The 72089-nt window shown below is 42.3% G+C and overlaps 1 long non-coding RNA gene across 1 annotated transcript; it reads left to right on the top strand.

The window, feature by feature from the left end:
- The first annotated feature begins 16515 nt into the window (after window positions 1–16515).
- On the top strand, window positions 16516–56208 carry LOC140618454 (uncharacterized). Its single transcript, XR_012018583.1, has 7 exons — window positions 16516–16586; window positions 30876–30957; window positions 33266–33328; window positions 37203–37344; window positions 51153–51259; window positions 51689–51865; window positions 54977–56208. It is a non-coding gene; the product is annotated as an uncharacterized lncRNA (long non-coding RNA).
- Window positions 56209–72089: the final 15881 nt, after the last annotated feature.

The following is a 72089-nucleotide window of genomic DNA, read 5'->3' as shown; positions in this document are numbered from 1 at the left end:
AAGCTGTCTTGCCCCTTTACCAACAACCCTGTGAATCTGAGCCATCCTGAAATAGGAAAATCATCTAAAAAAGCATTTTTGTAAAGTACCAATTTGCACAAGTGTAGGTGTTTTCTCTGTAAAGCCTACCATTTATTGGGAGAAAGAAGGCCGTGGGCCCTCCTGTTTGGGCTTTGGTATCTATTATTAGTTTTTCTGTTGGAGAGAGGTGAGGATATAGTTTTAACATTAAAACAAAAAAACCTAATCAGTATTTCAGCTGTGTGGGTATTGTGAACCAAAGACATCTGTATTTTTAATTAATTCTTTCATAAATGTGATTATGGGATGTCATGTGATCACTGTTGAAACCAACATCTGGATCTTTGAAAGGACAGCCATTCAGGGTCCCCAGGTTTGGACAGTCACACAGGGAAGTCCTGGCAATTGCATTAACGGTGTTATCAAGAGGCCTCCAGATCCAAATGATTTTCCTGTCTGTAAATTAAATAATAATATGAAAACAAAATCCACTAGGTCCAGCAGGAAAGCACAAATATAACAGTGAGAATTTCCTGTCACGAGGACATTTCAAATCCCTGTTATCAAAAAGCCTACTAAATGGAGCCTGATAAAGTCCTCAGCCTCCAAGAATAAGTCAAAGGGCATCCCAGAGTTTCTCCTGGTTTTGCCAGGATAAAAAGTGCAAGATCCCATGGAAAGCAAAACTAAGTCTGAGGAGAGGGTGGAAAGGTACAACCTTGGTTCTATGGAAGGCCTTTTGAAACCTCTGGCTTCTATATTCTCATGGATAAAGCATCATACCCCATGGTTAACATAGTTAAATTTAAGTAGTTCTTGGTTTTTACCCTAGGGACTCATCATGAGAAAATACACATTATGGTTTTGAGTATACGAAGAGCACTGATTATAAAAATTTGAGCCATCTCAGGGGCTGGTCTGCACTGCCTCTCAGGCCTCTTCTTGTTGGTCACAGGGAATCCAAGACCACCCATCAACAGCTCATAAGCTAATGATTGTGCCTTCAGCTCCTTGCAAGCCATCTATCTTGATGGGGAGAGAGAAGCATGTTCTAGATACTGACTTCATGGATCTCATATCCCACAGCCTCCCTGTGACTTTGGTGGCAAAGTCTATATTTTTTTTTAAATGAGGGATTTTCTTCTTTACCTTCTAATCATTATCCCTTATTGTTTCTAATTAATGATGATTAAAAGGGAAAAGTCTATGCAAACTGACATTAGGTGAAGTTTCCTCTTCTGGTCACCTTCCCATGCCAGAGTATGTAACTCATTATCAATGCCATTAAATCCCCCTTAACAGCATTAGAAATGCTGCTGAAGACTATCAAATCTAATTAAGGATTAGGAGTAACTTATCCACTTCCCCGCATGAATTATGGGATGCGTTTAAAATTCAAGTATTAGGGCAGCCTGCTGGGTGGCTCAGCGGTTTAGCACCACCTTCAGCCCAGGCCATGATCCTGGAGTCCTGGGATCAAGTCCCACATTGGGCTCCCTACAGGGAGCCTGCTTCTCCCTCTGCCTGTCTCTGCCTCTCTCTGTGTGTGTGTCTCTCATGAATAAATAAATAAAATCTTTTAAAAAAATAAAATTCAAGTATTAAAAGCACAACAGGAGATTTGTTTTTGAGAACTGATATACTTATTCTCAACAAACATTAAAAAAAAAAACATTTTTGGCTATATGGCGGTGTAAAGTGCACATTTGTAAAAACCTGCACAAAGATAACCCCAAAATTTACACCACAAATCCTAGTTATTATCTGCCAAATACAGCACATTTTGGCAAAATTGAAAGAGCTTTGGTGGCTTTCAAACAATCCCTTATTCAAAAAGCTGGCAGTGCATTTCAGGAACAAAGCCCAAGAAATTCTGAGACTCCCATAAGTGTTCCCAAATTTATTTTATTTTATTTTTTTCATGGTTTTTAAATTTATTTATTTATTTATTTATTTATTTATTTATTTATTTATTTGAGAGAAAGAGCACGAGCCAGGGGGAGGGGCAGAGAGACAAGCAGACTCCCTGCTGAGCAGGGGGCCTGATGCAGGGCTTGATCCCAGGACCCTGAGATTGTAACATGAGCCAAAGGCAGACACTTAACTGACTGAGTCGCCCAGGTGCCCTGTATTCACATTTTAAAGGAGAAAAATCATTTCTCAGCCAAAACAAAATAACAATTATCTCAAGTGAATATATCCATCTTCCTCGGCTGCTGCAGCCAACTTTTAAAATAAATTTTCAGAACTATAGGGCTATATGTATACCTCTACATATAAAGTGTAGGATAGCTGTGCCAATACAAAGGGAAGACACTTGTATAATGACGATAGTCATCTCTGGCCACCTTGATTACAGGTAATTTTTTTTTTTTTTTTTTGCCAGAGCCAAGGTTTCTTTCTTTCTTTCTTTCTTTTTGTATATTTTTTTTATTGGAGTTCAATTTGCCAACATAGCATAACACCCAGTGCTCATCCCATCAAGTGCCCCCCTCAGTGCCCATCACCCAGTCACCCCATCCCCCGCCCACCTCCCCTTCCATTACCCCTTGTTCATTTCCCAGAGTTAGGAGTCTCTCATGTATTGTCACCCTCTCTGATATTTCCCACTCATTTTCTCTCCTTTCCCCTTTATTCCCTTTCACTATTTTATATTCCCAAATGAATGAGACCATATAATGTTTTGTTCCCAAATTTAAAAGGAAGTCTCTGGAGACAGGAGAATGGGCTAGAAATTCAGAGGGCACGCATCCCTTAGCAGTCTTTGCCCCAGTCTATGAAGTCTTCATGGCTTCATTACTGGGGTGGAAGGGCAGTCATTCTCACCAGATAGGGCAGGACAGCAGAACTGTACCTGAGGAGTAACACCCCCTTGCTGGGGCCAGACCGTGTCTCAAGCAAAGGCTTCTGTTGTATCAATACCCAGGAAAGCATGCAATCACCACCTTTTTCCTGCAGACACCCAAAATGCAAGTTCCTCTGGTAAAATCTGGGTTTTATAGGATGAGGACTGTAATGAAGGTCAAAATAAGGCTTTCTTCATCTTCACCCCAAATCTAACAGTTGCCTTAGCCAATCATCCCCAAAGGGCAATTCCTGCCCTATTGTTATGTAGAATCCCTGAGGGCAGGGAGGCCCTGCCAAGCTGAACTTACTACATTGGAGCAAATCAAAGGTGTTTTGAGAGCGCTAGACTAGAACTCTTAGTCCCTTTTCACACTGATAAATCGTGGTCCTGTGAATCCAGTTCTCTGCTCTTCAATACTTAGGAGTAGAGCTAATACTTAGAGCAGGAGGGCAAGGCCAGAGGTGTAGCCACAGGAAAAGAAATACTTCCTCTGTTTTATCCTTCCAGGTCACAAGTGAAGTGGCAGTTGGAACTGTGAAAACAACCCTGCCTTAGCACACATCTTGGATTCCTTATATTTATTGTACTGTTTGTCCCTCACAGTCAGGGGGTTTGTATGTTCATTTATTCAATCATTCATTCATTCATCTTTCCATAGGAACCAACATTCCTCCTTCAGAGGCCCCACCCTCCTTGCAAGACAATGGATCTTTTATGTGATGGATTCAGTGTGGGATAACCTGATCCCAAATAGCTATAACTGTAAGAGCAAAATGTGTGTCATAGGGGGGGAAGAGTGCATATATTTTATAAAATGAATGAATTCTATACAATCTTTACTCAAAACTCAGCCACTGATAACCAACATTCCCCTTTTTAGGTAACTGATGAAATGTAATGTGAAACAAAAATATTCCTTAAGATTGAAACCTTGTGGTGGTGGGTGGGGGTGGGTGCTTGGGTGGCTCAGTCGGTTAAGCATCTGCCTTTGGTTCAGGTCATGATTCTGGAGTCCGAGGATCAAGCCAGGCATCCGGTTCCCCGGAGCTCTTTGGGGATTCTGCTTCTCCTTCTCCTGCTCCTCCCCTGGCTCATGGTCTCTTTCTCACTCTCTCTCAAATAAATAAATAAAATCTTCGGAGCCGAGGGTTACAACTTTCACATTAGAAGTAACAGGCCAATTTCATTTAAAATGCATGTTTTTTCAAGATGGCATCATAAAAGAATGACTTATTCATGTATATTTACCTAATTTTTTTCATAAAAACAAATAGAAGTAAATGCATGCTAGAACGAACATTTCTCGAAGACAGTCCTTCAGCATCCACTTCCAGAATAATACGGCAGTAGAATTAATGCTTGTCATCACTTATAAACTTTTTTTCACTTTGCATTTGTGTGGCTACGCATGTATAAGGTCTTTCCTTGTGAAGCAATAAATAGTAGACATTATCCATACAATGCCTACAGAAAATCAGCTCCCCAAGTGATAAGGACATGGCTACTGCCACAATTATGAATTTTTATTAAGAATCACTTTTTTAAATGACAGGGAGAACCAGAATGTGAGAGCTGTTCAAACCAAGGAGGAAGAAGGAAGACCAAATTAGAATAGATCTAGAGGGGCACCTGGGTGGCTCAGTCGGTTAAGCATCAGACTCTTGGTTTCAGCTCAGATGGTGATCTCAGGGTCCTGAGATCGAGAGTTCAGTGTCAGCTCCATGGTCAGCATGGAGTCTCTCTCCCTCTCTATCCCTCCCCCTCATGCCCTATTTCTTTCTGTCCCTCTCTCAGTCTCTCTAAAATAAATAAATATATTTTTAAAAAAATAGATGTAGAACAAGAGTTGTTTTGAACAAGATGCTCTAGCAATACAGTCTTTTAATGAAAATATTTTGTATTACATTAATAGGCTTGTTATTGCATTTTTCTCTTGCCTTCATTCTTTGAAATGACTTGAGAGAATTATGTAAAGGATATGCTTAATATACGGAAGGGTCCTGGCTGTAAACTACAAGAATGTGGCCACTATTTTATTCAGGATCCTGGGATGCCTGTGCTGGAAAAGAAACTGGAAGAGCCTATAACTCAAGCGTTTTAGGTTTTAACTCTGGTCAGTACAAAGTCCTCATTTATTATAAGAGTGCTGAAACTGTATTTTGGCTTGATCAGAAGAGAAATGCTATCGGCTAGCAATGTCTGCTTTGGGCATGGAAATTGTGAGTGATGGTGTTCATGTTAGATATTTGCCACCTCTGAGTTAGTCCAAACCCATCCTTGTACAGATGTAAAAACCAAGGCTGGAAGATTGCTAAATAAACTGTCCCAACTCTTATAGGAGCAAAATCCTGACAAGGGCCCCATCTCCTAGTCATAAAGTGACAGATTTAAAAATGGATCCCAGACGTCTTGACTCCCAGTACTGCACCTTTTCCATTTCATATTCCTACTAAATATGCTGTTATTTTTTTCTAGTGAAAACACATTGCCAATTTTAAGTGAATGAACAGGAAAAAAAAAAAATACAGCCAAACTTTGCTGTAAAGCAAAGAACATCTGTAGGAGCTAATCTTAAAATGAAAAAGCTGAAAATTATATCCCACTCTCTACATCACCCACTTTGAAAATGGGGAGTGGGGGCAGATAAAGGACAAAAGTCATCTCTATAGCCTGCAATAGAAGGTATTGATTTGGCAGGGCCAAGAGCATGTCAATGTTATATATGGCAGCAGACCGGATTGGTGCACAGCAGATAGTATTGTTCAATAGTAATAAATAATAATTATGTACAGGGATTGTCTCACTGATGCTCCATTTCCCTGCCTTCACAATAATCAGAATCTGGTTCTTCCAGAGACCACCCTTCACTCTTATTCTAACAAGGCCATAATTCATTCTCGGCCCATGGAAAGTACATACATCTCTTCTAAATGTGCCTTCCGCATTGGCACATAAGGTGATCATAAGTTTAATTAAAGGTCACGACAGCATCCTGGCCTCTCTGGTCGTCCTCATTCCTATTGTTCCTAGCCCGCCGCCTTGGAGCTGGGCTCTTGGCGCATCCAAGGATAAGAGCCCGGGAGTTGCCATGTCTGTGTTCTGGTTCCCTATCTCACTGGGGGAAAAAAGACTTTTGACAGGCTTTCTTCATGGACATTGGGTCAAGGCTTAAATCACCACTCAGGTTTCACGTTTTCTTTGAAGAACAGCAATCCCATCTTCTATCAAAACATTTAACAGAATTGTTAAAAAGTCAAAGTAGAACTCAATGAGGACAGTTCAGTGAAAATGCCTCAGGGTGGGCCAGCACACAATGATTAACACCCCCTCACCCCCTCACTCCCCACCAAAAGACGAAGAGTGCTCGAGTTTCAAAAGTATTATCAAATATAGCACACCTGCAATAGAGCAGGGCTTCAGCAGACACATGCCTGAAATCTCAGGTGTCCTCATAAATGGAGCTTTTCATATGGAAAAAAAAAGGTTTTGTGTCAGATGGCCTAGCTTCTGGCCTCGTCTATGTTTCTATGGATTTATGAATTACAAGGCATTTCTTTTTTCTCACCTAAAGAGGGGGATAAAAATAGTTATCTCACAAGACTGGTGAGAATAAAATAAGAATACTACCTTTAAGCAACTTGTAAGTACATCTTATACAAAAATGCGGAATGATTTTTCATTGTGTTGATTGCGTGTAAATTGCATTAACATTAATAGGACTGGTAACTGTTTAAAATGAGATGTTCTCATGATGTTGCAAAAGGTGCAAGAGTTTGCCAAAAGGCAAGCTTGGCAACCAGACTTTCCTATTCCCATATTCCTAGTCAATATGAAAACTTGAAGCAACAAAAACTAAAATCCAGGAGAGGGTATGATGGGGAAAGGGAGACAGGCCCTTGGCCGGTCTGAAAATGCTTTCCCCAGGGGAATAGCAGCTTTCTCACGAGACAGGTGTGGTTGTACAATCTAACTCCAAAATTACTGCTCACCCCTGAAGAGCAAGCCTTGAATGCATGAGGCTAGCTAGGGAGTGTTCAGGAGCCCAAATATGGGGTGCTGAGGGGGGAGCAAGCAGGAGTGGGGGAGCAGCAGGAGATGGAGAGTCAGCAGATCAATAGAAACACTTTAGGATAATGGCCACAGCTGCAGAGGAGGAGCGGGGCAGGACTGCAGGCAGCTCCATCACTGCCAGCAAAGGCCCATTTGCAGGAACAAAGGGCTTCATCTGTCCTGTCAGGCCCAAGACCTCACTCAGCAGCTGCAACTGCACGACGCCCCTCATTGTGCCAGACTAGCTGCTGGCTACCTGCTGGCTTTGCCCTGTGCCAGTCTCAGAGTTCTTTTCTAGAAGAATATGGAAAGGGGAATGTGCTGAGTTGGCAAAGCATGTGGATACCAGGGACGGATCAGGGAGGGAGGGGCCCACATACTGGGTCTGCCCGGCCAGGAAACTGGCATGGAGGGTAGGATTCAGGGGTGTCTGCTTGCAGGAAAAGAGAGCCCCCACTTTAGCCGATGGCTACAAACTCCTCTCCAGGCAACCTTTTGATGGAGCTACTTTTAAAAAGTGGAAAAACTGACCGGTTTGTTCTTCAGTCTTTGTTCCTTTCCCAAGTCCATCTGTAGAGAGTGTGCCAGAAAGGAAAACCAGTTCCATCCGGCATTGGAAAAAGAGAGAGGGCAAAGCCAGAGGCCTGGTGGCTCCATGTGCTGCAGGACATGCCAAGTGGGCAGCAAAGTGCCAACCTTTTAGGATAATCTTGACTAAGTAAGTAGCTAATAGTTCTGAATCATGAGCCATGAACCTGGCATGGGGGCCCTGTGTTAGCATGTTTGGCATCGTCCTATGAAAGGAAGAAACAGTTTGCCAGTTTGGGGTGATGTGATTTGTCTGAGGGCACATTCATTTGTAAGTGGCAAGAGCTGAGCCTCAAAACTAATCAAGTCTGGCCAACGATGTAGCTTGTGCTTCAGACTATCACCCTATACCAGTCATAGTGGGTTTGGGCACTTGGCACATACCACAGGGTAATACTCGGTGAGTCTGCTCCCTCCTAAGATGTGACCAATGAATGTGTCTTCTTTTATTAGTCAGGCTGCTCTAGAAAAACAGAACCAATAGGATATACAGAGATATGTAAAAAGAGATTTATTCTGAGGGATTGGCTCACATAATTATAGTGGCTCTGAAGTCTGATGGTTTGCTATCTGCAAGCTGGAGGCCCAGGAGAGCCGATGGTGTAACTTCCAGTCAAATCCAAAAGCCTGTGAACCACAGTTATCCGGTGGTGAAAGTTCTGGTCTGAGTCCTAAGGTCCAAGGAGCAGCTGCACCAACATCCAAGGTCAAGAGGGGATGGATGTCCCAGGTCAAGCAGAGGATGAGTTTGCTCTTCCTCTGCCTTTTTGTTCTATTCAGGCCCTTAAAAGAACTGATGAGACCCACCCACATGGAAGGCAGTCTTCTATACTCTACCAACTCAAAGGCTAATCTCTTCCAGAAACACCCTCCCAGACACACCCAGAAAGAATGTTTCACCTGCTCTTTAGGCATCCCGTTACCCCAGTCACAGTGACAGGTAAAATTGAGCCATCACAACTCTCAGAGTGCTACTGGAGTGAACTTCTTGGTTGTGGCTTTTGAAGATTGTCATAGAGATTGCTGGAAAAGATGTCATTGATCAAAAGTAAATGACTGTATTAGAGGAATTCATAGCCTGGGCCCAGGCATGTAGGGAAGATGTTGTGGAATAATTAGACAAGATCGCTCATATTACGAGGTGTTGGTGAAGCATCTATCCTGTGCTGAGTACCTTACATCAAGTGGGACATGTAATCTTCACAACAATCCCTCCGAAGTAGATAGTCATACAGACGAGGAAACAGTTTTGTGCCATTTAGTTATAGAAAATCTTCCAGCTGATGAGTATTGTGGCCAAAATTCAAATGTTAAGGCAGCCTAAGAGCCCATGCTTTTAGCCACTATGTCTTACCACTCATTATGGCTCAATGCATTTCTCCTCTTGGTTATGGGTGTACCTGGCAGGTATATATTGTTAAAAAAAAAAAAAAAAGAGAGAGAGAGAAGAGAAGGGAAAAAAACTGGGTTATCTAAAAAACAAAAGGCTAGAAAGTCTCTCTTCCATGTGAAATTCTTTAGTGTTACTTTGGACCATTGGAATGGAGGACCAACCTTTCAACACTTTTCCTCAAGAAATCTTTTGTTGAACTAGATGTGTTCTAAGGACTTATGGCATAATGATGATTATGCTAAGGACTGAGGTAAGATAACCCAAAAAGTCCTAGGGTGTGTCTTCAGAGGGCTCACAGTCTAGCAGGAGTATTAAGAAATACTTTCAAGGGGCACCCAGGTGGCTCAGTCAGTTAAGCATCTGCCTTTGGCTCAGGTCATGATCCTGGAGTCCTGGGCTTGAGTCCCTTATCAGGCTCCCCACTCAGCAGGGAGCCTGCTTCTCCCTCTCCCTCTGCCATTCCCCCTGCTTGTGCTCTTTCTCTCACTGTGTCAAATAAATAAATAAAATCTTTTTAAAAAAATAAATACTTGTAACACAAGTTGAATAATAGAGACGTACACAGTGTTCTATGAGAATACACGGATTTTCATCCACTGACTATATCCATGGGAGTAAGGGAAGCCTTCACGGAGGAAGTGACAAAATCCATGAGTTTTAATATGTGAGTTGGAGTTTCCCAATACACAGATCAGGAGAAGGGCGTTCTACAAAAAATGACATGTGTACAGGATTTTGAAATGCAAAGAGATTTCTAGCTTCTGCTTAGAATGTAAAAAACCAAAAAGAAGATTGCTTCCACTTGACAAACTTGAAAAAGCTGAATATTCTACAGATCCATAATTTTCCTCGAATCCACCAAAGATCTGAGGTCACAGAGAAAACAACAAGTCAGAAAGCTCAGTAAAGGCAGGTGCCTCCATGGAAAGACGCTCACCAGTTAGGCTGGAGCAGCGCACGGGAGGTATATGGGGCTGCCATACAAAGAGGTAAGAAGCTAAACTCTTGATAAAGTGCTCAAGACTGAGAGAGAACTAGCCTAAGAATGTGCATGCCCAGTACCCATGCAGTGTGCCCAAGGGGAGTTTGCACTCCCTCACAGGATGTCTTCCATGGGCCTCCCTGGATGTTAACAAGAAGGAAGAGGGCCCAGCAGGAATCTAGAGAAAACCTCCATCTTACATGCCTGGGGAAGGAAGGAGATACTGCTGTCAGAAAGAAAAGAAACCCTATCAGAGATTGCATTCCTAGGCTGCCATAACAAAGGACTACTGATGAGGTGGCTTCATAACACAATTTTTTTTCTCATAGTTCTGCAGGCTGGAAGTGCAAGATCAAGGTATCATCTGGGTTGGAGAGAAAGGGATCTATTCAGACCTTTCTCCTTGGCTTGCAGGTGGTCACTTCCTCCCTCTGCCTTCACATCATCTTCTGTGTGTGTGTGTGTCTATGTCTAAATTTCCTCCTTTTATAAGGACATATTGGATTAAAACCAACCCTAATGACCCCATTTTAACAGGATTACTTCTGTAAGTATCCTATCTCAAAACAAGGTCAACATTCTGAGGTACTGGGTATTAGGACTTCAACATATGAATTTTGGGGAGGATATAATTCAACCCCAGCCACATCCCCATGAACCAGTCTTACAGCATCAGGGGCAAAAGACTTTGTTCAGATGATGAAACAAGCCACATCTTAGAAGAAAATACTTGCTAAACACTTATCTAATAAAGAACTTATAACTAGAATAAATAAAGAGCTCTCAAAATTCAAGAAGATAACTTTTTAAAAGGGCAAAAAGATTTGAGCAGGTATTTTACAAAAGATATGCCAATGGCAAATAAGGACACACAATGATGATCAATATCATTAGTTATTAGGGAAAAGCAAATTAAGATACCACGCCTACTAGCTTGGGATCAGGGGAGGGGAGACAATACCAAACTCTAATAACACTATTACTAGAACTTAAATTTTGCTGAGAGGAATTTAGAATGGCACACCCACTCTGGAAATAAACATTTTCTTGTAAAATTCAACGAATGATATGCTTACCTTATAGCTCAGCAATCTCCATCCTGACTACACAAGTGAAACGAAAGCATAATTTTACACAGAACAAAAGGAAAACGTGTCTAGTGGCTTTATTCATAATCACTCTCCCCCAAATCCAAATACCCTTCAATGGGTGAATGGACAGACAAGCTATAGAACTTACATAAAATGGAACACTACTCATCAATAAAATGAATCAGCTACTGATATGTGCAGCAACTCGAACAAAACTCAAATGCATCATACTACACAAGAGAAGCCAGATTCAAAAACTACAAAAACGTCTGGAAATTTCAAAACTATAGGGACAGAAAACAGAGCTGTGGTCATCATGCGCATAAGGCAGGGGAAGGCATTGACTGCCAGGAGCACGAGGACATTGCTTGGAGTGATGAAATTGCTCTGTATCTTGGTTGTGGTGGTGGTTGCATAGGGGTTTGCACTATAAAAGATGGATTTTACTGCATGTGGAATGTATCCCAATTAAAAAATACTTAAAAAAAAACAAATCCAAAGATACGTGCGTGTGGATTATCGTGTTGAAGCATTAGACATTTGGAGGGGTGCAGATCTGCAGTGTAGGAGTAAGGGAGGAGATAAAGGTGGGGAGGGTGTTGACAGGGAATGACCCTCCTACACTTGTCCTTATCGTCACTAAGGACGGCTCTCAGCTGTAAAACGTTTAAATGAATAGGAGTAATCAATCTTCATTTGAGGAGAATGGTTTTGCAATGGATTTGACTATGAAAAGTAAATATCTGAAATTCTGTAAGTTTCCAACTTACCAGAGCAACAACTATAAAACAACTATAAAAGCTATAGTAGATGGTATGCACAACAGAAGTAGGCATATATTTTTATGTGTACAGTTCTATGTTATACCAAACCAAAATCAACCCACTTGATAACTATATTAGTTGTTCAAAACTTAGTGTTCTTATTTATAGATACCAGATTTGGTTTTCAGTCTTCCCTACCAGTCTTCTCTGCTTCAAAATCCTTCAAACAGGCCTTTCATAATGGAGCTTAGAGAGTGATGATCTATGTTCTCATTATGAACATGGTTATTATATTTGAAGATCTGATCACGTCTCTCTATTGCCATCGTATTGATCATTCACTTCCCCATATCATCTATAAGAGATTCTATTATATGCCTATTGACACACTGTGCTCAATGTCAAATTTTCTAAGATTCTCTTCACTTCTCTGTTAGTATTAATCTCCGTGTTCTTGATTTATTTCTTGGGCCTAGCTTCTGCTTAGCTAATTCAATTTTCCACGCTGTCAATTCTACTTGTTAATGCTTCCAGTGATTATTTTAATTGTTTCATACAATTTTCGTTCTCTTCCACTGTTTTCCCTCGATCTCTTCTTGCTTAATAGAAGTGATATCTCAATTTCTATCCTAGAGAATGAGTCATAGCACACTTCTATAATCCAGAAATTCATGTGTTGAATTTAAATTTTATTTCAAGCTCACGTTTCTTCAGAGCTCCTAATAATTTGGAGCCCAAGGGACCTATGTTCCAACGTTAGTTCCGCCTTTTACTAGCTGTGAAGATTTCGAGAAGGTAAACTCTTTGCATTTTAATTCTGTTTTAGTAGATGCTGTTGATGCTCAATCCCCATATTCCCTTAGGCCACCAGAGTTCCCAGCTTTACACCAAAAGTGCCTAATTTTTTTCATCTTCTCTGTCTGAGGTCTTTCTGCAGGTCACCAGAGCTTGCTCGGCCACACTCAGCCTCAATGCAGCAGTGCGTGGTGAAGTGAGAGAATTAACACCCCAGGGCAAGCTCCAACTGATGGCAGATGGGAGGCACTCATCTGGAGTGGGATAATTCTGAGATACATTCTACAGTTTCTCAGAGGCTCTTAAACAGATTATGGGCTTTTTTACTTTCTTTGTCTTCCTTTCTCCATGTCCATGCCTATAAATTCTAGAATCATCTTCCAAGTATACTATCTGCACCCAAGCTTTTGCCTCAGGATCATGAAGGAACCGAAATTAAGATACACATCTGCTTCCTAACCTGTTCTCTGAGGCTCCTCTAGTTGGCTGCAGAGAAATTATTTTTCTTCCTTGGTCTGTCCATCTTTCCCGTAGAACTCCAGATGCCACTGTCTGTGGTATTCAAGCCGTCCATTTCAAAATATTTGGTAATTGTCTGAGACTAGATAGTAAGGTCCTGAAATTTCTAGACTAAGAATCATGCTCTGCCCAGCTCACCCAATGGCAGGAAGAGATAGGTGATGAGCTCATAATCTGATAATACAACATCCTCTTTTCACTTAAGGAGCTCCTTCTTCTCTCTTATCCCTCAATTAAATATGCTTATATAAATCTCTTTAGAATTTCAAGTGGATGACACTCGTCTCCCTTTGTAAAGTGAGAATCAGAATATCCACAAATTGTACCATGCCAAAGAGACCCCTTTAGTTATTTTATTTGTTTTCTCCTTGATGAGAATCACCCTTGACAATCTGTGTGGATATACATGTTGTGCATGGAATGACAGAGACAAGAATAAAGAACCTGAGGTGAAAGTCCCCTACTTTCTTTCTCTGCTCCCAGAATGGGGGGACTGGGTTAAGAAGGTACAAGTTAATGTTTCCAGGACACATTAATTAAGGGGTTTGTGAAATATCCCATAAATTCTACTTGATCTGAGAGGTCAGATTTCCTCTGGACAGAGTAGTACTGGGATTCGGATTCTATCTTGATATATTTTCTCCCAAAAGGAACTTGTCTTCTTTTTCTATGGCTGGGGAATTCCTGAGACTCATAGTAGGTGGCTGATGAGATTTATGGATTCAACAACCTCCAGCCCCTGCTTTTTTACTACTATAGTGGAGTGAGGGAGAGTGATGGGGCCCTCATCCCAGCTTGATCTCATTTTTTGATCATTTAAAGATGTATATGTACCGACTATTCTAGACTAGATTCAAACTCGACTCTGTTCATGACAAAGGATTCCAGAAAAGTAATAATAATATTGTCCAAAGATTTCTATTGGTTACCAGAATTGCCCTTGAGTTTATATTGTTTTGCATATGTGCTCACTGCAGGAAGCGCTTTGTGTCTTTTTCTCTCTGAAGAGAGCTCACCTTTGACACTTATCATATGCCCACTGTGGGTCAGGCATTGTGTTGTGTGCTTTAGGAAAATTATCTGATTTAATCTTCACAGCAACTCTGAGGAGTAAATGTCTTTTCTCCCATTTTAACAGATGCTAAACAGACTTTAAAGTTGAAGTAGCAGAGTTAGAATCTATATTTAATTCCTCTTGCTGCAAAATTCATGCCTTATATACCACACCATGTTCTTTTGTAGGAAGACTTCGGGTCTGCTTTAAGGAGTTCACTGGCAGGACCCTGACTAAATCCCATATTCCCAAATTTTCATTTGGTCAGTCTTAAACTCAGCTTCTCTTGACCCGTAGTATGGAGATACTTAATGAACCATTACAGCCAAAACCTTGCGAGCTCATAGCTGCTCTGGAATTCCTTCTATGACTGCCAGGTTCTGTGGTATCCTCTCCATTCACTGGCTCAACACTGGGATAGGGAGACATCAAATGGGATACAGGAAATAAAATACTTTCATGCTCTTTTCCATTTGATTTCCTTCTTCACTTTGTAGATTGTTCTGTTGATTGGTCTACAAAGAAAATGTGCCAAAATTTTCTTGGAAAATGATCTCCCTTGTACCAGATCTGGAGAAGCCAAGGAGGTAACTGCCATGTCACAGATGTCAACAGCAACTCCCTGTTTCACTTTCTAAAAGATGAATTCTCAAAGGCTTTGAAAAATGTCTGTTTATTACTAGAGAGTCTCCCAAATGATGCTGGCAAGTACTCATCACATTATCTGACCCCTTCCTCTAAGGAGCTGGAGTATCATTGGTTTTGATCCTAGGGATTGTAACTTCAGGGATTGTGCTAAACTTTAGAAATAATTACCTTTTTCTTTTCATGTGTTTGGGTATATATTTTCTGGATAAAAGGCCCAAATTTGTCTTAACTTTCTTAAGGAGGCTATGGCAGAGGCTGCTAAAGATTTTGCAAATCTATTTCCCTTTCTTTTTAGACACACAGGTAGATTATATCTCTAGTCTTCCATGTAGCTGCAGCCATGAGATTGAGTTCCATTCAATGGAATTTGGGCAAGTGATGCACACCTCTTTCAGCCTCACTTATAACACTTGTATGAATTTTTCCATTCTCTTTATTTCCTCATCTTGTGAGTGAATGTCGATACTGAAGGGTACTCTTGATATTCACATCTTAAAGATAAAAAAAATCCATGGCAAGTTGGGATGCTGAGTAACTGGCTTTAGTTCCTTCATCAGTTGAACTTGATGTGGATAGTAAATGCACATGTCTTGATAGACTACTGAGTGTTTATCAGTTATAGTGGCCAGCATTATTGTAATGCTGACCCAAAAGAGGTAAGAATGAATGCTAGGTTTCTTTATGTCTTTAGATTTCATAATGCTCTACAACTATGACTGGGTTCCCTAAAAGTTCAATCCTTCCATCTAGGCTTTTTTTTTTTTTTTAAATAATTATTTTTATTTATTTATTTATGATAGTCACAGAGAGAGAGAGAGAGGCAGAGACACAGGCAGAGGGAGAAGCAGGCCCCATGCACCGAGAGCCTGATGTGGGATTCAATCCCGGGTCTCCAGGATCGCGCCCTGGGCCAAAGGCAGGCGCCAAACCACTGCGCCACCCAGGGATCCCCATCTAGGCTTTTGACCCATAGATAAAAGCTGGCCAAGATCACCTAATTGATTTGGGAGGAGCTTGGGTTCCTAGTTAAGTCTTCTAATTCCTACATTCTTGTCATTTTACTTCCTACTTCCCTATTGTTTCAAAGAAAAACCAGAAGAAAAACTACTGACCATCAGAAGAGATAGGTATTTCAGCTTAACAAAAATTCTTAAGGAATTTCCAGGAATTCGTAAGGATGGCTTTCCTCATGGTCAAGATTAATAAGGTAGGAGTTAAATCTGTTTTGTTTGCTTATAGTCACATCCATAAGGATTTGGCTGTGTGCATAATAGTATAGGTACTCAATAAGCGCATGTTGGGTAAAATTTTTGTTTGCGTATGGGGATATCTGGATATGTTAGAGGAGAATTGGCTCCAATTGGTTGGGTCTGAGTCTCATATGGCTGGAAAGACATTGACACGCACTTCTAAAACACAAAGGAATATCACCATCCCCTCTATTCCCACGCTGGAGTGCTCACAATGTATCTGCAAGCCCTGCCACAGAACAACTGGTGCAGGAAGGACAGGGCATCATTCAATGCCCATCATTTTTCCTGAACATCACTCATGTGGTCAAGAGCAGTAGGGAGGAGGGACATGAAAGGCGCTGAGGGCAGAAAGTTGGAAAAATAAATTAGAGAAGTAGACAGGCAAGGAAAAGAAAAAATAAAAACAAAGACTTCATTAAGTCTATACATCCCCACAGGCTCCTTCAGTATGGTCTAGGGCAAGATGCAGAGGTTGCCACAGGAACCGTTGTGACAACAGCCTAAAATGCCTCTTCTCTTGTCAAACACAGCTGCCTGAGCACTCACCTGACACCTGGTGTGATAGTGCTCAGGCAAGTAGGTAAGTGAATATGTAGTCTGGCTGGAACTACAGGAATCTGCAAAAACATGGCAGGAGGTAATGTTGGGGTAAAAGATCAGGGCCAGAGGTCAGAGGGCCTTGAGTGGGAAGGCAAATAACTTCAAATTAGCAGTTCATGGAGGATAAAGTTGTCCTACTTCTAGCCTCATAGTGTCTCAGAGTTCATGTTCTCCAGATCTCTTATGGCCAGAAAGTTCTCTGTTCTCCTTCATGGATCTCAGGGACCACAATGGGACCTTCATAGCAAGTCTGGCCTGATGGTCAGCCCCAAACTAAAAGAGAAACAGCAAAATGTGTTCTTGAGTGTTTGGATAATTTTGTAGCCTGACATCATCTTTTTCACTTTAAATGTCCACCATTCTGATGATCTCCCAAAAAATCATAATCCCAGGACTTGACTTTTGTTCTCTCAGAAACACCAGAACACACAGCCACTGCACACTGAAGTGCTATGCCTTATTATAGTCATTTGACTGGGGGACATGAGTTACAGGAGCAGACATTCTAGTGGGACAATCATGGGAACTGTAGCAAGGACTGAGAGAAACCTACCTGTCTAATACGAGAGACTGCACAACATAGTGGACAAAGATGGGGAAACCATCTACAGAGGGCTTGAAATGAGGCTCTTTGGTTGTATCTTTATAGCAAGTTATATATGTCCTTTGCACCAGTTATTTTGTTTTTCCAAGCCTCCATTCTATATTAACAATGAAAACAATGTAGAAAAATAATAATAAGAATGATAACAAAATTTAGTGGAAACTATCTATATACCTAGCCCTGTTCTAAGAGCACTGCATGCATAATATAATTTGATCTTCCCAGTGATAATATGTTAGGCATTACTATTATGCCCTTAGTAGTTAGGTCCAATTTTATTTCTCTAATAGTATCTTATACCACAAATCTATTGTGAGATTTAGATAAACTTATCTAAAGATAAAATATAATTTTAATAACAATAAATCATACTTTGGATATTACTACTCGATTACATCTATCACCTATCAATATCTGCCTTGACTTTCCACTGCACCAGGGCATCTACTATGTTACCCAAGCATATTTTAAACAATGATATTAAAACACCTAAGAGCATTATTGTTAATCATTGCATATATGCCTTTCCCATGGTTGTGAATTCCACCAGTTTATTGAACAGCAATATTTTATATACCTTTACACTTCTACTAACTAGAATACCTTATGTGTTCTATAAAAGTCTGAGAAGATCTGAATATAGTTAATCATATATTAGATATTTACTATATATCAGGCACTATACCAAGAACTTTAAATACATTTTCTAATATAATCCTTACTATAATACTATGCATTCTCACAATTGAGCATGCATTGGAATCACATGGAGGACTTGTTAAAATACAGAACTCTGAGCCCCCGTGTCCAGAATTTATGATTTAGTAAATCTGGAGTGGGGACCTAAGAATTTACACTTCTAATAATCTACCAGGTGATACTGATGTTGCTGGTCCAGGGACCACAATGAGTATCATTGCTAAAGTTACCATTTGCATTTTAGAGATAAAAAAAAGTAAATCTCAAATTGTTGACTAACTAGCTATATTGGTTTCCAAAGATGGCTGTAACAAAGTGCCATAGACTGAGTGGCTTGCATAACAGAGATCAATTGTGTCATAATTCTGGTGACTAGAAGTCCAAGATCAAGGTATTGGCAGGGTTGTTCCCTTCTGAGGGCTGTGAGGAAAGGGTCTGTTTCAGGCACCTCCCCTAGATCCTGGTGGATTATGGACAGTCTTTGGTATTCCTTGGCTTGGAGAACCATCATCCTAATCTCTTCTTTGATGTCCACCTGGTCTCCTCCCTCTCTGCATGTCTATGCCCACATTTCCCCTTTCTATAAAGAACACCAGTCATATTGAATTAATGCCTAGCCTAATGACTTCAGAATTACTTGATTACTTATGCAAAGATTCTATCTCCAAATAAAGCTATATTCTTAGGTACTGAGGGTTAGGACTTTGACAGATGAATTTTGAGGGAACACAGTTCAACCATGATACCAGCTTAATCCCAAGGTTGCATGGCCAGTAAATATTAGAGGTAAGATTGAAACCCAAGACTGTATGATTCCAGAGCCACATTTGTAATCGTTTGTAATCATTTCACTGATTTGACTCCTTGGTGAATGAAATAAGTGACTAAATATACAAGTGGAAAGAAGTTCCTCAAGAACAAAGTTGTTGTTGAGGAAAAGTAATTAAAGCCCTGCTTTTATGTCAAGTGACAACCAAAGACTCTCCTGATGCCCTGCAAAGCACAGGAGACACTCTTGAACTCCGACATTCTGATTGATCTAATGAATGATAAAGGAGTGCAGACAGACCTGACTGTCTCTAGGGTACACTGCCATTCAAAGTGTCCCAGTCAAGAAATTTGACTTTTCTGTCTTGTTTTTTGAATAACACAGGATGTTCAGGGCCTCAAATTAAAGTTTCCATTTGTCACTGACTTTCTTAGATCTTCCTTCATCTAATTATAAGGGACATCTGGCCATTTCACATAGGCCTGGTACAATGTAAAGGTAGTGTCTTTTTTTTTTTTTTTTCTCCTGGGACAGCTATGCAAGCTTCTCAGGGCTGGGAGTGGAATGGCAATGGGAGGGGGAGGGGAGTAGGGTGGGGAAAGAGCCAGCTAGGTCAAACAGCATGGTTGCATTTTCTCCCTGACTCTTGAAGGCTGAGATTTGTGGATAACATAAAAGGTTACAGCCCCTCTTTGGAAGCCACAAATAACCCTGCTTGGGCCATGACAGCTCAGCAGCCCTTGGCGTGCCATTACACATTTCTGCCTGGGATTCCAGCAGTGCATTCGAGCAGCTGGGCCCAAAGTGCGGTCTCCACAGAGCGTGTCCTAGGAGCTGTGGGTCGCTGGGGAGCCGTTCCCTCCTATGACTCAATGCCCAGAGACAGAGCTCAATCTAATGAAATTACATACTTTCTCGAGTGATTAATAAACATGGTCTATTTCTCCATATGGGATGAATATTCTTAAGAGAAAGGAATGTGCATTTGTGGGAGTGCACTCATGTATGGCTCTTCCTCCACCTCCACATAGCAATGGCTAAAACTCCAAGACCTTGGCATAGAGACCCTAAGCAAGACTCTTTAAAAATAGAGGTAACCCCTTGCCCCCAACACGCATGCGCAAAAGAGCACGTTAAACCTGGTGAAATCTGAATAGTTCTGAACTCAAGTTAATGGTATTACATTATGGCAGTTTCTTGATTTGGATGCCACTGTGCTTGTGTGCATTATTATTATTAGGGGAAGCTGGGTGAAGGGTATACGGGAATGCAGCAGTATTTTTGCAGCTTCTCATGAGTCTTAAACTACTTTAAAAATGATTTGCACAGTGAGAAAGGGCAATGACAACAGAAGCAACAACAATCACATAGAGTTTCAAATACTCTACTGACTAAACATCATCATATTCATAGACTGCATGGTACAAAGCATTCATTAAGGCATTATGATAATTTCCAAGTCATATGTTGATTTTGAGAAATTTCTTGCATAGTTTTTCGTTGGGTGTGGATCTCTAGCTAATGGTGTCTCTCTCTGAGCCATGATTTGACATAGGAAAATGGTATAAAAAGTGTCCACTGACTTTCCCATGCAGGTTATTGATGTCCAGCACTTCAGTGCATCCAGAGAGCGTGTCCTAGGAGCTGTGGGTCGCTGAGTGGGGCCCAGTGTGGTATGTCAGCACTTGCATATGCTCCAAACCTACAGTGCCTGGACTTTGCACGCAATGCCATTGCCAATCTGGGTTTATCTGTAGCAACAGACAAAGATCATACGCCCTTAGGCTGCTGTCATCTTGCTGTCATTAGGAACCCAGTGGGTTTGTCCAATATCCATGCTCACTTGCCTTCAGGACCTGGTTTCATGGCCACTGCTGTCACGACATCATTGGATACTTTCAGAATCATTAAATAGAAAATTCTCTTTATCAAATGATATTATACATGGTGCAGAAGCCTCTTCTTGCGTCTGCTGAATTAATAATTACACTCAAAGTTTTCTACTATCCTAGATATTCTTTTATTCAACATCTTGATAATCATTTAAATGATTCTGTGTCAGAAAACCTATTTAACTATTATCATTGGGACATATCATAATTGAACTTATGAGTGCATATTAGAAATAATATAAATTAATCATATAGTTTCTCACAGTTACTATAAAGTACTTATTAACTAAAATGAAAGTATTTCATGATTTTGCCAAATGGTGCATTTAAATAAGTCCATATCAGCTGAATATCAGCTCTACTTGAATCTAGTACATGGTTCTTTAAGGCTGGTGGGCTCTCAGTCACAAGAAATGTTCATGAAGAAAATATCCAGACACTTTCAAGGGAGATAATTGAAAAAACAGATCTGTTTGCATAAATGTCTGTTAAATCCATGAGTCAATAAATCAATGGATAAATGTATGTTTAAGAATACCTTAAGTTTCTTCTGACCATGCAGTACATGGATTCTAGCTCCTCTATTCATAGAGGCAGGAATTTAGCCATAAACTTTACAGATAAGACTCCTGTGGAGTTTTCATTTCAGTAAGCTAAGGAGAGGGAAAAGAGGAGGGAATAATATAATTTCAGATACTCATAAAAGCTATGAAGGAAAATAGAACTAACATAATAAAAGCGTGGCAGATTGTTCTAAATAAAATTTTTTCAGGTAATTTGTGTTTGTTTGTTTTAAACAACATTTCAGAGTACATAATTCCAAAGATATGTGGTCTTAGATTTTAGCCACTCTGACAGGTGTAAGGTGATATCTCATTGTGGTTTTGATTTGCATTTCCCTGATGATGATGAATGATGATGAGCATCTTTTCATGTGTCTGTTAGCCATCTGAGTGCCTTCTTTGGAAAAATGTCTATTCAGATCCTCTGTCCATTTTTAATCATATTATTTATTTTTTGGTGTTGAGTTTTAGAAGTTCTTTATATATTTTGGACATAAAATGAAAAACACAAAAAATAACAAGTGTTGGTGGGGACATAGAAAAAAAGGATACCTTATGCCCTGTTGGTGGGAATGCAAATAGGTGTAGCCACTGAAGGAAACAGTATAGAGTTTCCTCAGAAAATTAAAAATAGAATTTCCATATGATCCAGCAATTCTATAATGGACACTTACCCAAAGAAAATGGAAACATTTTTTCAAAAAGATATGTTATTGCAGCATTATTTACAATAGCCAAAATATAGAAGTAACCCAAGTGTCCAGTGATAAATAAATGGATAAAGAAAATATGGTGTGTGTGTGTGTGTGTGTGTGTGTGCATCTCTCTATATATAATGGAATATTACTCAGCCATAAAAAGAATGAGATCTTGGCATCTGAAACGTGAGTGGACTTAGAAGCTATTATAATAGCTCAGTGAAATAAGTCAATCAGAGAAAGTTAGTAATTATATGATTTCACCCATATGTGGAATTTAAGAAATAGAATAGACAAAGAAAAAAAAGAGACAAACGAAGAAATCAGACTTAAATACAGAGAACAAACCAGTGGTGGGTGGGGTGAGTGGTGAAAGAGGTAAAGGGGATGAAGAGCACACATCTTGATGATCATTGAGTAATGTATAGAATTATTGAATCATTATATTGCACACTTGAAACTAATATAACACTGTGTGTTAATTATACTTTCACTTAAAAAAATTGTCTTATTCCCAACACAATGGGATGGCCAAACCTTGCTTTTGCTACTTTTTCTATGGTGAAACTACCCTATGGACTTTTCTTTCAGCATATTGGGAATATGCTTCTTACTGTCCTAAATGTCAGGGAGATTGTGCTCCTTGAGTTTGGATGAGTCTTATGAAAAAGACAATTGAGTCCTGTGTGGTGTTAGACCATGTACCCTAGAAAACAGCCTGACACAGAGCTTATGTGCTAGTGCTTTGCTAGGAGAAGTAGTGCCAGGAGAGTAGGGTAGTACTTTAATACACTGTTCAAAGCATTATGAGAAAACACATCTGGTTGCTGGTTACTACAGATCCTTAGATAGGCCATAAACATCTGCCATTCCTTGGAATAGTCCATTGGAGAAAGAAAGGGGCTGGCATTTATGGGCCACTCCCTCTTGTCTCCTACTTCTCTTAAGTTTTCCCCACAGGATACTCACAGCTTATGCCTCAGAGTTGTATGATCTGGCCCCACTGGGCATAGAGAAAATGAACTCCTGTGTTCAGTGATGGGGAACTGCATCTCAGGTAGGAAGATAGAGGAGCCATAGCCTTTCCAGTGCGAGCCCTATTGGCCCGGGGCTCTCACTGTGGAAGGTTTAGTGGAGGTCATCTCAAAAATCCAGCCACCCTTGTCAGGGAGGCCTAGGCCAATGACAGTGCCAGGAATGAGAATGGCAGGTGGAGTTTCCCATCAAGCAAATGAAATAGAGCTCAGCAAGCAGGGCAGGCCAAATGAATTTGGGAGGGGACATATATCAGATCCCATAAACTGATCATAATTTGTGATGATTGAACTAGTTTTGGAGTTAGTTTCCAGAAAGGAGCCTTAGGATGTGTTGAACAATGAAAGTCTAATATATTATTTTCTCAAGGTGATTGTTTTGAGGATAATGTTCTCGTATATAAGTTCTATATGTTTATTACAAACAACTCTATCATTATTTTATATTCTTTTCATCTATTTCGAATGCTTCTCCATACAAACCAACTTCTATTGAAATATGTTTAATATTATAGAAGATAGGGTGAACTGGACCTCTACATGTGCTATTAACCTTACACTGTTTAAGAGGGTGTGGTGAAATGTTTAGTCTAATCTACTTCGGTGTTCAGAGGCCAATCTGGTATCGTTGGTGTATGTTTCCATTGAATTCAGTTAGCACAGATGTTTTATTTCCACCCAAACCTTGAAAAAAAAACTGAGACTCAGAATGCAAAGACAAACATCTAGATACCATTATTGGTAATTGGGTGCTTCTGAACACTGGAGATTTTTAGCACCTGACATTGAGCATAAGTGAAGTAAGCAAGGAATAAAAGCTGTCTATTTTTAAATCTCCATCAGCTGTGAAGCTCTGTGATAGTTAATTTTCTGTGTCAACTTGACTGGGCTACAGAATGCCAGAGTAGCTGGTAAAACATTATTTATGGGTGTGTCTGTGAGGGTGTTTCAGGAAGAGATTAGCCTTTCAATTGGGAAACTGAGTAAAGCAGATGGCTCTCTCCAATGTGGTGGGCGTCATCTACTCCCTTGAGGGAGCAAATAAAACAAAAAGGCAGAAGAAGGATGAATTCGCTCTCTCTCTGCTTGAACTGAGACAGCCTCCATCTTCTCTGGCCCTAAAACATCGGCACACCTGGTTCTCAGGTTTTCAGACTCACATCCAGACTTAACACCATCAGTCCCCTGATTCTCAGGCCTTTGGACTTGGACTGAATTACTCACTATCAGCTTCTCTGGTTCTCCAGCTTATAGACAGCAGATCATGGGACTTCTTGGCTTTCATAACCACGTAAGCCAATTTGTTTAAGTCTTCAGAGATATATCTCTGCATATGCTGTATGGTGCATATGCTATATGGTTCTGTTTCTCTGGAGAATGCTGACTAATAGAAGCTCATATCCACTTGCACATAAATATCACACAGTGAAGCTAATCCCTGACTTGGATTGTCTAGCCAGATGCATGCCCAGCCAAAACTGTTAAGGAACCCTCCTAATGAGCCCACAATCCTCTCTCATCCTGGCTTATCTCTCAACCTCTTACCTGCCCCTCCACTATCAACCATGTGCTCCCTGGCTTAATCCCAGCCCTGACCCCACCAGCCTGTCCCATCCATCCCATTCCTTCATGTCCACAAACATGTTAGTTATACCACAGCTCAAACCTCCTATTAAAATGATAGTTTCCAACTATCACTGCTCATTTAACATTTAACCCACCAATGGATTTTTTTGAAATACTGATTTCCAAGCCCCACACAAAATGAAATCAAAATTTTCAAGAGTAGAACCAGGATACTTTATTTTTATTTTTCAAACGACCATAGATGATTCTGAAGAGCGGACATGGTGGTGAGCCACTGAGTTAGAGCATGAGATTTGTGCTCCTTCATGTAGCTCCCACAACTGCTTCAACCTCTTTCCTTTTTGCCCTGCCTCTTCTTGCCTTACTATCCACCTGCTGTTCTGGATACTAACCTTCCTCCTTAATAATTGCTCCCAAGCTCTCATTTCTATCTAGTTCACTTGATACTTTGACCTTAGAGTTGGTTATGTCATGACAGCTAGAATCTCAGAATTAGATAGCACCCAGGAGATTCCCTAATCTTACCATCCTCTCAACTGGAATGTTTTTATAGCCTCCCTACCAGAGCTTTTTCACCTGGGGTCTGTAAACTTCAGTGGAAAATATTACACCTTCGTTTTCCTCCTATTATGACTATAAGCAATGATTACAGTTGTATTGCTCATTATCTTGAACTTAATCACCAATATCTATTACAGATAGCTCATATCAATGTAATGATCACAGCTGTCTTAACATCTTATGTATTCTCCTTATGGCCTCAAAATGAAAATTATTTGATCCCATGATAGATATTGTTATTTAATGTTAATAAGGAAGCTCACACAGTACTGTATTTCCAATACTTTTAACATTTTCATCTTTTTTAAGATAAACGCTTTTCCTTATAAATCTATGTATTTTTACTTCATGTATTTAACAATGGTGTTCTCCCCAGTGAGATACCACTACACACGCACCAAAATGGCAAAAGAACTAAAAAATAAATAAAAGATTAAAAATGTCAAATGCTAACAAATATACAGAGTGATCAGAAATCTCCTATGTTGCTAGTGAGGATATGAAATGGTACAACCATTGGGCAATATCTACTGCTTTATTATATAATTAAATATCACCTACCCTATTTATTTCTGCATGATAAATGAAATATATGCCAGCAAGAAGACTTGCACAGTATATTCATTGCAGCTGTACTCAAAGTTGTTTAAAAAAAAACAACACAGGCTGGAGAAAGCCCAGGTGTCCATCAACAGAAAAGTAATGAATAATCCATGGCTTATTCACACAGTGGGGCACTACTCAGGAGTAATAGTAAAAATAAATGAACTACTGATGCATGTAGTATCAGCATGACTGAATCTCAAAACACACTGAGTGAAAGCTTTACCCCAAAGAGTACATATTGTATGTTCCATTTATATGAAGCTCTAGAACAGGCAAAGCTAATCTGTGGTAGAAAACTAAATCAGAATGGAGGTTGCCCCTCATGGTGTGGAGAAGGGAATGGCTGGGAAGGAGTGAGGGCATTGCTTCTTTCACTGATTAGAGCTTTGAAACTCACCTTTGTTGGTGCATGTGCCAATGCTTCTTTTTTTTGTTGTTGTTGTTGCTGAGTAGTATTCCTTGTATGAATATTCCACCAACTTTTTATCAAGTCTTCCACTGATGGACACCTCAGCTATTATGCTTTGGGCACCATGGGGGTGCTGTTATAAAAATTCATGGATACATTTGTTTTAGGACCTAGAGATCCTCACCTTTTGAAGATGACTTGATGCTTTCCTTCCTGATTAGGCTTCCTGCTTAAGCATCCTCAGGAGCCCTATCGACAGCACAGCCCTCTTTCAGAAGCTTAGCCTTGGTACCCCTGCATTGTGTCTTTAGGAGTGAAGGAGCATGTATTGTTGATGACGTTCTTAAATCAGTTAAGAGGACAGCTGGAAACAGCTCGTTGTCAGCCTCCACTACTGACTAGAGCTGACTTAATGAGTTGCTGGTACCTGCTGGGTCTTTCTCAAATCCTTTTCTACACACATTCCATTTAAACTTTAGCTGTCTTCAATTCTGATCTATTTAACATTTTCTTTTATATAGTTTCAGCTACCCAAAGACAAGTTCACTTTTAGGAAATGGGCATCATCCTTAACTGGAACCCAGAGTCCATTCTCTGGCCACCCTCCTATGGAGTCTATTGCTGCCCTTACCTGACCTCTAGTGTTGCAATGCTATATTACTCTTCCAGGATATCAGACCCTCCAGATCCAACTGACCTCTATATACCTCTAACTCTAATGATTGACATCTGATCACCTGTCGTTCATTGACACTCCGTTTAGTTTCCGGTGCCTAGCCCCCAACCCATTATGCAAGCCTGACTAATGACTTAAAAATGTACTGATTGAGACCCTTATAAAACCTCTCCATGTGGCCTTGGAGCACCACAAGTGACTTGACAGGGAAGGAGCAATATGGAGTCCTTCACATCTGCTCTAAACTTCTCAAAATTTCAGGGATGCCTGGGTGGCTCAGCAGTTGAGCATCTGCCTTTGGCTCAGGTTGTGATCCCAGTCCAAGGATTGAGTCCCGCATCAGGCTCCCTGTGAGTAGCCTGCTTCTCCCTCTGCCTGTGTCTCTGTCTCTCTCTCTCTCTGTCTGTCTCTCATGAATAAATAAATAAAATCTTTTTTAAAAATTTTAAAAATTAAACTTCTCAAAATTTCATTCTTCAATTCTTACTTGAAACAAATGTTTCACACACACAAAAAGATAATTGTCCTCTTGAGAGCTCCTTTCTGAACGTCATATCTCGTACTTTAAAATGATGTTTCCTTAATAACTGTCTCTAAGTTTTCTTATGTTCCAAATTAAGAGTTTTCCTATAAGAAGGAGTGGTAGATAGATGAAAGAGAAAATACGCTTACTGGATGCCTTCTGTGTGCGAGTTTCCATGTTCCATTTAACAGTAAGTAGGATATATGGGTTAAGAGTTTTGTTCACTGCTAGTGACAAAGACTTAGAATAAAGAATATATACAAGATTGAAGACCATGTCTCTCTCAGGTAAAGAAGTTCATAGGTAGGCAATCTAGGACGGGTATAACTACCCCACAGACTCATCGGAGACCCTACACAACTTCTATCTTAACCCCTACCATCTTAACATGCAGCTTCTACTCTCCAAAATGGCTGCTGGGGCTTCATCTATCACCATAGCATTCCAGACAACAGGAATGAAGCACAGGGAGGCACCTTCCAGCTGTGTCAGCTCTCTTTAAGAAGCCACTACATCATCTTTTGGTGTATTCTCTTTAGGCAGTAATTAGTCACATGACCAGACCAAAATATAAGGGAGTTGGAAAATGTCTACTTCTAGCTGGGCACTGTCAGCCTAAATGAAATTGGGATTTTTTTGTTGTTTTTTCTAAGGAAGAAGAAAAAATGGGTATTGAGTAGGACATAGAAGTTTATGCTAAGGGTTATATTTTAGATTCAAGATTTTAAGCCTGTTTTATACTAAGCTCATGCTGATTCTGTGTCATTAGAGCCTTCTCATATGTTTTATACTTACATCCTTGGAGAACTACTAAACAATTTTCAGGGTGTTAATCCATGTCTCCTTTTATACTATATATTTGCTTTGCATCTCCTAGTATTGCAAATATCTGAACGCATTTTTTTCTTCTCCACTTAAAGTCCGTCAAGGACTGAGCTCATGTTTACCCTTACAGCAAAGTACAGAGCCCAGTCCATTGTTTTGATAGACATTTCATAGTTTATAAATGATTATAGATCTAAAACGCGTTTGTCCCTCTTTGTCCAGCATATGCTCCCACCCCTCCATGACAATTTATAGAAAAGAAATTATTTCATCTTTGCTACTCCCAAATTCACCTGTTATACCATTATTTGGAGTAAACTTTTGTATTAATAAAATAATTCCAACAGAAATGCACGTCTGATGGCTTCTTGGCTACCAACTGGAATAGGAATTTTGCCAAGCTTTGTACACCCATTTTGCTCTCAGAGTGTCAGTGTAATGCTCTCTACCTCTCACAGCTCATTCTTAAGAGACATTATCTCAACCAGCTCTGAAAGGTATAACACTTTCCTGTTGTTACACTTAGGAGCAAAGGCAGAGAAGACAGAAAGGCCTGTGGTGGTCTAACTAATGCCATTACCGTGGATTATGAGGTGAAAGTGTTTATGTAGCTTTTTAGAACACAAAACTCAGTCATAGCACTATCTGAAGATTGCAAAAGGAAAACGTTAATGGCAGGAAATGCTAGATTTAGTAAAAATATTCTCTATGCTTTGGACCACATTATGGAAAGATATGTTTTATAAAGATAATTTTACACTGGGTGTTTGCTCTCATTTGCAGAGTGGTGTGAGTTTGTTTGGAAGTTAACTCTTACCAGGCCCCCAAAGGAGGATGATGGAAATGAATTAGTCTACACTGTAAGATAGATAGATGATAGATAGATAGATGATAGATAGATAGATAGATAGATAGATAGATAGATAGATAGATAGAGGCATGGAAAGATCAATGGTGAAATGTTACAAAAGGGCAGGGACTCAGTTCACAGTCTTGCTTTCTTATGGCCCCAGACTGCCAGGATGGTGAAAATACAGCACTCCCAGCTAAAGAACCTTCACAGAAAATTGTCCAGAATGGGAAGGCATTGCTGGAACAATGCAGATGATGAAGGAATCAAGAACTGGGATATTGATTCTGGAGAAGAGGAGGCATAAGAGGACATGATCACAAAGAAGAGGATCAAGGTTTGATTATAAGGAATGCAAGCAGTGGATCCAAAATGATGAAGGAAAGGAACCTGTAGAAGATAGACTCCAGCTCATTAAAAAAAATAACTAAAACTCTAAGCATCATCAGAGCAGTCCAGATAGTCTCAGTAGGAAGTGAGTTTTCTGTGGCTAGAAGAATTCAACTAGAAAGTGAATGTCTGGCAAGAATAATCAAACAAAAGGCTTGAGCAAAACCACCACTGCCCTGACCATTCTCCCACCGATGATTTCTTATCAGATTGTTGCAAGAGTCTCCCAGCAAATCTCCCTGCTTTGGTCTTGCCTTTCAGCAAAAAGAAAGAAAAAGAAATCTATAGGATCCTGAATGATGCTTCTAAGAATAAGTCAGATAATGTCACTATTCTGCTCAAAATCCTCTTATGAATTCTTGTCTCACCTTCTATGAAAAGCAGAGTCCATATAATGATCTAAAGAATCTGTAAAATATGTCCCCCTTCCTTGCTACCTCTCTGAAGTTACTTGTTCTATCTTGTTACTCTCTCCCTACCTCATTCCGTTCCAATCACATTGGCCATCTTGTTGTAACTCAAATACTTCAGGTATGCCTCCACCTCAGGGCCTTTGCACCTGCTCTTTCTTCTACCTGGAATGTCCTCCCTCCAGATATCTCCCTCTTGATCTGCCACCAATTATTGATCTCTTCCAGCTGTTACTTTTTCAGTGAGCTTCTCACAGACTGCCTTCACTCTTATATCCCCATCCACTATCTTTGCTTTCTTTTTCATGACACTCCATACCATCTGACATATCATGTTTTTTACTTGCTAATGTATTATCTCCCTCCATGACATGAATGCAAGTGCCATGAGGTCAAGGGTCCATCTCTGTTTTGTTTACAAGGAACATCCAAAGCACCTAGAGGAATGGCAATGCCTGGAATAGGATAGTATTCGGGGGATAAATGTTGAATGAATGAATGAATGAATGAATGAACCCTCAAAGACAGGGTTCCAGACTTTAAGAAATAAGGCAGTAGAGCCTGGAGAGGCTCTGGAGAGCCACTGCATAGTTTAAATAAGGTCATAATATCATTACTTTTGTATCTAAAATGATCTTTCCAGCAGAATCAGGAAGGGAGATCTGGAGTTCCAAGCCACGCACAGTAAGGGAAGCCACAGGAAGGACTAATTCATAGCCCAGGCAAGAACCACAGAGGGCAAGAGCTCTGTGCCTGGAAGAGATGTTTTTTGGACTTAAAACAAGGCAGAGAAATTCCATGTTGGATGCCTAGTTTATCTGCACAAAGCTATTGGGTTGCCTGAGAGTTCTTTCTCTTCTGGGCCCCAAACTTCATCACTACAAAGCTACATGGTCAATGCTTTCCTTTCCAGGATGGTGAGAGGGGGTGTCAGAATGTTTTCCTTGGCTGTCATAGTCCCAAATCAGGACCAATAGGATCAAATCCAACCAGAGCCCAGATCTAGCCCAACTCCAGAACAGACCGGACATTTGGTATGTGAACAGACAGCCCAGATACCAACCCCCAGTTTCCATTACTAAAATAATAAAAGTTCGAGGGAAATGAGATTGGAAAACCAAAGTAAGTAGAAGACTCAAGACATCCTCCTATTTGTTTTTCTTCTGTTTCTAGGCCCTGAGCCAGGAGGGCCCTCTTCCCAGTGGTTGCCTGGTTACAGCCTGAGAGGTTCGCCAGGGTAACATCTGGAATAAAGGTGGGTGGGCAAGGAGCCAGGGCCTGCTCAACTTGAGAGGGATCTGAGAAAGAAAGGAAAATACAATTTTTTTTGTCTAATTACTACTGCCCAACCTTGAGGACAAAGGAAGGAAATATTTGAGATAAACAGAAAATATGTTAAAAGGTTTTCTTTTAAAGGGTTATTACAACTCATTAACATAGCAAAGGAATAGGAGGCATGAGGGAACTCTGGAAATTACAGCCATTTTAATTAATTGTTTTTTCTAGTGGGCATTTCTCTCTCGTGACACTGGGCAACTCTGGATTTTGTGTCAATTAGTATTATTTTTGAGTGCAGCCTGGTTTAGAATAGAAGAAACTACATGAAAATCTCTAATAATTATAATGGTAATAAAAATATTCATCAGTTGCTTACCATGTTCCATTCTATATGCATTATCTCATTTAATCCTTGTCACCTTTTAAATAAGACCAAGCCTCAGAAATGGTAGGAAGTTTCCTAATGAACAGCTCTTCACAATAATCGTAATTGTTCCTATTATTATAATTTAAAACCAGTCTCATTTTAACTATAATAGGACACCCGAAAGTAGATGTAGGATATGCCTCAAAAAACAAAAGCAAAAACCAAACCAAACCAAATATTTTTATCAGTTCAGAAATGATCACATGATTAAAATCTGGAAGCAAATGGTAAAATAAAGACTAGAGAGCCACCTTAAAATATAAACTCATAAGGGCAGGGCATGTACTTGTTCTGTTTATGGCTGTACTTCCAGTATACACCATAGGAAACTAGCACCTAGTACTAGCTTAATAAATTTTGGTTAATGTGCCAGAGAACTACTAGTCTCTGATAAGAAATAATCAATAAATAAATCCCTCTCCCCCCAAGATGATTCGTACTTATTGGTGATATTTGACCCAAGGAGAATTCTTGTTGGAAAATATTCTACACAGGATTCCTACTCAAGTAAACACCACCTTCCAAATTAAGATCCTGTTGGGTCATGGGCTCAGGAGCCTTATCTTCTATCAATCAGATGAGTGTAATGCATGGTTACATGGAGTAATGTTGAGTTCATACAATTCAAAGTACATGCTTGTTGTTTGACCCCTACAGAGTCCCGAGCCCTCTTGCACTAGGCACTATGGATTCAGCAGCAGATTAATCACTGTCACTGCCATCAAGAAACACAAGGCTTAGCTGGAGAGATGGGCACAGAAGTGAAGAAAAGGACCACTGGATTAAGTGCTACACCAAAGACATTGTATATACATGAAAGGAGGAGGTAGCTTTGTAGTTAGGAAGACACTGGAGAGAAGAAATGGTTGAATTAAGTCTTGCAGTTGTGATTGTCATGCACCCAATTGGGGAAAGAGTATTCCAGGAAGTGGGACCAGCTTGCACTGTGAACATGTGCACAGTGTAGGAGGAGTGCTAGCTGGCATGATGTTGGGAGATGAGGCAGGATCACTCATTCAAGGGCTCCTACAACCTGTTTACAAGTTTAAATTCTGTTTTCTAAGTAACAGAAAACCAAAAATGGAAGGAAACTTTCAAAGACAGAGGTTATATTATCAGGAGTTAGTGATGGGTTGGCTGCAGATGGTAAGAAGGGAATACGAGGCATTTTGTCACACACAAAGAGGTGGCAAAGTTTGAAGAGAACATAATACGATCAGGTTTGAGGTGCATTCATTGTTGTGTGTCTTCTAAGCAGCCAAACAAGCAATAGAGACCATGGTTCAGGGTTCGGGATAGCGATGGCAACTGGAGAGAATGTCTGGGAATTCATTCTAGTGGAAAGGGAGATGATGTGCATACTCAGGGCTGGTTAAGGGTGGTGATGTGTAGAGCTACGATTCTTTCTATCTTATAGGTCATGAATCTTTTGAGAATCTCATATAATGACTCAATATCAAGAAAACCTCAAAAAGCTATATGTATACACATCAAGTTCACATTCAATTTCAAGATATTCCAAGACTCTAGAGAACCACAGAGCCTCAGTTAGGAAATTCTGGCATATGGGGAAGATGAAGAGGGGTCATGTTGCAGTCCTGGCTGTAAAAAGTGTGGGTAGTGAAAAGATCAGAGAAATTCAAATAGAAGAGTTTACAAGTGTTCCACCCCACCCTCACCTTGAGCACATGCTTTGCGAAAGCCAAGTGACATTTGCTTCTGAGTTTAAATATTTAGATTTAGCAGAGTAGACTTTTGGCCTCTTGTCAACTCTTTAAAATATTTGACAAAGCCTCCCTTCCCACCTTATTACCCGTATTTCTTTTTCCACTCACTGACCTTACTGATGTGCCTTTAGGGGAGCTCCATGGACCCACAAGGAAGAGGCTGACTGGAAGTTCACTTCAGATTCTTCGTAACTGTGAGTTACTAACTGGAGAAACGTCTATCCTGGTGGTAAAAGGCACTTGGGGTTTCCTCCAGAGCTTCGCAGAATGGAAAGAGTTACTTAAAAAGCAAATCAAAACATGATAATGATAGAAAACAGCTTCTGGACTTCTAAGTGTTCTTGTCCTTCCCACTGCTGGCCTTGAAATCTCGGCAGCCAGGTTTGTGACTGTTGTGGATCATTTGCCAATAAATAAACCAGTCACGGTACAACGAAGCCTAAATCTTTCTTGAATTTCTCTGAAATACTCCTGAGTCCTTTTGCCTCCATGGCGGGTCACGGCCTGAAGTCCCTCCCTCGGGACCATCTGGTCTTGTTTCAGCAATGCAGCTGCCTTGTTCACTGGTCCCCTCACTCTAGGATTACCCTCTGCTCTGACCTTTGTTCCCTACTTCCCCCTTCCATCCTCACCCCTGTCTATCACCCAGACTGCCTTTCAAATTGTCTTACCAAAATAAAATCATTGACTCACACCTTCCCTTGCTTAGACTGGCATTCAAAGCCCTTCTAATCTGGCCACACCCACCTCACTAACCTCCTGTCCCCTGGCTTCCTACTTCCCCATGCCCTGCGTGTCAGCCACACCACACCACCTCAGTCCCCAAGACATGCCTTCCTCTTTACCACCTTAGTGCACACTACCATCTTGTTCTAGAGTATCTGGTGAATGCCAATCTAGTCTTCAAGTTTCACCTTAAGTACTGTACCCTCTGGGGTAGCTCCTGTCAACCCCTTTCCCAGTCTCAGCAAAGACCAGTTTTCTTTCCCTGAGCTCCCGTGAAGTTCAGAGCATTTGGCTGTAACAGCACATGATGGAGCACATGTATCACGCTGTTGGAGTGGGCGTGTTTATAGGCTTGTCTTCCCACACTAAACTTTGAGCTCCCTGATACCAGTTGTACATTTTTCAAGCCATGCCAGCTGCAGAGATGGATACATCCAGTGGATACATCTGGATACATCCAGAAAGTTTCCCCAACTTTCTCCTCATCCAGGGAGAAATTCTTTTTTATGAAGAGTTTTCTAAAACCTTGGCCCAAGGAAGCATGGGGATATTTAACCTCTTTAGAAACCCTTTTCTAAGACAGGAAGTGAAATATGAATATGCAAGTGATTCTTCCTAGGGCATGTGATATTTATTTATTTATTTATTTATTTATTTATTTATTTATTTTATTATTTTTTTTTTTATTAAAGTGGGAAAAGCTTGTAGCAATTGCTCTGTATTACCACATGCCCTTAGGTGCAATGTTCTCTGTCATACTTGCCACAAATTCAGTCTGTTTTCACCTCACATTGATTCATATGATTTCATCTTCTCTCCTTTCCCTTCCCTCCCCTTCGCTCCCTTCCTCTGACTCCCTGCCGACTCACAGAACAAGTGTTAGCTGACTGCTTCCTCACCATTCTGTCTTGGGGGCTACAGAGCGGTGCTTCTAAACATTCACATGCCCGTGAATCACCAGTGATCCTGTTAAACTGCAGAATCGGATTCCTTAGATCTAGGGCTGAGCCTGAGAGCCTGCAGTTCCAACAAACTCCTAGGAAATTTGGACCACACTTTAAGTAACAAGAATATAAAGGATAGGAGATGAATCAGAGACTGTGCTCTCAGCAACAAGATGACGCTCTAAGTACCAGTACCTCCTTGGCCTCCCTGACAGGGTGGTCCCCTTCATGTCCACCAGGGCCACTTCTTCACAAAGTGATGCAAGTTCTTTCTTTTTTCAATTGAGGTATAATTAATAGATTGGTAATTGCCAGAGGTGGGAGTGGGGCGAGCCCAAAGGGGTTGGGTGGCCCAGAGGTACAAACTTCAGTTCTAAGATAAATAAGTCCTGGAGATGTCATGTACAGCATGGTGACTGTAGTTAATAATTCTGTATTGTCCGTTTGAAAGTTGCTAAGAGAATGGATCTTAAAAGCTCTCTTTAAAAGTCCTCTTCACCACTGAAGGACAAAAATATGTGAGAGGATAATGTGGAGCTGGGATAAGAGAAGAGGAGACTCACAAACTGAACCAACTATTAAAGTTCAGATTCCTCCAAAACATAGTGAAGGGAATCTTACTTGTGTGCTCAAGGATGGCAAAGGAAGAGACTGAAAATCGTCTCAGGAATGAACCCAGAGGCCAAGGGGCAGGAGGTTCCTTCTTGTAGTCCTCAGATTGCTACCACAAGACGCTGGAGAATTTCTACAGTGCAGAGACTGTTAGGTAGGAAACCAATAAAGTCTTACTGGTGCACCACGTGCCTTCTCTGGGAGCGGAGAGGGCTCTGCAAGCTTCTGTGCAAAAACCTCACAATGTTCAAACAGCATGAAGCTAGGGAACCAAGAAGCTCAGGGAATGGCAAAGTTTTCTTACAGCCACCTAGCCTCCTCTCTGTGCTTTAGAAACTGAGAATCCTTGCATTCCCACCTACCGCATGTCAAGTTGATGATCATTCTAGTCCCCTGCCCGAGAGGCTCTTTTTCTTTTTTTTTCTTAAATGTATCACCCAGATTATTAGTTATCTGTCCCTTTCAGATTCATTGGATCATCCATTCATTTGTTCCTGCACTCATTCTCACATTGCATCTCTTGCAAATACTTAGTGTACATCTATCATGTACCAGATACCATATATATGTTTCACAAAAGGCAGTGAAAATAAAACATAAAATAAGACAGGAGTTACAATGCAGCTCCTTCCATTTTTCCGTTGAGGCTGATTATTTTATAGCATCCTTTGGCATTGTTAGCTAAAAACCATCCCAATTTCAACGCTATCCAGAACATGTGCCTCTGTCTTATCCCCAAGGATATCAGGAAATCACATTTCAAGGCCCTGATTAACTTCAGGCACAAGATTTCTTTTCTTTCTCCTTGAATTACTAACCTGAAGACCTTATTTTTAAAAGAATGAATGGTGGTTTAACCTAATTCCTGATTTATTTTAGCAAGTGAGTCCTGGCTCCCAGTGAGCATAACATTCCTGTCTAAACGCACACAAATGATCTCTTTAGCCATCCATTCTTCAATGGTGCCTCAGAGCCAGTAAAATGACTGCTGCAAAATTTGATAATCCCTCTTTATACACCTTTACAGAATGGGACTGTCTTTGTCTGTCTACATTTCTTCCTTTTATCCACTGTTCCTCGAAAATCACTCCGATAAAATTAGCCTATTTTCCTCACCATTGGTAGACATTATTCAAAAACTTGAGCTTGTCAGAGAGCATCCCCTGTGCAACCATGTTGGAAATTTGCAACACTTCTTCCTTTTATTTATCACAATATTATACAATTATCTAGTGTAACCCTTAAAAATGGCATTTAAAAAGTGCCCATTGAAGAATTCATACCCTGAATATATTAATGATGGTTGCCTCTGAAGAGCAGGCTTTAGAGGGTAAGAGAGATACTCTGCTTTTTTATTTTATACGTGTTAGATCACTTGATGTGTATCTGTGTGTGTTGGACATCTGATCTTTACACAAAAACAATTTTTTAAAAAATACATTTTCTATCAAGTATGATAGACATGAATCAGTGATTATAGAGCCTGACGATAGGTATCCCTACCTGTCATTTTATTGCCCAGGCCACACTGCACTGCCAAGGCAATGACAGAGCTGGGAAAAGCCTCCAACAAGCATTGGCAGGGACATCCCCACCCTGTTGCCTGGCCCCCCTCCTCTTGCCTGCCCCCCTCCTCACTGGCAGCCTATTCTCCCTCCTGACCTTGTCTGCCTGACCTGCCACGATGTCTTCACGCCTTTTCATCTGGGGTATCAGCACTTGACTGTGTCTCGGTCTCCCTGGCTTACTGGTTTGTTCTAGTCTGAATTTATCTCCTTCTTTCTAGCACAGCACATAAAAACTGACTCATGGTGACAAACCACTAGCTTGAATTTGGGCTTCTTCCAACAAAATACTTTAAGATGAAGCCAAGTGGATCTGGAATGAATTGTCCTTGCAGTTTCAGAAGCTGTCATGGAGAGGCTCAGGTAGGTGTCTAAGTACAGCCACCCTTCCCTTCCCAAGTCAGTATTTACCCTTAGTAACTAGTTTTTATTGTCTATAGTTTCCCCACCCCCAGTTTCTAACATTTTTTCCTCTACCACAAGTGCCTTTAAAATTATACTTAAGCACAAGGAAGGAGTTTCCCCATACCATTTGCTATGTCTCCTTGAGGGTAGTAGTGTCAGTAAACCAAGCCTAAACCTCATCAGACACTCTGCTTTGATTAAACAACAACAACAACAACAAACCTCAGAAGATAACCTGGTGTCCCCTGTCAAGGACTGGAAACCATCAAGTGAGAACACACAACGGCAAAAGAAGCCATCTTGTGTTCTGAGCTTACCTGCCCAGGTCTAAATTCAACTCAGCTTCGAGCTGAGCCTGAAACTAAAGCTATAGGCTGATTCCAGCTGCTACCTCTTGGGCAATCTCATGACATCATTGGTCCATCATCCACCTTGTACTTTTAATCTCTTCCTCTGTACTGACTACTTACAGTAGGGCTACAAACAATTCCATTGGTTTTCATCTTTTTTTAAAGATTTTATGTATTTATTCATGGGAGACACAGAAAGAGAAGCAGAGAAATAGGCAGAGGGAGAAGCAGGCTTCCTGTAGGGACCCTGATGTGGAATTCCATCCTAGGATCCCAGGATCATGACCTGACCCAAAGGCAGACTCTCAACCACTGAGCCACCCAGGTGCCCCTGGCTTTCATCTTAAAAATAGAATAAAATAAGCAAAAAAAATCCCCTCAAAAGACCATTTAAATAAGAATCTCTGGGAAGGAGCCCAGGCATCAGTATTTTTAAAATGCTTTCCAGGGGATTCTAATGTGCATCCCCAGTGGAGAACTGATACCCATGAGCAAAACTCTTGAAAAGGCAATTTAATTTTCCATTTTCTTCACTCCTATACACTTCCTGATTTATTGCATTCTGGTTTTGACCAACACAGCCCTACATGAAGACACCAACCCTTAACCCAGTGGCCATTTTTCTGATCTGTCTTCTCAGGTACAATTTGACACACTTTGCCTCCCCTTGCTTCATTGAAAGCCTCTCCTCTGGGATAATTTCCTGCTTTTCTTCTAAACTTGGACTGCTTCTCTTCATTTTCCACCATGGGCTCCTGTTTTTCCAGTTTGGAGGTGGAATGAGGACGGGAAGCAGCCTACATAGCAAGATTCTCCCCTGGGCTTTTGTACGGCTAACATTCTCATATGGATAATACTGTTCAGAAAACATTCAGAAACAAAAAAATATTAAGAAAACTGAGCTAATTCCAAAAAATGCAGGCAAACACCAGGAAACAGGGTAGAGAAGATGCCAACCAGATGTTGCTCAGTGCCAGCTGTAAGAGTTTGGGATCAGACCCCAAACTTGGTTCAGACGAAACACAAAAGCCAGATTCCTCCAGAACAAAGCTCCTGGGGACCTAGGGCCAAGCTTTTATTTAGTCAGAGAGACTGCAGGGTTAGTGGGCAGAGCACGGTGACATTAGTTTCAGGCTCATCTACTGTAAACTCCAGAACTCACTCTTCCTTGGTCTTGGAGTCATATTCAGGGAGGGCAAACCCACATCACACCACTTTGACTCCTGGGAGAAGTGCCAAGAATTAAGACCAAAAGGCGAGTTGGGGAAAGGATCTGAGAGCTGGGCAGCTGCAGCCACAGCCCCTCCCGGTCCCCAGAATCTGAGCTGTTATGGTTCTGTTTTAAAATAAACTACGATTCAGATGAACAGAAAGTTTGTGTTTCACATTAACATTGTGGCTTTTTCTCAGCTGGGTGTTTTTATTTTCTCTGTCACTTTGCATTACAGGACTAACACAGCTTTCCAAAAGAACAGCTCCATCAGATAAGTAAACAGCACAGTGTGGAGTGTGGATTGCAGCATTGGAGGCTCCTTGACTCAGGGAAGCCTTGGTCACATGAAGGTCAATGGCTGTGGGCCTATAGCTTTAGTTTCAGGCTCAGCTCGAAACTGGGCTGGCAAAGAGGCCAGACCTCATCTTCAGGCAATGCTGTCTTGCATTTTCTCATGGTCCAGCAAAGATGCAGCTGGAAAAATTGCTCACTGCACTTGCCCCAGCCTTTCCCAGCACAGCTGTGAATGCTGACTACTGCCCCCAGACGCCTTAGCCCTCCTCAGGAATAGGCAATGACGACCCAGTTCAGAAAGATGTCAGCGTGTCCCTGCCCATCAGGAAAGCCAGTTCAGAAATAGTTACATTCTCTATATGACAGTCAGCACAGATGGGGTAAGAAAGAACACAGCACATACCCACGTGCCATGTATGGATCTTTTCATCCCAAGCTCCTATATATTGCCTAAGGGCTGGTGGTCTCCTATACTTATTCTTGATTCTTACTCTTGATGCCGTGGGTAATGTAGCCTAAGAAAGAATCATAGCCTCCAACCCAGACTCTCCCTCCACAACACCTGTTTGACCAACCCTACCACATCCACACCCTGACTTGAGCGAACTTGACTTCAATAGAATGAAGAAAACTCTGCCAAGACCCAAATCCCTCTCTGCCATTATTGCCCACCATTGTAATAAGACTTCTTGCATATCAACCTTACCCCAGATGGAAACTGACTTGGCTTTACTCTTGGTCTCAGTGATTTAAATGACTTTCCTCAGGGTGCCTGGCTGGCTCAGTCACCATGTTCAGTAGAGCATGCAACTCTTGATCTTGGGGTTCTAAGTTTGAGCTCTATATTGTAGGCAGAGATTACTTAAAAATATATTTCTTTAAAAGTGACTTTCTTCTTCCTGAAGCAAACAGTCCCTCCCACGGCCTAACTCCTGCTGTTTCCACCTCACTCCCTCCTTCTTGTTGGGAAATCAGCATGCCCTCTTCTAGGACCAACCAACATTGAAGTAGGAGTTGCTATGGAAACTTAATTTTAGCACACCAATGTCACTTTGGCAAACATGGGTTCTCTCCTAGAATCTTCTAGACTGATCACATGTCATAAAACTGCAAAATTGTTCCTGGGACACAAATTCACATATATTAATAATTCAAAAGGTAAATCCAAAGCCATTTTCAAAATATAGGCTCTCATGACAGTAAGTAACAGAGAGCACAAGGAGAAATGCTGTTATTTCTCCTCATTCCCAGTAATTCATTTCCAAATGGGTAGACCTAGCAAACTGGCTATGGGAACATGAATCTGATTCAAAGACATGTTTTCTGCTTTGATTTCTTAATCTATTGATAACAAAACACTCAAAATGCCTATCAATCCTTCAGCTCATGGGATGGGCATATCTGGCTAATCATTTACTTGTGATGTTTTATAATTGGGAATTTGAATTTAGACAGAGTAATAAAGTAAACTCCTGAATTCCCATCATCCAGCTTCAACAATGATAAACTTATGACCAACCTAGATTTATCTATATTACTACCATTGGCCTCTCTCCCAGATTGTTTTAAAGTATATCCAAGATATCTATCACTGCACCAATATATATTTTCATATTCATCTATGTAAAATAGAACATTTTTATTTATTTTACATTTTTAAAGACTTTATTTATTTATTTGAGACAGAGAGAGGAAGCATAAGCAGGAAGGGTCAGAGGGAGAGAGAAAACCAGACTCTCTGCTGAGTAGGGAGCCTGATGTGGGGCTCAATCCCAGGACCCTGAGATCATGACCTGAGCTAAAGGTGGATGCTTAACTGATTGAGCCATGCAGGCACCCCTAGAACTTCATTTTTAAGCATAATTACCGAAAAATTTAACAGTAATTTATTAATTTTATCAGACCCTCAATCAGCATTCAGATTTCCCTTGATCTCTTTATAGTTTATTTCTCTTTTTTTTTGGCAAAAATCAAGGTTGAAATAAGATACATACATTGCAACTCTTGGCATATCACTTAATTCTCTTAAATAAGCATTTGTCTTGGTACCCCCTCTTTCTTTATTTCTCTCTCTCTCTCCCCTTTTTCTTTCTCCCTCTCTTTTCCTTGCAATCTGTCAGTTGAAGAATAAGGATCATTGGCTGGATTTTGTTGTAATACACCACTGTGGTGTTATTTAGCATGTTCCTCTTTCTCCTATATGTTCTTAATGGTTAATCATTCCACCATGAACTATAATTCCTGAATCTACTTGTATGACTAAGGATCCAATAGGGCTTCCTGATCTCCATTCTAAATCTCAAGCTTCTATCTTCTAAATGATGGAAACCTCAGGTTGTGTGGTGCACTGGAAAGAATACAGGATTTTAATCTCTTATCCACCTACTTGATGATCCTGGGCAAATAAGACTCAGTTTCTTTGGTTATAAATGAGGATACTAATATTGTCTTGAAAAGTTTATTTGAGGACACTTGGATGGCTCAGTGGTTGAGCATCTGCCTTTGGCTCAGTCATGATCCAGAGTCCTGGGATCAAGTCCTGCATCAAGCTCCCCACAGGAAGCCTTCTTCTCCCTCTGCCTATGTCTTTGCATCTTTCTCTGTGTCTCTCAAGAATAAAATCTTTAAAAAAAGTTTATTTGAGAATTACAGGTAATTATTATAAACATGGAGTGTGCTGAGGGATACATGATATGGATAATCATGTACCCAAAAGACAATGTTACACAATGGATGTAGCACCAACTTTGGAGCCAGACAACCTTGAATAAAGCCATCTGTAGAGTGGGTACAAAATACACATTTTTCTCTTAAGGATCAAAGAGATAATGTATATAACACATATTGTCCAGTGGTTAGAGAGTATGACAGTTGCAGATAATGACAATGGTGTCAGTTTATCAAGGAAGTCTAGAAGACAGGGAAGATTGAGTTCAATATATTTATTTTCAAAATTCTCTTTGATACATGCTTCCTTCCCATAATTCTCATTTTATCTTAAAAGCCAAAGCCAAAAGCCACGAATGTGGGTAAATAAAAAATGCAATGAGAATATAGTAGAGGGAACAAATAATTTTTTCCTGCAAACACCAAGGAATACTCCCTAGGAGTCATGACAATTGTACTGGAACCTAAGGATGACTAGGAATTTTCCAGATGAGTGAGAAAAAAGGGCATATCAAGAGGAACAGCACTGGCAAAGCACAGCACAGAGAAGCTGGTTTGGGTTTACCTTATTAGCAGTGGGGAGTGATGATGTGGTTTAAGTGGGGCAATCTTGTATATAATAATCTTTGTCATGGTGAGATGAAGGGAGCCAGAGGGAGAGCTCAGGTGACATTGTGAGGAAGGGAAGAGGACATACCAGGTAAGAGATGGTAAGAGACTAATGCAATATCAAACCACATCTGTCTGCCATAATTTTTATTAAAGGATTAGATACAATGTCTCTGAAGATTGCATTAAGAAAATAATGTTTTGGTGCTCATGGGTGGCTCAGTAAGTTAAGCTGCTGGCTCTTGGTTTCAGCTCAGGTCATGATCTCAAGGTCCTGGAATTGCCCCAAAATTGACTCCATGGCTCTGCGGGGAGTCTGCTTGTTGATTCTCTCTCTCCCTCTGCCTCTGCCCCTCCTCAAATAAATAAATAAATAAATAAATAAATAAATAAATAAATAGATAAATAAATAGATAAATAAATAGATAAATAATTAAATCTTTTTTTAAAAAAAGGAGGTAACATCTTGCCTGTAGTGATCATGGAGTTGGTATATTTGAAACTGAACTAATAAATAAACAGTTAAATGTAGAATTCATGTTTAACAATAAAATGTAGGTAATGACTTTAAAAAGGATCACAGAATTATGAGGGTTATCCCCAGACTTCTCAGGAAAGGCCCAGATATTACAACCTCCTTCAAATACCATCATTGTTTCAGACTCCCAGAGAGTGAAAGGCAGTGTGGGGGGACACACACACACATACACACAAACATCACACATGCACACATGTACGTGCTCGTCAAGATTCAATTGTATTTAGGCTTGTGTTTCCCAAAATATGTTCCGTTGAGCTTTATTCTACAAATGCTTCATGGAAAGAAGAAAAGAAAAAGGGAGGAAGGAAAGAAGGCTGGCTTTCTAAACTAGCTTGGGAAATTCTGGCTGAAACAAAATTGTAAAGGTTTCTTTACTGCAGGACTTTTCAAAGCCTTTGTTAGTGCACTGCAGATCTCCAACACAAGCTCAGAGTAAGGTTTTAACAGAGACCCCCCTTTCTTTCCACCAGAAGCATCTTATATGAGTATTCTATTTGCAATTATACTGGGGGACTGTTAACATCAGTGGTGGTTAACTGCTTATTAGAGATATCTCAGGACCTGATTCTGATGGCAAAGAGACTAAGCTGGCAGAGACATTTCTGCTGCAATTATTGCTGAGCGAATACAGACCTTTCTGGAATGGAAGTCCTTTACATCAGTCAGTTTTTGTCTATTTATTCCAGATGAGTGTGCATAGTTATGAATGAGCTAGACAGACGTTTCCAACACACACACACACACACACACACACACACGAGAGAAAGCTGTTTTACAGCTTGAGCCAACTCATCTTTTCAAGCCCATAGGGAGAAAGCTCAAAGTGGACAAGAGTTGAAAAGAGATGCTCACAGATGGAGGGGAGAAAGTTATTTGGGTGTTGAAACATCTCCGAGATCTCATTTCCAATGTCAGTGCTCTCGAGACTCAAATTGAATTCCACGATATGCAAGAGAATGAGCTACTCTGTCAAGGAACGGAGCATGCTTAATTGCCCCCCAAAACACATACACACATACACACACCCTTATGTGTGCAGTCTGCATGTGGACATAAGATGTGCTAAAGGTTTTTGTTGTCAGCCTCTATCTGCCACAGCTCTGCCCTATTCATCAGGCACAACCGTACCAGCCCTATATTTAGCTAGGGACTGAGCTGACTCTATGTCAGGTCTCCAGTGACCACCTTCAAGGTGTAGACATGATCTATCTACTTTCTGCAGCCCAACCCGCTGAGCTGCACTGTCCATGTGACGTCCTCCAATCTGTGCTCCTTGAGTCTTGGAGAAGGGTCATAGATTCTGCTACCGGATTGTAATCCTCCATATCTACTCTTTGCAGAGTCTAAGTTAGGGAGCTCCAACTAATTCCTGGAGTCCCAAGGATGCTCTGCTTCACTCCTACTAAATCCCTTACTTTTACAAATACCCTCTCCTTTTGCCTGGAACTATTTCAACCTGTTCTACTCTCTCTAGAGTAGAATTTCTGCAGTGATGGCAATGTTTTATCTCTATATTATTCAATACAGGAGCTGCCAGCCAGATCATCTTCCCAGACCAATCACTTACAAACCATGTCAACAGCATTTGGCACATGTGGCCATGTGGCATTGGACAGTCACTTTACTGAGCCTCCATCCATCATCTGTATAGTGGGTTAATTACACATGCTTCATAGGGATATTGTAACATGGTATTAAATGAGAAAACACTGAAGTGCCCAACGCAGAGCCTACTACACAACAGGTGCTCAGTGAATGTTTATTCCCTCTCTCTTCATCCAAAGGTAAGCCCAGTGTCTAAAATGCTCAGATGGTTCATGTTTCTCTGGGTAACCTCAAGGCTACCTTGTTTATCCCCTAAAATACTAAATCCCATAAGGGCTTGAAATTGGAAAGCTTTAGATCAGTGATTGGAAAATAGTTTTGGCTTTCCTCTTCTGCAACGTATCTCAAGCTGGTCTCCTCATTCTAGCACTAGTTTCTGGAAAGCTGAGCCTCAATTTCCTTCCTGCATCAATCAAAGTGCAGCCCCTTCCCCTCCTCCCCTGGGAGAGGCTGGAAATGAGATCCATTGTTTATTTGCATTGTGCAAACTTTCCTCAATTAAAAAGAAAAAAAAGTCCTTTAAAACGTGTAGGTTGGAGGCTTTGCTTCCTCCCATTTAAAAGAGGCCCGGGGACAGCTGATAGGGCAGCAGCAGCCCAAGAGGAAGGGAGATTGGTGGAGAGGCATCCCAGGGTCCGCTCCTACCAGAGGGCAAAGCTGGTCATGCTTGTGTAACCCATAGGTATGCTGGAGCGTTCAGAGACATGGAGATATAGGCACAACTTTCTTGAGCCCCACTTATCTAGACTGGGGCCTCCCCAAATGTCTCCAAAGTCCAGGGTGCTCCTAATCCTTTTAATCTCATTGTCTCCTCTACCTCTGGGGTTCCTGCTTGCTTCATTGTGAGATGAAGACCAAGCTTTCATCAACTATATTATTAACAAATGAGATAAAGAACAGAAATCACTCACTCACGGCATTTTTAAATGTAGTGAACTTCATACCAAGCTAGAGTTTTCACCAAGAGATAACACAATAGGAACTCAAAAATGATAGGTTTTCCTATCTGCTAGAAGAGAGCCACCCATGTGGAGCTCTGCCCTGGGCTTCTCTGCCCAATGCCTGCTGCCTCCTCTCTTCTTCCCATCTTCTTACTCTTACTGTCTTTTTCTCCGCTTCCCAAAAGACTTCAAATTACTCCTCCTACACCTTGGTGAGCTGTTCCGCACCTGCTAACTCCTACTTGTGTATCTGGATTGCTAAATGAATCAAGAAAATCAGCTCATGAAGCAGCTTCTCATTTAACAGAAGCATCCTTTCTCAGAAGACAATAGTGAGATCAATGGTAATTTTTTTTTCCTGATGCAAATGGAAAATGCCATGGGGAATTAACATAGTTCTCTCTTTGGACACTTAAATGATCTTTTAGCTCCTGCAATATGTCCTGAGAGAGTGTTAACAAGAGCCAAAATCCCAAAGGATTGGGCCCAAATCCAATAGGACAGGTGGAAGGGGGAAGATGGACATGCACACAGAACATCATGTGAAGATGAAGGCAAAATTCAGGGTGATATGCTCACAAACCACGAATGCCAGAGATGGCCAGCGAATCACCACATAGTAGGAGAGAGGCATGGAGCAGATCCTCCCTTCCAGCCCACAGAAGGAACCAACCCTGCTCACACCTTGATCTCAGATTTCTAGCCTTCGGATGTGAGACAATGCATTTCTGTGGTGTTCTGGAATGCCCAGTTTGTGGTACCTCATTCCAGCAGCTCTAGGAAATGAATACAATGTCCTTAGAAAAATTCCCAGAAATGCAGATATTTGGTCAAAAGGTGTAAATATTTTTGATGGTCTTGATATGTTTTGCCAGGTTGCAAAATTTCCCCAATTTTATGCTGATTTTGAACTCTATTAACTGTGAGTGAGAGTATTCGTTCCAAACTTAATCTCTCCAGAATACAACTGTTTTTATAAACTTTGCTAATTTAGCTGACAAACTGTATCACTCTGCTTTTGTATTCAAATCTCTTTGGTTACCTCTGAGATTAAATACTGTCCATGTTTATTAGCCAATTTTATTTTCTATATTGTGAGCTCTAGGTCCTATCCATGTCTTTTGAAATTATGTTCACATTTAACTTTCAGAATTATGGACTTTTTTCCTTTGGTATTTATATAAATTCCTTCTATAGCACAGATAGTAATTCTCTTTCTGCCACACTCAATGCAAATTCATCTCCATGTGGTGTTATTTTTATTTTGCTTCTTATCTTCTGAATATATATTCTGACAGAACAACATTTTTGAGGGATTTTAAACTTAAGTATGTCAAGATGTTTATGTTATTTATACTAGGATAGAATTTTGTTATAAAGTCTAGTTATTTAATTCATCTAGAATATAGTATTTGGGGATAGGGTATTTTTTTTGGGGGGGATAGGGTATTAAGTGAGCATTTACTTTGTTTTATTAACAAATCACTAATCAAATAACCCCATACCAACTAATGATTTATCCTTCTCTTCCCTACATAATGAAAAATTGCATATGTATTTAGATATATTATATATTTATTATGTTAATAATTATATATATAAATATAAAACTATGGCCAGAAATTGGATTTAACCAGCAAGAGTTCTAGAGATGTCACTGGACAAAAAAGTCAAGAAGGGAGATTTGGTCTTAATCTCTCTGCCCATTCTTTGCTTAGTATTGAATGAAGCCTCAGACCATCCCCTAAACTCTTGTGTACATTTTCCTCGCCCCACTTCCCCCTCTGCTTTTTCTCCCCTGGTTTTCAGCAACATATGTCTTCTGGACTCATCTATAAGCTCGATGAAGGCCTTTCTGACTTCTATCCAGCTGCACCCTTGATGTCTAACATGATACCTAGATTATAATAGTCTCTAAAATAAAATTATTAAAGTAGGGACTGTTCACCTCACTAGACTGTAAATTTCTGTCTTTGCCTAGAATATTCTTCTCTTTCCTGTTACCGAGGTGATATCAAGCTGTAGTTGGGAACACAGCCTCTAGACCCAAACTGCCTGGGCTCGAATTTGGGGGCACACTGTGCATCTTTCTTGGGCCTCACTCTCTTCTTCATGAGCCGGGAATAAAAATGGTACTTCCCTCTGTGGGTTATTGGAGGATGAAATGAGCTATGAGCACAAAGTCCTTACAAAAGTATCAGAACCTAGCTACTATTGTCAGGATTCCATCTTAAAAGGCAGTTCCTTAGGGTTGCCTGCGTGGTTCAGTCGGTTAAGCACCTGGCTCTTGATTTTGGCACAGGTCATGATCTCAAGATTGTGAGATCAAGCTTCATGTCAGGTTCTGCACTGAGCAGCAAACCTGCTTAAGATTTTCTTTCTCTCTCCTTCTGCCTCTCTCCACCCACCACCATCTCTCTCTGTCTCTCTCTTCCTCTCTAAAAAAATTAAAAATAAAAAAAATAAAGACAACTTCTTAGAAAGTCCTTTTCTACCCTCCCCAAATTAGATTAGGTCACCTCTGAACCCTTCGAATTCTCTCTCCTCTGTGTCATGTATTATCTTAATAGTTATTTGGAATTGCTTTTTAGGTCTCTCCTTAAACTTTAAGTTCCATGATGGCGGAATGGTGTCTCTTATTTACTGTTGCATTTCCTATCCTTAGCAGAGTTCCTAGCATGTAGACGGTATACAACAGAGAAATAAAATGAGTTATTGAATACATGAATAAAGGAATGAGCATGTCCTGGTGGAGGAGAGAAGTCACCTTAAGGAAAGAAATTGTGATCCTACAGGTGCCTATACCAGACACTAAAAAACCATAGCCTGCCTGTTGTAAAGTAGAGTGTTACTGGAGCACACACACATTCATTCATTTATATAATGTTTATCGCTGCTTTTGCACTACAGTGGGGAGATTTGAGTCATTTTGACAGCCTGAACGCATGGGCTGCAAAGTCAAAAATACTTACTATCTGGTCCTTTACAGAAAAAAAATATGTTGACTTCTTATCTACACCATTGATTCTCAAACAGAAACATGCATCAGAATCACCTGGAGTCCTTATTAATATGTAGGTCCTGGGTTCTCTCACCAGGGTTTCTGTAGGTCTGAGATGAGACTCAGAAATTGCATTGTTAACAAATTCTGTTTATGCTGCCTCTCCTTGGACAAGGATCCACTTTGAGAACGAGTGGAGCTTAACATTCAGACACACCCACATGGTTCCTTGTGCATCTCTGGGCACATGTACAGCTGAAACTCTAGCACCTGACATTGCCATTTCCTGATATGAGTTGATCCTTGGTTCCCTTCAGTTTCAATCAAGTAGGACACCCAATGCCAAGGCAACCTGGAGGCTAATTTTGTGGCTTCCATCATCTCCAGGATTTTAAACTTTTATTTTTAAGATTTTATTTATTTATTTATTCATGAGAGACAGACACAGAGAGAGAGAGAGAGAGAGAGAGAAGCAGAGACATAGGTAGAGGGAGAAGCAAGCTCCATGCAAGGAGCCCGATGCAGGACTTGATCCTGGGACTCCAGGATCACTCCCTGGGCCCAAGGCAGGCACCAACAGCTGAGCCACCCAGGGATCCCCACATCTCCAGGATTTTGAGAGGAGGAACTGATCCCAGAGACTCTATTGAACCACACTGTGTGACCCCGACAGGACCTCTGCCCACAAAGACCAGGCTAAGACTTCTGCTGCCATCATGCTAACATCAGGCTTGGAAAAGGTAAATGGGTAGATCTTCTCCCTTCTCTGACATACCACTGATCCCCAAGTAATAATAACTTTGACTGCTTGCATGATCTTGGAAAGAGCAACATATAAGGTATGTAGAGTAATTATTCCCTTTTTACAGGGAGGTAATTGGGGTTCAGAGAAGTCAAGCCATTGTTCTAAGGTTGGGCAGCTGGGAAGTGGCTTAGCCCGGCTTGCAAGTTAGTCCAGTTCCAAAGCCCATGTCAACCATAAAGATGCTCTCTCTACAGACTCCTCATGCTTGCAGGAAAGAGGAAGTTTCCATAGCAGAATGGATCGCTGGCAAGAACTGCTGTGTGCTGGCTCTCACCCAAGTCTCTGGCACTGCAAGGAGTTATCGGATCAATTAGTAATTGGCTCTTATTTAGAGAAACCTAGGAGATTAACCCTGGTCAGACTTCCAACCAACCATACACAGACCTGACATCCCCAGTCCCCCTGCAAGAGCAACAGTGAACACTGGGGCACACCACCCAAATTGGTGTGTGGAAGCCTTGTGGTTCAGCCACAAGGAAGGTTGTTGGTCACATTGTTCACCTGTCAGACCTTCTGCAGTTTTTTCAACTGCCCCACTGACCCATCTCACCCAAGCTCACCCTGAATCCATTGATTGATGCCATAATGTGAAAGCCCAGCACCTCAGCCCAGCTGGGGACAATTGGAGCTCCAGATTCAGCCAAGGTTATCTCTGGATCTGCATCACAGCTAGGCTTTTCCCGCTTCCCACTCCTGCTTCCCTCACCTCCTATCCACAGGTATGGATCCTAAAGGCATTGCTAGTAAACACCCTGCTTGCTAAGCTCTGTCTCAGTCTGCATCCCAGGGAACACAGATGGCTACAGAAGCCCTATCAGAAGCCACTTTAGGCACACCCATACCTTCTACCAATGACGGTCCATGTGGCCCGTCTTCCTTGTGCCTCGATAGACATATCCATTAGCTCCATGAATCCACCAGAACTTTGCACTTGAAACTGCCTCCTTCTCCTATTTTCAAAATATTCACCCAATCATCATCATTTATGATCTCTTGTTACAGCAAAAAGCCCTGAGGAGGGCTAGTTCAAATGGTGCCCTGCCACAGAATCTCAGTCATAGATCAAGGCAACAACTGTCTGGAGTTTGCAGCCAAATATAGTAAAAAATGTTGCATATATCACCTTCCCACACCAAAATGGTACCGCTTTAGCAAATCTATTTCTTTTTCGACTCCTTGATTTAGTGGCTTCCTCTGGTTTATGAAATATTTTTTACCCAGGGCCCGCTGAAAACATCTTTATAAAATAGAGTTCATCTTTGAACAGGTCACTTTCCTATTGAATTTTAACAGTTCAAGAAGGAAAAGGGGAATATTTCTGACCCAGATATTCTTTGAACAAGTATTTAAGTGAGTTCCTAGATGCCAGGATTTAAGCTCCGTTGACAGCCAATATAATCATCAGCTTGTAAAACAAAATCTTAAGTTCATGCCTGTAGAGAGCACAGTGAACAGGCTCTGCTTAAATCACAACAGTGATGAGGCACAAACCATTTCGTTGCTACCCATAGCCACTGTGTCAGTCCTGACTTGATACAGTTAGTGAGTGACAAAGCCGAGATTTAGATTAGACCAGCCTGAATTCTGAGTCCCTGCTCTTTCAACCATACTGTGCAATTCAATAACTATTTATTGGGCATCATGTATTTGTGTGTCAAGTATAATATGTCTGAAATACCTGTGTTTGTGTGCTGTCTTAGAGATGATTTTTCTGTGTGTGTATTTTGTCTATCATTGTAGCTCCAGAAAAAGGGGCAAGGGATGCCTCTTTGGAGAGAGGAAAAGTAGTCTCCCTCCAGAATAAAGAGGAAGGGAAAGCCAGCTAATTCTTTCCTTGAGGATTAGAGGTAAATACGGAGGAGAGCTTCTTCTTCAACCCTGGAGGGCTGTGAAAGAGAGAAGGGACAGACAGTGGAGATGAGGATTCCTTTTCCTCTCTGCACTGCTCAGCTTTGACCCTGCTTAGGATACTTGAAGGAGGGGACCTTGTAGGCTGTCCCCACACCACCATGAAGGTGGTTCACTCATAATTAATAGAAAAGTATGGGTGAGCATAGAGAGCTTCTGTTGGTTCTCCAGACCATCTTGGCTCCCCTTTTGTGTAGCAGAAATCCAGACGTTTCTTCGTAGTCCAGGAGGTGAAAAGCAGCTGAGTGTCTACTAGGAAGGTCAAGTCAGAGGGGTTATAGAGTGGGCCTTCCTGCTGGCGCTGCCCCATCCTTGTCCCCATTGGTGCTGTGGATCCATAAAGTAAATGGCTTTCATTCACTTCTCAGACCAAGAAACCCAGCAGGAGCCCTCATATCACCACACTAGAGACCTCTCCGTCCATCATTCCAACAAGGCTACTGGAAAAGTATTTCTGTGCTGGATCTGTCCATAATTTCTTTCAAAGACCCCCAGTCTCCTAAGTGTTTTGTATATAAAAAACTACTCCTCTACAACCCCGTAAGGTGAGCACTGCTATCAACATCCCCATTTCATAGATGGGGAACCAAGGCTGGGAAGAAGAGGGGCAGAAAGTGGCTTTCCCAAGGTCATTCACTGGTAAGTACACCTGGCATTTGAACACAGGAGTCTCTGAATTTGACCATTACTTCCAGTTATCTCTCCTTTGTAAGAGTTGCTCATAAGTGACAAGTAAGCCAAATACCAAAGTCATCTATATCTTTGGGTTTTTTTTCTTTCACTCTGCATTAAAAATTACTCAGCTTATTCAAATTCACATTCCTGGGACCCTCCCAGAAAGGTCCAATCTGAACAGGGGTACGTGATTTTAACACTAATGCTCCAGTTGACACACTTTGAGTAATTCCCCCTCCATTCTCCCTCCTTCTTTCTCTTTCTTCCCACAAAATGTTAAGCAGTTGGTGCCATGTACTTGGAACTTAAGCTTGGTCCCCAAGCTGCTCTATAACTAAGTAGAACTCTAAAGAAGGAGAGAAACACTTTCAGTGCAGATAAACATCTATTCACACAGAATATCCATTTGTTCCAATAAGTGTCCTACAGTTATCATGGAAGAGGCTCAGATTGAGGAAGCAAGGTTGCTGGAAAATTCTTGAATATGGGAAAGTATTCAGAAGCATCCTAAGGAGGCTTCCCCCTGCCCTGTCCAAATGATGGACAGCATCCTTGAGTGTCACATTCACACACCACTGGACTCCAGGTCATTTCCACTCAGCTCCCTCGACCCCGGGACTGTGCAAGCGAAGATCTCTGTCTGTCCTCCCCTTACAGGTCCCCAGAGTGCCTTCAGCTGATGTTTATTACCAGTTACTCTCTCACTGACCATTTGTTCAGGGAAGTTTTCCAGTTCTGCCTAAGCATCACCACAGAAAGGTGGTTTCTGAGAACTGAGTGGTTTGGGGGAGAGGGAGAGACTGGGAACCTATCTAGGTGGTGTGGGTTCTTGGGCCACTCTGGCTTCCTCTTTGCTGAGTGCAGAAAGCCAAGGGAGTGGATTGGGGTGGCATTGCCTAGTGTGGAAGCTTCTGGTGTCCCTCGTTGACCTTGTAACCTACTAGAACAGGAGGCCCTCCCTATGGTCTTCCTCCTACCCCACCCTCTCCAAGGGAGATCCCCTAGAAGTAACCCCAAAGATGACAGAGGTCCTGGAAAAATGCAACGGTGTCCTGAGGACTTCCCGTCTCTTTGGATGGAGGAGTAAACTGAGGTCCAGAGAGAAGACTTATGTGAATCTTGCAGCCAGAGTCAGGAAAGATCCCAAAGCTTTGTAGAAGGCTACATGTCTTTCCTTCTGAAAAACATTTTCAAGAGTTCACAAGCTCCACAAATAGAAGGGACCCCCTGAACGTGGTGGAGATGTGGTAGAGGCATCCGGGAGAAGGCGGCTGGATCCGTCTGACAAGATATTTCCACAGGAGTATCATAGACCTGAGAACAAAATGCCAAGCTGATCCTGGCGCACAACAGGACCAGGATGCACTGGCATTCTGCTGGCGGTAACCAAAGGCCAGGATGGGTCACAGGGAAGTGCCCCTGTGTTGAGGACCAATTAAAGGCAATCTGAAAGATGCTTCCTTGGGGAGAACTGAAGCAAATGTCAGAGATTATTGATTCATAGCTGCAAAGCCACTAGGAGGAAGCTGGAAACAAGCAAAAGAGACATGGAGTGGTTCGGAAAGGGGCTGATGGGGCTGAAGTCGACAGTGAGCCTATTGACAGTAGCATCCCTACTTTGTTTCTGAGTTTCAGGGCATGAGTGGCAAGAGTTCAGATACAAGGAATTTGCTCAAACAAACAAACAAACAAACAAACGGTATCTGAATCTGTTCAGTTCCCATATTTGGAGAGCAAAAGTTTGGTAGTGGAGTTCAGTGGCGAGGTAGACCTCTACCGTGTTCATCTCTGGTTCACAGGTGAAGAACCTGATGGTCATAGAGACAACTGCAATTTATCCAAGTGAGCCCATTAGGAATGAAACCAGAATCTGTGCCCAGATCTGCCTGCCTCCGGAGTCTGGCTCCCTGAGCTTCCTCCCAGCCTAGCAGAGACAGGACCTTAGGGCTGTCTGGAACCTGGATGCAGAACAGGAGTAGGGTGTGTGTGAATGGGGGATCCGTAGGGAAATAGTTTCCCAATAAGTGACTCAGAAAAGAGGCACATGAACTGGAAGCCGAGAGCAATTTTCAGCCCAATGGTCTTGGTCTGGCCTTCCTTTGTAGCACCGAGTGTGACCCGAGGCATCTGGGATTCCAGGCGTCCCGGGCATGGCACATACGCTGTCCCAGCTCTTGAACCCATCATCCATTTCCAACCAGCCCCAGCGAATCAAAGGAGGGAAAGCTACTTTTCCGACCGGCGGAACTCATCAGAATGAATTGGCAGCACGTATCAGCCTGAAACAGCAGTTTGCAACTCGCCGGGTAACAAATCTTCCCGGGGACATTATCTCACAGGAAGCAACACAGGATAAATTCTTAGCACAATATGATTCCTCCCTCCTTTACCTCCTCCCCACTTCAAAAAGATTTAACATCTAATTCAGGTTTGGACGAGCAGCTTCATCTCTGTAGAAACACTGTTGATCTCTGTCGGACCCCAACGGCCTTGGGCAGAACAAACGGAAGGGAAGGCGGCGGCGGGGACGGGCGGCAGTGACAAATAAATACATTACCTCCGCCTCTGACGGAGCACCGTGACCTCCAACACAATGCCGAGTGCAGCTGTTTGACAAAAGTCACCCGATTTTCCTGCAATCTCGAGGGCTGAGGGTGCCAAAGCAAGAGAAAGATGCCCAACAGGGCAACCTCATTTCATCAGAACCCATGGATGGATGGAGGGGCCGCTCGGCTCTTGTCACTGCCCTTCCTTGGATTTTCCAAATAAGACAAAATTCCTCCTGAGAGGGAAAGCACAGAAGGTGGGATATACCCCCAAACCATCATCTCAGGGACGAAACAGATTCAAGGAAGTAGGTGAAGTGGCCGAGGCCGCAGAGCGCCACCGTGGTAGTGAGGAATTGAAAGCATATTTTCTTGGGAGGGATGGGTTGGGGCTCGTTACGGCCTTAAAGAAAATACTGATTTTTCTTTCCTTAGTGAAGCAGATCCATGATACCAAGTTATTGAGTTGGAATCTTCACCTACACCTGGACTCTTAAAGCATGGATTGTAGGGGAAAGGGCCCACCGTTGATTATTTAGATTAAGTAAAGCATAGAGACATTCAGAGTGGAGCCACAGAACGGTCCCAGTGTTAGGGTAATAAATAGCAAGTCCTTGCTGGACGAAGCAAAAACATCCAAGTAAGCCTGGAAACCTCCGAGTAAGCTCACGAATTGATCAAACCAAAAGATTTGCCTCCATTCCACAGAAAAGCCAGCATTTCGGTGCAGTCCCCCAGGAGCTGGAAGACATCTGTCTGGGTCGTGTTGCCACCCCACCCCGCAGAGTGAGAAACGGGACGGTGCCAGCTGCCCCCGGCACCCAGCAGAGCAGGGCAAGCGTTGACCCCCTGACTTTCCACCAAAGACACGTCCCCCGGCCACTTCACATTGCCTTTTTTTCCAGGGAAGAAAATAAAACTGGGATGAGAGATGCCGACCAGTTTGTGACAAGCACCGTTTTGACAGAAAGCCAAGCGGGTCTGGAAAAATGTCCAGAAGGAAGGCCTTTGTCCATGGTCTTGACTAAGAATTCACTTAACCAAACAGATAGCACCATGCTTGGCACGCGGGAAATGACCCATAAATACATGTGGACAGGATAGATCACCTGTCACAGGGGACAAATGGACAGTGTGCGGCATACCTCAGCAGACCTCATTCGAGGCGGTTCTCTGACACTGGATCTTATTTATCCCCTACAAGTGTCTCCCATTGTTTATTTCCTCCTTCTTTTTTTCCTTGTGTCTCTACTTGAATATTGCTCTAGAAGACAAGAACCGAATCATTTGTTCACACCAACCTACTGGAAACACCAGCCGTCTCTGGATAGTCCATGTGAGCTGAATGAATGAATGAGTGGTTCTTCTTTGCTGGGACTATTCACCGATACTCACTGTCTCTCCTGCTTTTGGTGATAAGAGCGATGCATAAACTCCTACAATGCTGGCATCAAAAGGGTGGTGCCTCTAATCTTATAGTTGTGAAAAATTAAGCTCATGGGAAGGGGATTTCTTTTCAAGGTCATTTATCTTGTCACTAGCTGACCTTAGACAAGTTCAGTGCTTATTGCACAACACACTACACGTATGTGAACCTGTGTGTGCATTATGCTTGTCTGAATGCTCATGTGTACACAGTGAATAAACGTGTGTGTCTCCATTAGAAAGGGAGGCCGTTGGCTTTGTCACAGATGCTTTCAGGATAGAGGCTTCTGGAAAGAAGTCATCTCGGGTGTGGCTGCCATGGAGCCACCAGGTCAGACCTCCCCTGTTGGGGACCTGCTGCAGGGAGCACAGGTGATTGAGAGCATCCAGTTGCCACACCTGTGAGGCCCTCTGTCCCTAATGTCAGGCCAAATCCCTGCACTGCTCCCAATCAATGACCAAGGACCAAGCGGCAGGGAGTGTTGGGATAGAGCCTTCTGGACGCCACTAAGAGACAACTTTGGTGCTGAAACTCCCCATTGATGGGTTTGGCCTGAGCTTTGTCAGAAGCACGCTGCCCTCTATGGCTCCTCCTGCCCCACCGCCCTGACCTCTGTCCTCACTGAGCGCCAGACCCGCTTATGGACTGAAGAGTCTCCCTGACAAATATTACTTCCTGTCCTTTTATCCTGAACGGATGCCCTTCTCCCCAGTAACTCTCCCCTCCCCCTCCCATCCTCACTTCCTTGGTGTGAGAGGGCACCTGTGATCTTTCCCCATTCACCGTGCCAGGCAGCCCCAACAGGCTCCCCGGGGTGTGCAGCACTGCACTGCCCTGGTGCTGGGAACTGGTGTGCCCCGGGACCTCAGCCCCAGTCTCCATGTCCTGCCACATGACATGCTTCCTGGAACTTTGAAGGGACTCAGAGGAACATGTTTTAGAAGCTGGTGGAATGACCAGATAGGGTCTCTCACACAGGGAGGTGGAGGAGGAGTGGAAGTCTCTTGTGGAGCTGAGAGGACCACACCATGTCCTTCCAACCCCGGAGGTCACTGGTTAAAGCTCACGTCTCCGTGTGCAAGGAGGAGGGAGGGACATTGCTAAGCCTGGAGTGTCTACTATGTGCCAAGCACTGATCCCTCAAGGAATTTACAGGCTGATGGAGAAGAAAGAGAAAGCTGGCACTTGAGGATTCAGTGACAGCAGTTCTGGAAAGATCTAAACCAGACACAGTCACTTAGGAAACAGCCCAGTACTGAGCAGCTACAATGAGCCGGGTGCTGAGCTAAGTGCTGCTCCTGTGATCTCACCATTCGTGGCTGCATCCGTCTTAGGAAGGGAAAGCTTTATCATCCCCACCTGATAATTCAATTCAACTTACAGAAGCTCAGTTCTTTGCCCAAGGACATCCCACAAAGAACTCTACATGTCTGACCACGGCGTTTGCACCTTTAACCATTGCATGAAGTTGATGTGTTCCTGAAACAAGCCGGGAGCAGGTCTACAGGGCGCAAGCAGAGCAATGGGGCAGAAGCTGGGGGCCCCTGGGTCCTGTGGGGCTCCCTTAAGGGGCAGGGAGTGCAGAAAGTCAGGGGGAGAGCTACAGGCCTGCAGAAGAGAGGCCCTTCCTAGACAAGGCTAAGGTGATGTGGGTTCTGACCCAGATCTCATGAGACAAATGTGGAAACATCCAGAAGCAGATCCCCAGCCAGCATGGCCATGGCATTGTGGAGATGGAGACTCTGAGAGCAGAGCGGGGTAGGGGACACTTCCCCAAGAACACACAGAGCAGCCGTTGGGCTCAGGACCAAGGCTGATTGGTGACACATCCATTGCCTTACATCCCTCAGGCCCTTACAGACTGAAGTTGGAGGTCAGGATGATCTTTAGAGGAGAGCTTGCCAGCAGAAAAAACCTTCCTTTGCCTGACCCTCCCCTGAGGCAAATTCCTAGGGCTCAGGGGGAGATTTAGACTCTGCCTTAGCTTTTCCCTTTGCTCCCTGGGGCTTGTCACAAAAGGGCCTTCATGCTTCTCCAAGGCTTCCTGTGCTGCCTGGAGGCACGAGCCAACGGGGGGGGGGGGGGGGGGGGGGGGGGGGGGAGTTTGCACCCCACCATCTCTTCTGATGTCGAGACCCCTGTCCTGGCTTTGGTGCACTCAGAGCTTTGCAGAACAGAGCAATGCTTCACAGTGCTTGTCAGGGCAGAAGCCCATGGCTAAATGCTGTTTCTGACTCTGAACAGTGCCACCCCTCGTCACAAACACACACACACACACTCCCCAGGGCCCAGGTGGTTGAGCCTGGCATATTCCTGGCTGAAAACTGATGGAGCTATTTTTGGGGATCCCACCTCCAGATCTTCAGGCTCACCTTGCTTCCCACGTGAATGCCTGGTCTACTGCTCCCTCCAAGGACGAGGCACCCCACAACGTGAACAACTGTTGCCATTGTACATTAGTGCCGGGCACTGCGCTGAGGCTCTTGGGTAAACTATCTCACTTCATCTGCACAGAGAAACCTGGCGGGGAGGGGGAGGCTGATGTTATTACTCCACAAACCAAGGCCCAGAGAAGTTAGGTAACTGGCTTGTGGCTACAGAGCTGGGAAGTTGCAGATTTGCAGCTCTGGCTTCTGAACCCCAGGACAATGAGGCCGGCCATCAAGGATGCCCCACGGCAATGACTGGTCCTGACAAAACTGGAGGGCTAGGAGAGTCTGGTGTCAGTGGTTTCTTTCTAGGAGAATGCCTTTCTGGAACGATCAGTGGGTGAAACACGTACCTCCCCTCAAATCCAGCACTATAAGGAGTTCCGGGGGGCAGGCAGCATGCCCTCTGTGCCAGGGGCGTGCAAGGGAAGGAAGTCTGGACCGCCTTGGGCTTTGGGGAAGGAGTCCCAGCTGAGTGACCCCTGGCCTGAATCTTGGATGATAAGCACATAATGGGAAAATTTTTTAAAGGATGGCACACAGCAGACGGGGGAGATGTCACAAGCAAAGGCTAAGAAGAAGATGCAGGCCAATATATTAGGGAAACAGTATAAAGTGGGTACAGATGGACTTGGGGCAAAGCAAATAGTATGAGTTAGGGTGTGGGGGGCTGTGGGGGCATGGTGAGAAATGGAAATTTTAGTCTGCAGGCAGGCATTGGGGGCGGGTGGCCAGACTCAGCAGGAGAGTAATCTGTTCAGACTGTCACTTCCAATAGCTCACTCCAGCAAACATTCTGATTACCCCGGGGAGGCTGGAGATGCAGCCTATTGCCATGGTCATGGTGGAAGAAGCTCAAGCCTGAGGAAGTGCAGCGGGATCAGGGACAGGGAAAGGAGCCTGGGGTTAAAAGTCCCTGACCTCGCGACAAGTCTGTGCCAATTGGGACGCACATTCAGGTTGACTGTATATACACAGTGTCCGGTGTAGCATATGAAGCCCACATTTGCCCCAACCAAGGATGCTTCCGTCCAGAGATGGCCGTAACAGCAGACATTTATTCAGTGCTTCTCACTATATGAGGGTCAATTCCCACACCAGCCCAGTGATGACTATCCTCACCCTCAGTTTACAGATGAGAAAACTGAGACTTAAAAATATGAAGGGACTTTGCCAGAGTCCTGGAACTACTGAGTCACAGAGCAGAGATTCAAGATTCCAGAACCAGATACCACTTCTCCATATCTTCTCAGGGGCAGAAATTGGAGATGAAGGGAGTGGGGGCTTTCTACATCCCTCTGCCTATGGAGAAGATTGGCCTTGCAAGAGGTCACCTTCTGGCGGTTAACCCAGCGCTCCTCTGTTTCAGCAACTATTGACACTTGGTGGGGGCTGGCCTGTGCACTCTTGGCCTCTACCCACCAGAGGCCAGTAGCAGCCTCCCTCCTAAGTCAAGAGACAACCAAAACTATCTCCAAATTTTTCCAAATGTCCTCTGGGGCAGAATAGGGGAGCAAGATCACCCCCAGATGGGAAGGGTGGATTTAATCTCATCTCAGGATGTCCTGACAAGAGAGACCTGCATTTGAAATCCATTACAATCGGAGGCTGGCGAGGGGTCCCCAGAGGTCGCTGATAATTTGTATTCTCACCAAGAGAGCCCACCGCTGTGCAGATTATTAATGGAGATTTTTCTGGATGCTAAGACCAGCTCCAGTGAGGCTACCTCAGCCCTCTACCCTGGCTAGCAGAGAGGACCAGACTTTGAAGCAGGCAAGAAAAGTCTTCTCCGGAGAAATACATTCTAGGACATATTTCTATGAATTAAAGGGTCAGAGTTTAAGTGGGCAATTCTGAGTTAGTCACCTGAGAGCCCAAATTAGCTTTGCTTCTCTGTGTATTAACTCCCCTTGGGTGGACTGTTTAATGATTTAATGATGTTTAACTCTGAAGTTCTTCAAAGCGGAGGAATTCATGCACCCCTACGGCAGTCTCCACCTCCCTGGGGCTGGTCTGTTTGCGGCATCACCATGAGATCCCACTCTCCGCTGCAGACCTTGCCTTTGGGGCCACCACAGGCGGAGTCTGGGCAAGCCCAGGGCTGTGGGTTAGGCCCCAGAGAGGAGGTCTGTCATTTAGAAGGAGAGTTTACCAGCAGGGACGGAGGAGAGAGGATGTAATGAGATTCCACTACTCCATTTCTCTGTTTAGAAGGACTCTCATTTTATATTTGATCATTTCTGTAATAAGGATTCATTTTAAATGTAACATTTACATTTAAAGTGGCAGTATTTCTTTGGCCTCTAACCACCTGCTGTTAAATCGATGGTGGGCGCTACAAGTACCAGCGGCTTAGAGTTGAAGAAACGTAATACAAACCAGACAGATTCTCGTAACATGTACAAAGCCGCACATGTAAAAATGCTTTTTACACTTATAAAGATAAATGATTTTTACATATAAGTGCACTCAAACATAAAATAAACCGTGGCAATATGTCAGTTTATCTCCATTTTACCGATGAGACTGAAGCTCAAGGCACTTAAATCATACTCCCAAGGTCACACAGTAGGGTTAAAAAAAATAAAGAGGCAGATTGTAGCCCCAGACGGTCTCGGGTCACCTCCTTCCATCCTCCCATGATGCAGGATCTGTCTTACTCCCGACCCTCCAAACCTCTCCAGCATAAGCTTCAGTTACAGACCCTCTGCCTGCCCAAATCAGATTTTGTCTTCACATACACTCGAGTTCATTCCTACCAACACCCAGCCTCCTGGATGCTCAGCCTCTCCTTATCTGAGTTTGTCTTTCAAATGTAGATCAAGTCACCTGACAAGGTTGCCTGAAAAGCAAAATGAGATATCCTGGCACAGCACTTGGCATCTAGTAAAAACAGCAACAATTTCCAATAGCCCTTACTATATGCCAGTGTCTGTTTTAAGTACTTTACATTAATTTGTTTCACCCTCAGATCTCTGATGAGTGCCCATTTGACAGATGAGGAACAGAAACATAGCGAGGTTGAATAACATACCCAAGGTCATGTGGCTGCCAAGTGGCAGAGGTGGGATTGGAGCCCAGACCACCTCATCCCAGCATCCACGCCCTCGTAGCTCTGTGACAGTACTCGTAAGTGCTTGTCATCTCTCTTTTTTTTTCAAAAGATTTTATTTATTTATTCATGAAACACACACACAGAGAGAGAGAGAGAAAGAGAGAGAGAGAGAGAGACATAGGCAGAGGGAGAGAAGCAGGCCCTGTGCGGGGAGCCCCGGGGCCACACCCTGAGACGAAGCCAGACGCTCAACCACTGAGCGACCCAGGCATCCCTGTAGTCTCTTTTCTGTTCCCCTCTCCTTCCTAGTGTCCTGCAGAACTTGTGTCCCTAACAGTCATTTGACAGCTACTGTATAATGCCTGGGATTATAGTTTTATGAGTTTGTCTCATTCATCCGACTCCTCCAAAATATTTATATTTTCTTACTGTGGCATAATGATATCTTGTAAGTCATGCCCAGGTTGGACAGTAAGGTGTTACACGTCAAAGTACTCAGGTGGGACTCTCCACAAGCCTTGGACACACATTTATGGGGCTGCAGTCCCAGGGAGCTGTCCCATCCTGGAGAGTTTTGCCTCAGTTTCCAGCAGGGACTTTGCTTCTTTACTAAATAACGAGAGTTTTTACAGCCAGAAAGCAGGGGCTTACTATCCAAAGTGACTGTTGGGAAGGGGGCAGCTTCAGCAAAAAGTATAAAATACACAGAGTATAGACAAGGGTATTAGAAGATTTATCTTTACTTACAGGGCAATTCACCTGCATCCAGGTTGCAGAGATTTGCCCCAGAGAGTGAACCATAGAAATCATCTCTGGATGTAACTCATCTCTGCATGCTTTTACACTGTGGCGTATACATCAAACATTGGCTCTCATTTCTGTTGCTTTGTCGCCATTGTTAGCAAAACTCACAGGCAAGACTTGGGGAAGTTTATACTGCATGTAGTATATAATAGCTAATATTTATTGAGTTTCTACTATATGCCAAGAATGGCCCCAAGCACTCTGTACACATTAACTCCTTTAACTGTCCCTTGAACTTCATGATGGATGGAGGGTGAATGGTAGTGCTCTTGGATCCTTACAGGAAAGGACCGTCTCCTGGACCTGGACATTGCACCTGGACATTGCATTCCTACCAACATATGCACAAAAGTAGTTTTATTACAATTTTATGGACACCTTAGGGTAGTGACTGATTCTAGAACAGGGGCAGAAAGTATTCAAGATGAGCCTATAGCATCCTACTGTGCCATAAAGCAAGGATGTGCTAAAAAAATGAAAGAAAGAAAGAAAGAAAGAAAGAAAGAAAGAAAGAAAGAAAAGAAAGAAAGAAAGAAAGAAAGAAAGAAAGAAAGAAAGAAAGAAAGAAAAGAAAAGAAAAGAAAAGAAGAAAAGAAAAAAGAAAAGAAAAGAAAAGAAAAGAAAAGAAAAGAAAAGAAAGAAAAGAAAAAAAGAAAGAAAAGAAAAGAAAAGAAAAGAGGAAAGAAAAGAAACAAAACATCTAGGGACACAGGAGTGAACAGAAAGGACTCCCAATGGTCAAAGTTGGAACAATTCAGGCAAAAATTGTCTAAAGTACTGGATTATAACTCAAAATATAAGATAAATATCCATCGGTCCACACTGATATAAAAAATGATTTAACAAAGGGTACTTGGGTGGCTCAGTCGGTTAAGCATCTGACTCTTGATTTTAGTTCGGGTCATGATCTCAGGGTTGTGAGATCGAGCCCCATGTCTGGCTCCACACTGGGAGTGGACCCTGCTTGCAATTCTTTTCTCCCTCTCCCCCTGCCCCTTCCCCTGCTATCTCTTTCTCTCTCTCTCTAATAAATAAACAAATCTTTTAAAAAAAGATTCAACAAGCAAATGGAAGTGAAGAGACAAATCTCCGATAAAGAATTCCAAATAATTGATGTAGATACTTAGCCCTCCAGAAGGTGAGGCCTAACTCCCACACCTGAAGTACAGGCTGTTCACAGTGACTTCCTTGCAAAGAGCACAGTACAGAGGGGGGAAGAGGGCTGAGTAGCATTACGCAGGAGAAACCTGATAAACACCATCTCGGCCAGGTGACCAAGGTCAACGTCAACCGTGATAAGTCCCATTGATAGCCTGAACTGCACTTCACCTCTGTGGTCTTCTTTCCAAAACCTATCAACCCAAAACATAAGGAAAACATCAGACTAGTCCCAACTTCATTTCAAAATCCAAGCCTCAAATTTCTCCAGGCCATCAAAACCAGGGAAAGTCTAAAAAGTTGTCACAGGCAAGAGGAATCTAAGGAGATAAGACTGCTTAATACAATGTGATATTCTGGATGGGATATTGAAATAGAAACAGGATATTAGGGGAAAACTGAGAAAATTTAAAGAAAGTATGGACTTTAGGTAATAACAATGAATCAATATTGGTTCATCAATTGTAATAAAGAGACCATATTTATATAAAATATTAAAAATCCAAAACTCGGTGTTTAGGACGTTTTTGTATTGTCCTCACAATTTTTCTATAGATCTAAAATGATTCTAAAATAAAAAGTTTATTTAAAAAAAAACCTTTTAAATATGTCACAGTGCCTCTGTCACATGGGAACCAGCACCCTATATAGCCACTCTCATGATTAACACTCTTAAGATCCCAAGGAAATACTTGTCACTGCTCGTGCCCAATGGATGACCTTGAAACCAGAAGAGACTGTTGGAATGTCATGAGGTTTGTGGGTTGTGCGATCTGTCGTCCTCAGAGATGGACACTGCTCTGGAGTTGGGGAGGATTCGGGAGGAGAGAAAAGATACATTAATTAGCTTGTCAAATCTTTCCTCTGGGCAGGAATGCAATAGATTCTTCTATAACAAAGTATGATTTCTTGGTGGTGACAAGCATCCATTTTCTTTCTTCTTTTCGTGTTCCAATTTAGAGTTCTCCAGTTATTCACAAATCAGTGCAGTATTCAAAACAGTGCACATATCAGCTACGGAATATTTTGCAATGTTAAGCAATTCATATTTCTCTGAAATTTGAATATATGTAAGTCTAGACATAACATGCATGAAGCATGATACCACTTTGTTACACAGACAACTAGATGAATACTAAATCCCAGAGTGGTGATTTTTTAAAAAAATTTCTGCAAAATTTTAATTAAATTCTCAGTAAATTAAAAATACAATTTTATTCGTGTCATTAAATTATCGATGCCTATTTATCTTCATTTTTGTTTGCCTTTTGCGTTTTCTTTTTCTTTTTTTTTTTTGCATATTTTTTTATTGGAGTTTGATTTGCCAACATATAGTAAAACACCCAGCACTCATGCTGTCAAGTGCCCCCCTCAGTGCCCATCACCCAGTCACCCCATCCCTCTGCCCACCTCCCCTTCCTCTTCCCCTTATTCGTTTCCCAGAGTTAGGTGTCTCTCATGTTCGGTCACCCTCTCTGATATTGCCCACCCAAATGAACTTTTTATTTTGCCTTTTGATTTTGATAAATACTTTTTCAATATTTGAGAATACTAACATTTTTAAAAACATTTAAAAATTATATTTTACATTTACTTTTTTATTCTTTACATTGATGTGACAATTTCAACATCGATTTTAGTTTGCATTTTTGATGGATATAAGATATGAATATATGAAAATGTATACACACTTTGAATATATATTGTGTTATAATGCTTAGGTTATTATTGCCAATAGAACAAAAACTATATGTCATCTAATCATAACAACATCATTAGTGACTTTGCTGAGAAATTGAAAGAATAAATACATTTTAGAGAATAAATGTAAAATAATTTACGGATCGCATATGCCTCGACTACTCATCTAACATCTCTGTTCCACCAACAGCACACCCAGACTCATGAGATAGTAATTAAATTCAGCTATCTTTTAGATTTTAATGTCTTTTAGTCATATACATACCATAGCTCACACATTTTCTTTTCTTCTTCTTTTTTTTTAAGATTTTATTTATTTATTCATGATAGAGAGAGAGACAGGCAGAGGGAGAAGCAGACTGCATGTCTGGAGCCCGACTCCAGGATCATGCCCTGGGCCAAAGGCAGGCACTGAACCTCTGAGCCACCCAGGAATTCCCTGCTCACACATTTTCATTTTGAAGGTGTATTTGTCAAAGTAGGAGGATAGAAAATATTTGCTTTGAGAAGAGTTCGCTGGTTTAATGTACAATTTTTAAATACTTAGTCACTGGTATGACAGTCTCTATTTGTGCCCAAACCCTGGCCCTGCAAACATCAGTGGTCTAGACTGTAAACCTATTTTACAGACCAGAACACTGAGGCACAGAGCAATCATAATGCCTGCCTGATATTGCACAGCTGAGAACCCTGGCAGAGCTGAATCCAAACAAGGCAGAGGCAAGGCTCTTGACCCCGAGGGACTGACTCTTCAGGCCTTTGGAAGTGCTTGCTGTTTGGAGGCAGTGCACATGCTCCCTGCCAGTTAAACCATCTGCCTTCTTGAGAGGTTTCTCAAGGCTACCTTGTTAATAGAAAATCTGGGTCCACGAAAAAATGTTCAGAGAAGATATCTTAAGGCTGGAGCAGAGGGTGGAGAACCTCCCTGGCACCCCAAAGCCACAGCCTCTCTCTTACCTTTGTAAACATTAGAACCCTGTCTCAAATAGCTGTAGGGAAATCTAAAACAATACATAAAAGCTCTGAAAATCAATCTTGAAGTGCAGGAAAAAAAATAATCTCTCCTCAAAAGGTTAAAACATACATGCTTCCTCCTTCCCCTCCCCACACCGAGACCTTCTACTATCTCCATTCTTCCAGAATTCTCTTTCTCCGTCCACCTGAAAGCAGGAAGTGGGAGGAACCTCGTCTCCCTCCCCACCCCTCCGCCCCCACTTTCCTTTCCTGACAGCCCAGGCAGTAGCAATTGCTGTCAGGCTGTAATTTAAAGCAAACCAGTGCAAACTTGAACCAACTTTATGTGGGTGATTGATGGGTCGAGGGGGCTTTTTTTCCCCACTTGCATTAGGTTCTTGCAAGTAGGTATTATGATCCTAACACATCTAATATTATTCCTTAATCCACTCAACAGCAATGTTTGGCATCTAGCTTTATAATAAAAGGTATCAATTAGCGGCTGTCGATGTTTTCAGAGGCAATATCTAATTACAGTCACTTGCTATAGGCTATCTTGTTAAAAAATTTGAGCAGAATGAGTAAGTATTCCTGACAAGTTCAATGCATTATTAAAGGTGTAATTACTCAGTTATTGCTCATGTAATCCTGAGTTAATTATGTGACTTCAAAATTCATCACTTTTATGTTTATTGAACTTTGATAAGTTCACCCATATCTGATTTATCCTGTTGATCCGTTCCCTTTCTTATTTCAAACTGAATCTCCTAGACCAGTTGGTTAGAAAATGAAAAGATGTTGGAATACTCTAGACCCAGAACCGTCAGCAATGGTTACCTTGCAGGGGTAAGGGGATGTCCAAAATGGCCATTTGTAGGCGACTCCAGGATGGAGGAAAGGTAGGGTGACCTAAGAATATTTTCAGGTGGCCACAAGATCTGTCCCGAGTCATTTCCAGGAGGTGGGCACACATGTCCTTTACCACATATTTTCTGCTCCGCAGACATTTGTGGACTGCTGAGGGTCTCACCAAACTGGGAACAACCTGGGACAGTGGTCAGGGCTTTGCTCCTCATGACTAAAATTAAGAGAATCTCAATGTTGAAATACCGTTATGTAGAGACCCCAATTCTGATTCACCCAGACCTTGTGGGAGGTGGCTCCTAGCTGCTTGCAGATAAATGCCAAGTGAGGAGCACAGATACAATATAGAAACAGAGGAAGTGTGATAAGCTCAAGGCTAGTTGTGTGTTGCCTTCTCTTGGGTGCAGCCTAAGAATGTTCTGTCTGTCTTCCTCTCCCTTTGCTCATCATCACACTTCTGGGCAGTGTTTCATCTGATAGACCCTTCCACCCTGGAGAGCAGAATCCTGTACCTTAGCCTGTCTGAGCCCGAGTTTGCACATCTGAAAATGGGTTGAGCAGCCCTACCTTGCCTGCCTCTGAGAGCTCTTGTGAAGTGGAGGTCTTCACGAACGTGGCTGATAAATGAGAAAAATCTTTGCTGTACTGTGGGAGGCCCAGGGCACTCACTGCCCCTTCATAACCCCTTACCTGTCATGACAACCACATCTGATACCCCTTGAGCAAGTTTAAAGTTCTCTTAACACTTCTGCTTGATATTTAACTTCACCCTCTTTTATTCCCCAGTGAGCGATTCATGATGTAAACTAATGCCTTTCGGGGCATGAATACTCTACAAGTGATGCCTGACCCTTCAAATAGGCCTTACGGAGATAACTTTTTCAAACAAATAATAAGACATGATAATTATCCTTGAATAGAGTTTTGGCCTAATGGGTTGAATGCATAAACATAAGCTCACAGTATAATATACTCAATATACTGAAAGCATCAAAATGGTATTTTGGGGACAGGGAGGCCAGACCCTCAACTTCTGAGTCTGGGAGGATGAATGGGTATTTCCCAAAGATGATGGGAAAAAGGGCCTCCATGCAGGATAGGTTGGTAGAGAGAAGCAGATGAGAGAAGGCACAGCACTCATGCAGGAAGACTGGAATGTCACTGTGTTGGCATCATGGAGAAGATGTCTTGCAGGAGAGAGAAGAGAAGGACATACAACAGAGTGGAAGGTTGGAGTCAGATTGTGTGGGACACTGCATTCCCTTCCATGAAAACACCATCTCAGTTGACAGAAACCAGAGTAAACAAAGTTCAGTTGATGCTAGCATGGCCCGATTTCTCTGGGGGCTACATTATGAAGTTCTCAAGGGATATCTTATTAAGACACTTGTCGAATTGGGATTTGCTGTTCAATAACTATCTAAAGATAGAGGATGATGGAGGGGGGAGAGAAACTTGTTTTGGAGGAAATAATGGCAGATTTAGAACCTCAAAAATGCTAACTTTCCTCCAGTCCACTCTTCTTAAGCCAATCCTAAATATTTCTAAGCAGCAACAAAATAGCTTCTTCATTATTTCCACTATTTTTCCCTGCCAGGGGCACCTTGATTCTGCTCATGTCAGCACCTCTGAGCAAGACCATTCCCTTCAAAGGTTTGAAGATGGTTCCCCTTGCTCCTCTGAACCTTCCTTTCTCAAAAAGAAATGCTCTCAATTCCTTCAGTTGCTTCTCAGTTCCTGGATGAGTCATGATTCTGTTCATCACTTCTGAGGTGTCAGGGCCCTGGTGTGGTGCCCACACTGCTGGCATTCAAGGTTTGTCCAAACAGATGCTGGGGACCTTGGCTCAGCATTTCCTAGGAGGCTCAATAGCAGATGCTGAAGAGAAATAAGCAGCCCTAGGGAGAAGTTGACTTTAAATTGTCTGCAAGAAGAAAAAGACCAACAGGTCAATGTCCCTCATAAATCCCATTTCTGAGCATTATTTCTCATCATCTTTTGATGGAGTAGCTCTTGCCCACATCCAGAATGAATTCATCATCCAGGATACTGCCATCGTGAGCACCCTCAGACCCTCAGAAATCAGCACATGTGGTGCTGCTGAGCCTGGATGCTGGAGACATCTTATCTACCAAAGGAAACTCAGGCAAGTAGGTAATGTGGTCATTACCCAGGCGGAGAGGCAGTCGAGGTGATAAATCCCTCTTTGTTCCTGTTCAGAGGAAGAATCTTCAATTAAGTAAAAATTGATTTTCTAATGATTTTTTTTCTCCTGTTGGCCATTGGTGGAGCACTCTAACCAGCTCCAGCCCTGCCTTGTAGCAGAAGAATTAAGTTGTTTGCTGCTGCTGACAAAACAGTCGGCCTCAAGTGTAGGAAACAACTTCATCCTTTTATTTTGGAGAAAAACAGAAGACCATACCTATCCTGGGAGGGGAAAAGCCTCAACTGACACCAACCAAGAATGGCAAGTCCTTGGGCTGGAAATGCAGAGCTCCGCAAGTGCTAAGGGTCCTTTGTTAGCTGCTGGTGGGGGCAGTCCCTTTTGTGTCTGAGCCACATGCTTTCAGGTGCACCCAAGGCAAACATGATGTGGAGGTGGCACATGGTCACACAAGGAGAATCAGAAGGAAAACCTTAAATTATGAGCTTTACTAAGCCATTTCCCACCCTGCTTGCTAAAGAAAGTGGCCTTTATTCCTCAGGCAACCACCAGGTCTGGATTTTGACATTTGTCCTTACCCATGGGTAGAGAGGAAAGCCAAGAGGGGAGTTAGGAAACATAAGTTAGATCCACATAAGAAGGAGCAGAGCAGATTATGGAGGGCATGTTAGGACTCGCTGTAGAAAGTTCTTGCCAGGCAGGCAGGGGGTGTGGGGGTGGGGCTAACAGAGCAGCCTTGGGCAAAGGTGTTCCTGTGCTGACAGGTGAAGTCTTGGGGAAGGCCGAGACTTACCAAATAGGTCGGGCACTGAAATGACTGCTTCTGTGGGCTCAACTGAAAATAGGAGACAGGCCAACAAACAGCAGCTGAAGGAATCAGGAACATTTTGGCACATGGAGTCCAAGATGCGTGTAAGACGCTAGATGGATGGCTCCAGAAATGACTTGTGAACAAAACAAGTATGTTGAGAATACAGTGTTAGTATTCAGGTGTATCCCCTATAAAGGTGTGTGTGTGTGTGTATGTGTGTGTAAAATATCAGATAAACTAATTAATACACAGCCAGACCAAACACGACCTGTGAGGAAACCATGGTTAGGCTCCTCTGCAGTTGGAACTGGTAGCCATGAATAGAAAGTCCCTGCTTCTGGCAGGTCAGTGCTGAGGGACTGCTACTTGCTGGGATATGGGCACCAGCCTCCTTCATAAAATCCAGAGCCTCTGCTCTTCACTTCAAAAGGAGCTACTTCCCTTTGCCTCCATGTTTTCCTTTTGAGATACACTGCATTGCCTTGAAGCTTTTACTGTGGCCAGTAATGAAAAGTCAACATCCAGGACTTGGACCTGAGGGACCCTATTGGCATTTAGTTGCCCGGATGAGTATTCTCCTGAAAAGCCAACTTGATTTGATTGTGGAGATCAAATATTTAGCTACTGGCCCCGACAGCCCACAGTAGGCACCCCCGCTGGGGGAAAGGCTGACCGTGGCTGGATTTAGGTAAGCAGAGGACTCTCAGATTAAGAGAGGATCTCAGACTCACTGCCTTTTCCATGGGATTCTGAAAGTGTTGCTTCCAATGTCCCACCTTAAAGTTAAAAGACACAGACAGGGAATGGAAAGTGGTGCCCAGTCCTTAGCATTTCCTGAGTACCTACTGCATAGCAGCTCCAGCCACGGCCTGGTCATAGCTTCCATCCTCATGTAGGAGTCCAGACTTGACCCTCTGAAGTGAGATACTCCTCCAAATTAATGAAACTGCCTCCAAGCTGTATGATAAAACACATGTGTCCTTACTTGGTTGTCCCATGGAATCCTCTTAAATCGTCTTCTAATGTTTTCTACTTCACCTTCTCAAATTTCCGCTTTAATGATACCCATTCCTCTTGGCCTCCATCTTGTGATAAATGGTTTAAATAATGGCCCCAACAAATCCCACTTCTCTCTACCCAGTCCCTATGCAGTAGAATTTGTAGCTCCTCCTATTGAGAGATGGAGCCCATTTCTCAACCTCCATGGCTGGGCTTGGGATTTGACTTGAACTTGAGAATGTGACAGAAATGACATTGTGCGTATTCCAGGGCGTTAGCCTTAATAAGTCTTATAGCTTCCACTCTTACCCTCTGGGAAACAATTGTGCCCCAGGCTCTAAAGAAGCAAGGGATGAAAGACAACACCAAGAGAGACCCAGCCTCCATAACTGTCCCAGCCGACCCACCCACTGACGGCAGCTGGAAGAGAAGAAATGATGGCCAGCCATAAGCCACTATTTTGTGGAGTGGCTTGTTCTGCAGCAATAGATAACTGATACTTTCCCAAGGGCAGAGCTCAAAGTGACAATTGCAGGAACTCCCCGTTTTTCCTTTCCCCTATCCCACAGGTGGCCCCCTACATTAAAATGTATTCCCAAGGGCACCTGGATGGCTCAGTCAGTTAAATGTCTGACTTCAGCTCAGGTCATGGTCTCGGGATCCTGGGATTGAGCCCTGCCCGGGGCTCCCCCCTTAGCAGGGAGTCTGCTTGTCCCTCTCCCCTGCCCTTCTCCCCATTCACACCCCCCCTTCCGTACACTCTCTCTCTCTCAAATAAATAAATAAAATATTTGAAAAATAAAAAATAAATAAAAAACCAAAATGTATCCCAAAGCTTCACTCATCCTCTCCCTATTTCAAGGAGGAGATGTCCCTCTTTGCCAAGGTGACTGGTACTTGTGATTCTGTCCTCTGCTCCCTGCTCTAGGACCAGCATCCTCAGCTGTCTTCTACTTTGTAAATCTACCTTTCTTCATGGTTTTCCCACTCCTCAAATATACCTAATCATTCCTCTTAAAATCCTCTCCTGACTTCTCTAAACTACTCTCTCCTTGGTCATTCACTGTCTTCTCCCAGCTTAAGGATTTTAAATGTGGGCTTAGGCAGCCCTGGATTGAAGCTTCAGTTCTGCCACATGCTGTCTAAATGACCCTGGTAAGTGGTTTAAATTCTCTAAACTCAG

This window comes from Canis lupus, chromosome 26 (assembly GCF_048164855.1).
Source record: "Canis lupus baileyi chromosome 26, mCanLup2.hap1, whole genome shotgun sequence".
Taxonomy (NCBI): Eukaryota; Metazoa; Chordata; class Mammalia; order Carnivora; family Canidae; genus Canis; species Canis lupus.
The sequence above is the reverse complement of the archived record's forward strand: the minus strand, read 5'-3'. Positions and strand labels throughout refer to the sequence as shown.